At 49.9% G+C, this 60,948-nt stretch overlaps 2 protein-coding genes across 3 annotated transcripts; one reads left to right on the top strand and one right to left on the bottom strand.

The window, feature by feature from the left end:
* The first annotated feature begins 2,100 nt into the window (after positions 1 to 2,100).
* Positions 2,101 to 44,418, top strand: Traf5 (TNF receptor associated factor 5). Of its 2 annotated transcripts, none has more exons than XM_057769841.1 (11): positions 2,101 to 2,422; positions 22,011 to 22,229; positions 24,387 to 24,444; positions 27,826 to 27,927; positions 30,863 to 31,027; positions 32,001 to 32,078; positions 32,380 to 32,454; positions 33,878 to 33,970; positions 38,386 to 38,526; positions 41,880 to 42,048; positions 43,619 to 44,418. In XM_057769841.1, the coding sequence occupies exons 1-11, from the start codon at positions 2,391 to 2,393 to the stop codon at positions 44,194 to 44,196; spliced, it is 1,710 nt and encodes a 569-aa protein (XP_057625824.1). In that variant the 5' UTR covers positions 2,101 to 2,390; the 3' UTR covers positions 44,197 to 44,418. The 2 variants fall into 2 exon arrangements, with proteins under 2 accessions (XP_057625824.1, XP_057625825.1); XM_057769842.1 differs by lacking the exon at positions 2,101 to 2,422 and adding an exon at positions 13,594 to 13,639.
* Positions 44,419 to 55,692: 11,274 nt separating this feature from the next.
* Positions 55,693 to 57,730, bottom strand: Rd3 (RD3 regulator of GUCY2D). The gene is made up of 2 exons (XM_057769095.1): positions 57,435 to 57,730; positions 55,693 to 55,987 (listed from the first exon to the last, which is right to left on the bottom strand). The coding sequence occupies exons 1-2, from the start codon at positions 57,728 to 57,730 to the stop codon at positions 55,693 to 55,695; spliced, it is 591 nt and encodes a 196-aa protein (XP_057625078.1).
* Positions 57,731 to 60,948: the final 3,218 nt, after the last annotated feature.

The following is a 60,948-nucleotide window of genomic DNA, read 5'->3' as shown; positions in this document are numbered from 1 at the left end:
ACCAGATCATTAATAATAACTACTCCCACCCTTCTGGGCATAAAACAAGTCTTTTCTCCTGCATGTCTAACATTTCTATTTTCCCTGGTACTCTGGGCACAAGGACTTCTGTGCCCCCAACCGACAAGTCTTGATGTAGCCCAGGATGCCACTGAACTCAGCAATCCTGCCTCCGTCTTCCAAGAGATGAAATTATGGGCATGAGCCTACATGCCCAGCCACCATCAAATATTTTTAGGAGAGGTCACATGACCTTCCATCTGGGCTGCACCCCAGGGTCTGTGTTTGCTCTCTTAATCATCCTGCCCATGACTCTGGGATCAACAGTGGGAACTGGGAACTTAGCCTCCACGTCTGACGACTACCATGTCAGCATTATGAACACTGGCTGCTCTTCCAGAGGACCTGGGTTCAATCACAACACCCACATGGTTACAGCTATCTGTAACTCCAGTTAATTCTTCTGACCTCCGTGAGCACCAGGGACACACAAGGTTACAGACTTCCATTCAGACAGAAAAAAAAAATTAAGTGTGTTCCACGCCTCTAACCCCACCAAAAAGTCCTATGTGTCCTTATTTAGACCTGTCTGTGGAGTCTGGCGGCCACCATTTAATGAAAATGTATTCTCTCCAGCTTGGGATTTCACCATATAAAACCTTGGGTCTCATTTTGGAGCAGATTACTTCATTCAGTCAGTGAAAAGAGAACAGGGAATCATAGCCGAGCATAGTGCCAGTGACCCAGCCTAGCTGTATTTTTCATACCAGACATGGTATCTGTGGTGGTTTGAAGGAAAATGGCCCCCAAAGGGAGTAGCACTATTAAGAGATGTGGCCTTGTTGGAGTGGGTGTGGTCTTGTTGGAGGAAGTGTGTCACTTGGAGGCGGGCTTTAAGGTTTCATATGTTCAAGACATGCTCAGGGACACAGTTCACTTCCTGTCGCCTTTGGATCAAGGTGTAAGAACTCTCAGCTCCCTCTCCAGCACCATGTCTGCCTGCATGCTGCCTTGCCTTCTGCCATAAAGATAATGGACTAAACCTCTGAACTGTAAGCCAGCCCCAATTAAATGTTTTCCTTTATAAGAGTTGCCATGGTCATGGTGTCTCTTCACAACAACAGAACCCTAATGAAGACAGGATCAATATATGGGTTGTGTCGCCTTGCAGTAGTGTGAGGGGAGATGGAAGACAGAGCAATAGATGTGCTGTGTGGAGGGACCAGGAGGAGGACTTGGGTTCAGTCCCAGAATGCAGCTCTCTCAGTTCTCCCAAGAACAAGCTGATCCCAAAGCAAACCCACAGGCCATCTTCCCCCACTGAGTGTCTACTCTTGTTAACCAAAGGTTTGCATGTGGACTTCCGATTCCTGTTGGCTACTCCTCCAGACTCCATATCTACTCCTCAAACCTGCTACCCAGCTCCAATGCACACCTGTGTTCACTCCAAGGCACCTAGCACCCTCTTCTCTTGGTGATGGGCAATTGACACTCGGGATGGTTAAGTACTTCCCGCGGTTAGCTGACTTGGGACGCTATCTCATTTCATTCATATAGGCTGAAATTACTGTGACTGTGTGGCACGAATGTGTTTAGCAGTTGGGAGGCCAGGATCAAAGTTCTAGCCTTGGGTATATCATCTGAGTCACCTCTAGAGGTCAGGCACCAGGTGGCTCTGCAGACCAGGAGAGCTGTCTGGGGAGCTTTTGACTGACAACTCTAATTAGGACTCTCAGAGACTAACTGCTAACAGCAGGATGAGGGCTGGCGCTGGATTTGTACTGCTCTGCAGGAAGCTCCGGGAAGAAGTGATTTGAGTCAGACGCTTCTGCTCCAGAACAGGTTTGGGGGGAGGGGGGCAGGAAATAGGTTTATTAAAAAGCAAAATACTTACAGTTCAAAGGCACATGAGGTACCGACGGTCCTAAAAAGAGAAGGCTAGGCTTCAAGGGTGTGGGTGACTCAGCCTCCCGGCTCGCAGGAGTTCCGGGCCGCCTCCAAGCCCTCTCGCCCCGCCTCTTGGGGGTCGTGACCACGCCCCTCCATCCAGCACGCCAAGACCACGCCCCCATCCTCGGCCCCGCCCCTCCCTGAGGCCCCTTCTGGTGCTGGACGGCGCCTGCCTCTAAGGCGAAGCTGCCCTGTGCCAGCGGCTGAGTCCCGCTGGTGGCGAAGACCCGGTGAGCCGACCGTCCCAACTATCCTGAAACCGAAAGCAGCTCTGGACGGCGAGCCGAAGGCGTATGTGATAGGCGGGCGGGGGGACTGAGGCGACCCGGGACACCAGCGCTTGCCGACCCCCACCCCCACCCCGGCATTGTGCAAGCGGAACCCGTTAACGTGAACTTAATGCCAGGGACGAAGACCTGCACCGGTGCTATAGTGCGTGCATGTTTGGAGATAGCGCCCGACTTTCCAGAAGGTGAGTTCTAGATTTGAGCAGACCCAGGCGGTGGAGGTGAGCACCCAGCAGCGTGGGCGGAGACAGTTTTTTGCACACCACTGCTTGACCCCCTTGCCACCCAGCTGTAGGGTCTGACGGTTCTAAGGACTCCTTGCGGGTCTCACTAGGTTTGCTTCTTTTTTTCCTCAGCCTTTCCACTCCGTCCTGCTGACTTTCCATATTTGGCTATTTCAAATTTACTTTGAGCACTCTCTGTATCTCGCCGCTGCAGGCACTGGGCTGGTCGGAGTTCGGCTGTGGGGTGAGGCCTGTGAAATGAGGAGAAGCTCCCTTCTCCACAACCCTCCACAGCTTGTGAGAAAAGCATACAGCCACCAGCTTGTTGCAGTAAATATTGAGCATAGGTGTGGTGCGAAAATTGGAGTAGGGCCGAAAAGGATGGTTCCTTTTTCCAGGAATATATGCATTTTTAAATGTTTGAAGTGTTCGGGAAGACTTAAAATGCAAAGAAATAGGTTAAAGCATTTCTGAAAATAGAGCTTTCTGGGTGTGTGTGAGATAATTTTGGGCAGCAAAAGACCAGGTTTGTAAGAGCTCTCCAGTCCATTGGCCACTGCCTGACTTGCTTCATAGCCCATAGCCAGGAGTGTGGCCCCACTGATGGTTTGAGTGCAAACCTTCCTTGGACGACTGATTTGAACAAAAGCAAAAATTACAGCAGGAAAGATGAATAGGAGATGAAGGTCAGAAATGCCGAGCTTTTGTTCATGTGGTGAGTCCAGGTTGGGCCATCCCCAGGTCCTGGACTGGAGCGATAGCTTGTGGAAAGGGGTAATGACTTTCTCAGGGTCCCTGGCTGGGGCCTGTGGTGTAGGAGAGGCATGGCCAACATCAGCGGAGAACCCGTTGGACGTGGGTGGATGACATAGGGGCCCAGCCGCTGGGAGTAGGAGCTTTCACATCTGGGGTGTCTCAGGGGTGACTTGCAAGTCAGGGGAGCCAAGGCCTCTGAGTCAGTCCCATTCGACCAGTGAGAGACACGAGCCTTATGTAGGTAGGTATAATCTCCACTTTTCCGAGGGGACCTGGAAGGAAAAAGGAGTCACTGAATGTGAGTGGAGCTGTCCCTTTCAAACCCATTTGCCATGGCTCATGTCACTTGTCTCCCACGACACCCTGTGAGTCAGGGCAGCTTTCCACAGCCCCCAGATGGTGAGGGGAAGCATCCTGTGTCAACAACCCCTGAGCTGCCGGGCGTGGGACTCTGTGGTTTCTGCTTCAGGACCGTCACCTTGATTTCTCAGAGAGCAGCATCTGCCTCCCTCCTGTTTAGTCTGACGGGTCAGCAAGAGGGCCTAGATTCCCATTAAGTTCCTGGGATATCTGTTACCAGCAGTGTGGGCAACATTTTGCTAGAGACACCTCCTGCTGTGTGAACAAACCCACTCTGTCCACTCCAGCAACCGAGTGCCTGGGGCAGGACCTGTGTCTGGCAGTGGTTAGCCTAAAAAGACGTTGGCTGAGCCACACTCAGTTTCTCCGGGGTGTGTCACCCAGCTACTGAGGACAGGTGCTAGTGATGATTAGATCTCAGGAATCAAATGCAGGTTATTAATAACTGGTCATATCAGACTAGGGAGAGGCAGGTGCTTTTTTCTTCCACTCCTCTTAGAAGTGATGAGAAAAATCTCACAGTCGTGGGAGTTGGCAGGACCCAAGCCTAAGTCTTCTGACTCAGCCCCTACCTTCTTGCCATTATATGTTGACTAGAAGCCAAGATTCTTCAGACGGGGTGATGGGAGAACCAGCCAGATACTAGCCCCAAACTGCAGGTTTAAAGACTTAACAAACGAGAGGAAGGGGGCACAGGGACAGATACAGTCTCTAAGCTTCCTATGTCCCGGCTGTAGCTTTCCCAGGGTTCTTCTGGGCGGGAGCTATGGTCAGGCTGGGAGGGCTAGCGGGTGGAATGCCTACAGCATGTTAGGGACAGGGAGGGGTGACTCAGTCCATGGACAGAAGAGGAATCCCAAGGGCAAGGGACTCCTGCACCACTACCAGGCCTGGGCCAGCACTTCTGTGTTGTTGTTTTGCTAAGAAAACAGTGCTTGAGGAATTCCTATGTGTGGCCTCTGGCAAGCCCTGTCTCAGGAGGAAGTGGAATGGAAGACCTCGAAATAAAAGTGAAAACACCCTTAGCCGTGACAGAAACTCTAGTCCCAGGCACATTTTGCATATGAGTGCCTGCTGCAGGCAGCTGACTGTGATGCTCTAGCAAGGGCAGTGTGCACCTGTGCCGCCCAGCCCTGTGCTGTGCACTCAGATGTGCAGGTAGGGTCCTCTGACCCCTGACAGCCCAGAGGGCAGCTCTCGTTTCCGCAGCCTGTGTCTAGTCAGTTTCCCCCCTCCTTGCCAATTCAGAGCACCTTGGGAATCTCCCCGCAGCCTTTTTTTCCCTCACGGCCAAGCTGCACTCCATCCAACCCAGCCAGAAACCTCCACCTCCATGAGGAACCCGCTGTCTTCTTCCTGAGGCAGGCTCTCCTGCTATTCCCTCCCCTCCTCCCGAGCCCCTGGGTCTCAGCCTTCTCCACTCTGCTGTTGACTGGAGGCTCTGTGTTTCCCAGAGTTTCTCCTCTCCTGGGTTCTCTGGAAGTCTGCACTTCTGGCTTCAGCCTCCCCGGGTTCCCTGCACCTGCTGAGATGCTGTTCAGAGGTCTTGTGAAGGCTCCCGAGGTCTGATAATCCTCTGTCGCCAGCAGGCGCCTTGCAGCTGTCTGCTAGCCTGTCCATCAGCCTTGGAGCTGGCTGTGTCCCCACTGGGACTCCCTAATTTGGCCCTCTTCCTCCTCCCATCCTCCTCCTGCCTGGGAGGTGCCAGTGTGGCTATGTCTGGAAATCAGGTTTCTGTCCCTAGGCTCCTCTCTTGGAGTTCTTTGTCGCTCTAAGGCTTAAACCTCCACTCTTAAGGAGAGACACTTGCTTTCTGCGATACTAGTCACCTTGGTTTATGTGATGTTCCGAGAGCTCCAGCTGCATCCAGATCTCCCACCGCTGTGTTTCTCCCGTTCTCATCTGTCCCTGACCAGGCTCAGAACAACCTCTTTCCTGGATGGCCTGGAGTAGCAATTTACTCTCTTTGGGCCCCAGGTTTGTCTGTATTCTGTTTTTCTTTGCACCCTGCTGCAGCGGGTCTCTGTCAGAGTGGAAGAGTGTGGGTTGTGTAACCTGGCAGGCTGGGATTCGAATCTGGATTGCTCTTTTTTATTTTTGAGACAAAATGTCACTATATAGCTCAGGCTTCCCTTGAACTCACTGTGTAGCCCAGACTGCCCTGAAGCTTGGCAGCAATTTCCCTGCCTCCCCTCCCAAATGCTGGCATTGTGGTATTTGGTGCCTCAGCACAAGAAGCAGTCAAATCTGGGGTTTTGACTTTCTGGATGTGGTCATGTGATCAAGGCAAGTTGCCCAAGTCTCATAAGCATCTGTAGTCCTACTGACTTGAAGGGGTGGTAAAGTCTTCACCTGGAGCTCTAGACAGGTAAACTGAGCCAATATCCATACGGAGCCCTGTGCGTGAGAGCTCAGGAAGACTGTGTGTTTAACAGCAGAGTTGTGAGATCTATGGATCTGGGGAAAGCATGCCTGGCCTAAAGCCATTTGGGTTTAAATAAAAGCACAGACTAGCAGATAAACTTCCATGTGCCAGGATAGACCAGAAATTATGCCATCCTGTGGTAGTGGGTTGGGACAGGACACAGGGGATTAGCTAGAATGAGTCCCAGGCAGCTTCAGAGGTGGCAGTTGGGGGTAGGGGTGGAATGGGAGTTAGGGCCAGGACTCCAGGTCCTTGGAAAGACCCAAAGCAGACTGACATTTAGAGGAAGAACAGCACTTGGTAGGAGGTCAACACAAGGACCCAGCAGCAAGAAATAAAGCAGACCGGAGAAGTGAACCAGGGACTCCAGGTCATTAGGAGCGGGGAGCAGTGGCAGGGTCTGACTTGGAGTCCCCAGCCAGGCCTCCACCTTATTCCTTGTTCAAATGGGTGGCTTGGAGACGGAGAAGGTGGTTGGTGAATGGGACCAAACTAAACAGAGACTTCAAAGGGACTTCTTTCTTCTTCTGAGAGAGAAGCTAGGACTATAGCTTAGGTACAGCCTAGGAAAATGTGTCCTATCAAGTCAGCATCAATCAATGACAGAAGAAACAGCCGTGCTGGGGACGTGGTTCTGCAGCTAAGAGCACTGGCTGCTCTTGGAGAGGAGCTGGGTTCAGTTCCCAGCATCCACATGGCGGCTCGCAACCGTCTGTAATCTGGTTCCAATGGGTCTGAGGCTCTCTTTTGGAGCACACACATGCACGCAGGCAAAATAATTCTACACGTGAAAATAAATACTTGTGTAAAAAGAAGCAGAACAAAATGACAAAACTACAAAATCTGGTGGGGTCTGAGGCACGTGGGCAGAACGTAAGCGTGAGACACGTGGGCAGAACATAAGCATGAGCTACGTTGGGCTGTCTTCGTGGCTAGGGAAGAGAATGAACCTTCTCCTAGAAGTAACTGGAGAAAGCGACCTAGGGCAGGGATGTCTGCTCCTTTTCAGATGCATTGACTTTGTAGTGTCTGAGGTCAACAATCGTGCAGGGTCTCTCAGGGAGGATGTCTGAGTTGAGAAGAGAAGAAGGGACCTCACATCATTGTACACCAAGCCAGCTCAGTGTGGTTTCAAGGAAGCTGTTCAGTATTTTAAAGTGTGTGTGTTAAGTCTGAGCTGTCAGGGGTTAACTGTGTCACAAGCTGCCTCCAGGACAGATAAGGGGAAGACCAGCTTGACCAGTGGTATTAGTGAAGTCACAAGAGGGCCTTGAAAAGAGAAGTTTGGGGGTGGTAAGAGTGTAAGTCCTTCTTGGGAAGCTGAGGTTGTGTGGAATGAGGGGATGCGGGCTAGTAGGGAGGAGGCACGGGATTACAGGGGCAGCTGAGAGCGAGGCTGTGGCTTTCCTCAGCCCTATGAGAGACTTCACACCGAATGCTGAAAGATAGAGCTGGCCAATGTGGCCCCTGGTGGAGCAGGTGAGCATGCATGAGAAGCCACCGCAGATGCAAGCCACCGCGGATGCTGCCCGGGAGACCAGGGCAGGCATTTGCCAGCTGGGGAGTTGAACTGGATTCAGAAGTTACCTCTGCAGCCACTGCGACAGGGCCAGGGCAGATCAGGGGCCCCGTGCAGGGAGACACAGGTGTGGTGGCAGGAAGCAGAGGCTGTTCTGGTCTGATGGCTTCTGTGTTTTCTATGCAGTAGGAAGTGACATTGCTGGGGAGGCTGAAGGGAGTGGTCAAGGCTTGCAGAGAAAAGTTTGACAATATGAGGGGCTGAAAGCGAAAGGCTGCCTCTTACTGTTGTCACCGAGAAGTTTCCTGAAAGGGACCCTGGTAAGTGGGATTTTAGACCTAGCACTTTGTGTAGTGGGTTCCTCGGGTTGTGGGACCTGGGTGAGAGCCCCATGGACATTGGGTGATGTGGACCATTGCCTGTCCATGTGGTGATGTGGACCATTGCCTGCCCTTGTACGTCCTTCCCAGCCCTCTTGTCTTTACCCAGGCACCCAGTGCTCTGAGGCTGGAGCCTCCTTCATGGCTCTTCCCTGTGAGTGGGGAACATTGTTTCCATCCTCAGCCCACCCCAGGCCAGCCACCATTAACCAGCCTTTCTGTACAGTAAGATTTCAAGGCTTACAGACAGCTGGCATAAAAAGTCTTAGCCCCTGGGTGGTGTGCTCAGTGGCCCAAAGGCTCCTGCTGGCTGCAAAACATTCACCTCAGTCAGTATTTACTGAGCACCTGTGATGTGTGGTGCTCTAAGGCCTGGACATCAGTAAGCGGAGGAAACCCCCCGCCCCCATGGCGCTTTTACTCTGGTAGGGAAGTCAGAGAGCAAAGGAACGAACGTTTGGTACAAGGTAGCAAGTGCTGCGGAGAAAACTGCAGTAGGGCGGCAGGGGTGGGCTTCTGTGCTGGCTGGTGAGCTTTGTTTGAAGCTGCTGGGCAGCAAGCAGGAGGCATGTCTCTGTCATGGCACAGTGGACAAGGGGCGGGGGAGAAAATAGTAAGAACCCAGAAAGATGGTCCTAGCACAGCGGCCTTGACTGCTAGTGACACCGGCTCCTACCAGAGTGTCCCTCGACACAGCCCTGGGAGCTGAGCAGTGACAGAGCTAGCTAATCTCTGTCTTCTATTAATATTATTATTATTGACATTATAATACTTCATTTCTCACTTCCCTTTTATTCCCCAAACCCTCCCAAATATCCCTTCTTGCTCTCTTTCAGATACCTGACCTTTTCCCATTGTTTTACATGCATATATGTATATGTATATATTCCTAAATATAACCTGTTCGGTCCGTATAACGTTACTGGTGCATACGTTTTCAGGGGTGACCATTGGGTGCTGGATAAGCAATTGATGTGCTCTTCCCGGGGGACCACCATGTCCTCCACTCAGTGTTCTCTAGTTTCTGTGGTTTCCTCTGTGTAGGGCTGAGTCCTCTGAATGTTCCCCCATCCACCTTGGCATGTCTGTTGATCCACTCACATCTGGGTAGTCATGCTGGTGAAACTGTAGGGGTGTAGCTTCTGACATTAGGGAACACAGTCTCACCACAAACTCCCTGGTCTCTGGCTCTTAGAACCTTCCTGTCTCCTCTTCTGCAGTGTTCCCCGAGCCTTAGCTGCAGGAGTGTGTTGTAGATGTAGCTGTTGGGACTGGGCTCCACCAACTTCCAGTCTTTAAAAGGGTCACTCTGGCTACGGGGCTGTAAAGAAATAAAGCAGCTTCAGAGGCCATCCTTGAGACCAGTGTCACCAGTGGAGTGACGGCTGCACTGTGGGTGGGGTAGAGTGCACTGAAGGTGGCTCCGTGGGGCTGGCTGGGTACCAAAGGGCAACAGAGTTTGGTGTCGTGAGGTAGCAAGGAGCCAAGGACAATGTCCAAGTTTCAGGCCCAAGCCTCAGGGTGAGGGTGAATGTGGCAGCATTTTACAAGGGTGGGGAAAGACGAGCAGGAGCCGGGTGGAGTGGGCACTGGGTGTTGGGTGTGAGATGCTTGCCAGTGTGAAGGAATGCACTAGGTAATTGAGATGAGACTGGGGTTCGAGGGAGGGGCTCACACTGCAGACAGGATCAGAACAAGTAGAGGCAGAGGCAGGAAGAGGGCAATTTCCAGCATGCCTGGGCTCCATAGTGAGTAAGTTCAAGGCTAACCTGGGCAACTTGGTGGGACAACATCTCAAAATGAAAAAAAAAAGTGTGTGTCGGGGGTTAGGCCTCAATGATAGAGCTCTTACTCAGCATATGTGTGGGCTTAGGTTCAATCACATGCAAGTGTGTACACACATTCTCTATGTTGACTCCAGGATGTATGTATAAGGTGCATATGAAACCTAAATGAGTGTTTTAATTTAAGCTTGGATCCTATTTCCAGGTTATCCTGTTACATATATACAAATGCATCAAGACTCCAAAATTTTTAGAATAAATTAAAATTCAAAATCCAAAAGCACAATCACCCCCACGTGTTTTGGATCAGGGATGAGCAATCTGTGTTTAAATCTTTACTTCAGGGACTGGAGAGATGCTTGGTATTAAAAACAAGCAAACAACGTGCTGCTCACACAGAGGATCTGGGTTTACTTCCCAGCACCCACATGGAGAGAGATAGCTGTCTATAACTCCAGTTCCAGGGTATCCAGCACCCTCTTCTGGCCTCTGCAGGCACTGCACACACAGTGCATTCACACACATGTGTTGCATTTACACACCTGCATCCAAAACACTCATAACATACAAGCAAATCTCTTTAAAAAAATAAATAAATCTTCCCTGCACACAGCTGTCTGATTTGAGGCTAGTTGTTTTGTTACATGGTCAGAGGCCTGTGCAGGAGATTGCATATGAAAGTTCAAGTTGTAACAGATGATGAAGGATCAGGCTCAAGGGGCTGGAGAGCTGGCTCGGTAGTTAAAAGAGCCCTGGCTGCGCTTCCGGAGGACCCTGGCGTGTGTCCTACCATGCACAGGATGGCTAATAACCTGCTGTAAATCCAGTTCCAGGGACTCCCTCTCCTAGCCTCTGTGGGCCTTACATGCATGCTGAGAACAGACAGACATGCAGGCAAAATGTCATGTACATAAGATAAAAATAAACAATTTAAAAAAAATAATGAAACTATAGGTCCCATAGAATTACCTTCACAAGCACCGCTTCAGCCAGGATAGTCCTCTGGACACAATTTCTCACTCTTTTCCTTTATTGTCTTGTTATTCAATATACAGCCAGTCCAACTGGCCTTGGGCTCAGTATCCTCTCCCCGAGTCTCCCAAGGGCTAGCGTGTGCCATCACTCTTGGCCACTCCAGTGATGCGTTTGCCTGGCATTTACTTGTGAAGCCTGTGGCTAGCTCATCTCATGAGTCTTTCCAGGGCTGACTGGTTCCATTGAAGGAGGAAAAGGCCACCCCAAATCCATTCTGCCTGTTTTTCTTACATTACCTCACAAGGCTCCCTGCTGATCCAGCCATCCCACCCTGACAGTGCTGAGCCTCTAAAGGATACGGTGTTGGAGCCAACCCTGGGATGCCCACCACATGGGCTGGGCATCTGGGGTGTCTCTGGGTGGGGAGTGGACCTCATAAGCCTCTGTCCAATTAATGAGGCCATTTGTTTTCTCCATGGGTCTGGGTCAGTGCTGGCCTCCCTGCCAGAAAGGGGGTTTCCTAGCTGCCAGTCATAAAACATGGCCTTCTGTTTCAGCTCAAGTCTGTGGCCAGTTTCCAGCTTCCAAAATACCCAGCGGCTACCTCATACCCTGAATAATACTAAACCTATGCTTACTTTGTTTTTCCTATGTATATGATTGAGTTTAATCTATAAATTAATCACAATAAAAGATGAACAACTAATAATAAATAGAACAATATGCTGTAATAAACTGCCAGAATCATTACTTATTCATATGTAATAATGAATAACGAAGCTCTGAGAAACCATAGAAGTTGATCTGATAACAAGACGACTTCCAGGTGGGTAGTGTATACAGCCTGGATGCTCTGAACAAAGAGAAAGTCCACGGGGCCATGGTGGCACAGGCCTTTAATCCAAGTACTGGAGAGGCAGAGGCAGGTGGATCTCTGTGAGTTCAAGGACAGCCTCATCTACAGAATGAATTCCAGGATATCTAGGGGAAACCCCCACTCAAAGAGAGAGAGAGAGATAGAGAGAGTTCATATCACAAATAATATAGGGTAGGAAGGCATAAGATGTCAACAAGCTACCAAGAAATGGTGTGTGCAGCTTAAAACTCATGAATTATGTATTTCTGGAACTTTACCCTTAATGTTTGAGACATTGGTTGATCTCAGGTAACAGAAACCACAAGCAGCAAACTGTAGATAAGGGAGGCCACTGTGCTCGCTGCCGTGTGTGTTCTGGAGTCTGACTAGAGTGATTTTAGTTTCCTCTGGCTGTGGCTCTCACAGCTCCTCTTCCTTATTTCCTCCAAAGAGCTTACCACGTTCTGTAGTTCTACCTTCCTTTGCTCCTGTGTTCCCAACCGCCCAGCACAGCTAGGTCATATATCCTGTTCACTTGGGGTTTTGTTCTTTTGTTTTTCTTTTTTTTTTTTAAGATTTATTTATTTAATATGTATGAGTGGTTTTGCTCCAATATATGTCTGTGCCTGCAGAGGTCAGAAGAGGGCATCAGAGCCCCTGGAACTGAAGTTATAGATGGTTGTGAGCCACCACATGGGTGCTGAGACTCAAACCTAGGCCTTCTGCAAATGCAGCCAGTGTTCTTCACCACTGAGCCATCTCTCCAGTCCTTCCTATTCACTTCTGATTCCTGAACTTGGTAGCCTGGCGTGTCTGGTAGGCATCTTATCCTGAGCATGAGGAGTGATGGGGGTGGGATTGCAAATGCTTCATGATCTCCAGAGCCCTTGGAGCACATCATGTGCCCACCTTCCAGCACTGGAGGCTTTTCATGTAGAGACGGGTCAGCAGGCTTTTAGGTTAAAGAGAAGCTAGTTACTGTTTTAGGATGTGGGCTACACTCTCTGTGTTAGCCTGTTCAGCTCTGCCATTGTAACATCTGCAAAAAATTGACCTGGCTGCATTCTGCTAAAACTTGATTTACGAAAGGAGTTGGCAGGCTAGCCATCTCCTGATCTGTAGTATTAACTTACTTATCCTCAAAGGCCTGTGAGGTCACCACACTATCACCATTAGCGTATGAAACAGAGGGGCCTAGATACCAAGTACATTGCCTGAGTTCGTAACAAGGTGTAAAACTAGAATTTGAATCCACACTGGTCTACCCCAGAGTCCATGGAGATGCCTTCCACATTCGCTGCCTCCATGTGGGCCCTGAGGAAACTAAGGCATGGAGGGACCCCCTCTCCTGCTGATTCCCCAGGCACATTGGCCACTTCCTGGAGCAGGACCCCCTCCAAGCCTTAGTTTCCCCATTTGAAAACTGGGGGATGATGCTAATGCATGTGTCAAGGAGTGTGGAAATCAGAACAAGCTAGGTGTGTAAGGCGTGCGGGAATCAGAACAAGCTAGGTGTGTAAGGCATGCGGGAATCAGAACAAGCTAGGTGTGCAAGTGATCAAGCCACGCTGGACATTGCCCCTTCCCGCGCTTACTTCCAGCACCTGGATTCCATGCTTGTTTTTCTACAGGGTCCCCTCCACTGGGCCTGTCCTGGATTGTCTTCGTGGCCCCTTTGCACCATGACCTCAGGCTGGGCCCCGTGCCCTTATTTACCAAATGCCAACTGAGTGCTCCCAGCCAGGCTCCCAGCCAGGCGTTGCTGGCTCCTCGGGAGAGTAATGAGGAGTGGCTGTGCCCTGGGAAGTTTGTAGAAAGTGGGGACCCTGCAGAGTGGAGGCTGTGGAGGGGTCCAGAGCTCTGGAGCAAGCAGGCCTTTGAGGGGAAGCTTTGCTGCGGCTTTCCCTGGAGACTCAGAGATATCCTGGTTGGCACTAGCTTACTTGAGGGGGAGACAGTGTCCCACAAAGGCTTCCCTCTCACCTAGGGAACGGAAGCAGCAGTACCTCAGGACACATGTGGGTCAGTGGCTCCAGAGCCGCCCTTCAACCATGCACCCACATCTTGTCACCCAACCGTCACTGGCTGCTAAGCTGCTGGAAAGGAGGAAGTGGACTTGACAGGTTAGAGAGAAATCACGCTTCTCTGAGGAATGGCGGCTCTTAGTTCTTCCTTCCCACACCGGCTTTGTCTCTTCTCATCTCACCTGGCTGTTGCACTACCCCTGCCTCCCCTGCCTCCCTGGGCTTCCCTGTTCAGCTCTGTGCAGAACAGAATTGTGTTGTTCCAGCTGTGGGTCAGGGGTAGCACAGAGCCCTGTCTGGAAGGACTGCTCCTCCATCTCAGAGGAACTCTCCGCATCTCTGACAGGAACCTGGGAAGAACTTCGGCCTGGTTCAGTGACTTCCCTAAGTGATGGACTGGGATGTGGCGCTGTAAGCTGACATAAACCCTTTCCTCCCCAAGTTGCTTTTGGTCGTGGTGTTTATAAGAGCTTCGAAACCCTGACTAGAATGCTCCCATAAAGACGACCTGGTAGGAAGGGCGCAGGCTTCCCCGCAGTCCTGGTGGGCTTTTATTTAACCCTATCATCACTGATGGGAATCTGGAGGGTAGAAAATGGTCACAGAAGTCTGTAGGTGAGATTCCTGGGTTAAGTCTCGCTTGGCTGCGACAGAAATTGTGTTCCCCGTGGGTGCAAATGGAAAGGTTGGATCTGCTTTGGGGATTTTGCCACATGCTGTCTTGGGAGAACAGAAACTAAATCTATTACGTTAAATGTGACCATCAAACAAGAAAATTATAAGGAAAAAAATCTTAATATTTTTGTTATTGTTTTAGTTGGTAAATTCTGTGTCTTTACCGGAACTTCCTGGTGTTCTTAGATAAACATCACGTCTTATTTTGTTTTGTGAAGTGAAATTCACATGCCATGAAATGTTCCTCTCGGTCATTTGCTGAGCGATCCTTGGGCAGTTTTTAAATTGATATTACAAAGGGCACCTGACTTTGGAAGCTGAAAGCAGATAAAAATGTATAATCTGAGGAATCATGATTTATTCTGATAACTTTGTGTGTGCGTACACGTGTTCATGTGTGCAGGAGTATGTGTGTACACGTTCACACATGCATGTGGAGGGCAGTCTCGGGTCTTCTGAATTGGCACCTGACTCTCACTGACCTGGAACTAGTCTAGGCTGGCTGGCCAGTGAGCCCCAGGGTCCTCCCGTCCCATCTCCCTGGCCCTGCCTGACTTCTACACGTGGGTGCAGGGGATCAAACTCAGGTCTTGAAGCTTGCAAAGCAAGCCCTTTACCATCTCCACAGCCCTGATGACTGTCGTCAGATGATAAATTATCTGGCTTGCTCTGCTATGAGAAATGTGCTAAGTGTGCTGGTTTGACTCAGCTCACACATCCCGCCCAGATGGTCTGGAAGGCAGCCGGCCCTGGAAGATCTCCTGCCCACACCCTTGGCTTCCTTCTCCTCCTGTGCCTCTGCCCCCAGTTATTGTTTTTTTCCTGGAGCTGAGGCCTTGTCCTCATCTAGCCTCTCTCTCTCGTTCTCTTCTCAAATCTCCTTCTGACCTAGGCATGTAATCTCAGAAATGCTTCCCGGATGAGGGCTCTGCCTCAACTCAGCAGGGCTGGGCAGCTGTGGTGATGTTTGTTTGTGCTATAACAAATAAAGGGGCTGTCCTGCACTCGTGTGCTCCCCTGAAGTAGTCTCTTCCCACAGCTCCCAGCCAGCCGTCCTCCACATACAACAAGATGAAAACCAGAGACAAGGTGCGAACATCCTTGTGGCATCCACACAGGCTCCTCTGTCTCCACACTAGTATCTCAGCGACTTTCAGAGCCTTTTCTGACAGCGAGCTCAGTTATGTAGTAATAAGTACACAGGTGACAGAAAACTGGGCAGCCTGAGAAGCCAAGCAGACCCAGAATGAGGCTCCTGGGAGATGAGGCAGTCCACAGCGGAGGCCACGCCCTCTAGGGCTGAAAGTACCAGGGGCATGATTATCATCTGGGACCCTGCTGAACCAGTCTAGCGAGAACTCGCTGTGGAGAAGGGCTGTCTGGCAGTGGTAAGAACCAGCAGATGAGGTCACACCAAGGTGTTGCTCTATCATCTCACCTCATTCTCCTTCCAAGAAAAAGTCTGTGGTGCCAGCTGTCACCCCACCTCCTAATATAGACCCCAGCATAGAAGAGTATGGGCGGATCATTCCACTTCCTGGTGCAGACCCCAGAATAGCAAGAGTAGAGGACGGATCACCCCACCTCCTGGTGCAGACCTCAGCCTAGACGATCATCCCACCTCCTGGTACAGACCCCAGCCTAGACGATCACCCCACCTCCTTGTGCGACCTCAGCCTAACAAGAGTAGTGGACATATTACCCCACCTCCTGGTGCAGACCTCAGCCTAGACGATCACCCCATCTCCTGGTGCAGACCCCAGCCTAGACGATCAGAATAGAGGCTGGCTTTCAGCAAGCAGCAAACAGCTGGCCCATTGCTTTCATTTCACACTGGATATAGTTTATTATTAGCCAATCTAGAACTTGTACGATGCCCTCTGGGAAATTCCTTTATGTTTGTCATCCATAAAACGCCTCCTTCAGTCCAGCTAAGCTGCTTTCTTTGTGAGCTCAGCAGAGGCACTTTGGTAGACTTTCCTAGGCTTCATCCAGGCTCCATTAATCCTTCATCAGAGTCCCTTTTGGTGGCACTTGTCACTGAATATTGTAACTTGCCATTTTCTGTCAGAATCCTACCCTTGTTGGACCTCGAGGACAACTGGCTATCTCAGGACCTGACGTGGGGGCAGTGCCTGCTGTGTCTACGTAGGAATCAGTGGATGAGCCGTCCGCCAGGGTAGAGATGGACGGGTCTCTCTCGGAGCTTCATAGCTAGGAAGGAGTGGGGCAGACAGTGCCCAGTTACTGGTTCTGTGTTTGTTTCTCTCTGCGTTTTAGTTCTAGGTCCCGAATCTCCCCCAGGAACCAGAGCTTGGAACCCACTTGGGCTTGTTCTAGAAACACAATGTCTGAAGACATTCCCAAGTTCTCCAAACACTTATGAATCCAAACAGGATGTTAGGACACGGGAGGCGGTGTGGGCAGACAAGCAAGGACCATCCTACCTTGTTAAATATGAGACTAAGACAAGTGACATTTGCAGAAAGCTAAATGTTCACAGCTTCCACATCTGAGACTATTTGTGTCTCCTAAAAATGAGTTAGAACAAAATAACAAGGTGAACAAGACCTTAGATTGTTGGGACCTAGAGAGATGGTTTGGAGGCTAAAGAATGCTACTCCTGAGCTGTGCTCAGTCCATTTCGTACATCTAGAAGCTCACAAGCTCCTGTGACCCCAGCTCCAGGGAATCTGACATGCATGCACACACACACTCTAAAATCTTTTTTTTTTTAAAGTACTTAAAATGTGATATTCTTGGCTATCCTTAGGAATTCTTGAATTCCAAAAAGGATACATTTGTTTACAAATGAAGGGGGGTAAAAGAACTCTGAGTTTTTAGAGAGCAGATGGCAGCAGTCTCTTTCCTTTCTTGGCATGAACTGTAACTCTCCAGCGATCTGTCCGCTCCGTTGCTGGCAGAATAGCTGCTGTTGGGAGCACAAAGGCTCTCATACTCCATGGTGATTGATGGCTTCTTCCCTTCTGGTCAGAACTGGACTCCTTTTCCAGTCCTGTTACGTGACTCTTGTAACGCTGAGGGGAAGGTTTGAACATGGTGGGTACTTACGTATCCCCCATTACCACGTGGAAGCATCTAGTTAACTAGAGAGCCTGTTAGGGCCAGCAGACACCAGCCTAATCTGTTGGGCTTTTCCTGTGGGTGAGCCAAGTGGGTGGAGCCACCTCGGGACACACCCCACTCCCTTTCCTGTATAGGAACTCTGTCCTGCACTCTCAGAATCCCTGACAACTGAACAAGCACTCTGAATTTGGAACAGTAGTGAGAGAAAAGCCATGGCTGGACCCCAGTAGACTCAGGAGTGTTCAGGGCTCACGGGCACAGGCAAAGGCGTTTGGATTAGGTCTAGGAAACACACAATCACACGAGAGCTCTCTGTTCACCAGGAGCAAGAGAGTGTCCATGACGGATAGAACTGCTAGCCCTGCAAGCCACAGGCTCAGCAGCCAAACCAAATGTGTTTCCCAAAATGAGTTCCAGGGACCCCGTGGTGCCCAAGCAGCTTCTACTGGCAAAGCATTGCTGGTACTTGCCAGCTTCTGGTGAATTAGGTAGGAGAGCCCGGTGGCTTCTGGCTTTGGCCGCAGTGGGAGAACCCTGGTGTGGCTTCTCCCTGCCTTGGGCTGTCTGATTCCTGTTTAGAGGCTCTGCACCTGCAAATAAACCGTATCGTTGGCCACTTCAGCTCCCCCTTCACAAACACACAGGGGTGTTTTCCAGAAGTTTCTCCGAGGCAGGATGCTGTAGTGCCCACGTGGGGGTTTGACTGTGTCCTGTGGAGCATGATATGAAGACGGACGACAAATGTTAAACACTGTGACTCGTTGATTTTTCATTAAAAATTAATTATGGTAGCATATGATTGGCTTGTGTTAAAATGAATTAATGAAGGACTGGAGAGATGGCTCAGCAATTAAGAGCACTGGTTGCTCTTCCAAGGGACCCATGTTCAGTTCCCAGCATCCACATGGCAGCTCTGTAACTCCAGGTCCAGAGGATCTTACACCCTCACACAGACACACATGCAGGCAAAACACCAGTGCACGTAAAATAAATTAAAATTTTTTTAATTAATGAAATGTTTTTAAATTCCTCTATTTTAATCTCAAATATAGCAGAAGTCAAAAGAGAGAGACCCACACAGATAGGAAGTCTAGGGCTTCCTCCTTTTACTGAAAACAGATTTTATGTTAGACTGACGTTAGGGTCACAGGAAAACTGAGTCAGGACTGCAGTGGGAAGAAGACGCGAGACAGAAAGGCTGGCAGATGCCCACAGCAGAGACCACTCACCTCTTGCCCTGCTTGGCAGGGTCACACAGCTGCTGCTAGGCCTGGATGACCCGTCAGAGTGAGTCTGCAGGCCAAGCCTTCCTGACCCGCCCACGTAGAAGGTCCCGTGTTTAACCATCTGCTGGACTCTGAAAACCATGACCACAGCAGGGCTTGAATCACTGCTGCTCCTTACCTGAGAGCCAGGCATTCTCATAAGGCCCCGAATGTGTGCACTCACAGATGGGGTAGGCAGTTTTACTACATTTTCAAAAGTAGGAATAAGGCTTGCGTGCACACATGCACGCACACACACACATGCACACACAACACACACATGCACACGCATTTAAAATCACTGCACTGAGGCCAGCACCAACGCAATTCCCTCCTAAAAATCCGTTCAGAATCACAGTGTCAACACGGACCTAGTCCCCACAGCTACAGTCCAAGGGGTGGGATGCGGAGCCGAGCAAGAACAGATGTTGGCTGTATCCCTGAGGGACACAGACATCAGTAATGTACGTTTATTCTCAGGCTAGGGGTTGCTATGGAAAGGAACCTGGTGACCGAACTTAGTCCATATTCTGTTTAGCTTTAGGTGTTTATTTTATTTCAGTGGTAATGCACCCACTGAAAAACTGGAAAGGATTATATAGTGATAGACTTCCTCTTACCCGCCTTTCACAGTACCATCACAAGGCCACGTGCGTGCCAGATGGAGGGTTCTGTCTGCCTTCAGCTGTAAGACTAGGAGGGATCTAAAAGGCCCCCTAAAGGGAACAAGCCCAAGCGTGTGCTTCTGAAAGAGAGGAGCCTGGAAGGGATGGATGATCCCAGGCGGTCCAGTGACAGACCAGTCTAGCTTGGTGAACCAATGAATTTACCTGGGGTTACTGACAAGGGTATGGGTAACGTGCAGCCTGCAGGAGTGTAGACACCCTATGAGCCGCTACATAGCCAGAATCTCCCCCTCCACACTGGCAATCCTTCACCACTTACCTCAGGAAAGGGCAGGGCCTCGTCCACCACCTCCTGAACCTCTAATGAGCCCTTCGGATCAGCCTCCTATACCTAGTGAGCCCTCCTGTAGTCGGGGAAATGTCAGTGGCCCCAGTCTTGTGAGGGTCTCTTGTAGCTAGTGGCTGTTGCTCTGATGGGAGACAGCCATAGCCATGAGACTCTAGAGAGCCGCACTCCACGTTAGGGACCTGCCCCAGGCAGAGAGAGCAGCGGTGCACAGGTAGGGACCCGCCCCAGGCAGAGAGAGCAGCGGTGCACAGGTAGGGACCCGCCCCAGGCAGAGAGAGCAGCAGTGCACAGGCCCCATGGTAGAAGCAAGCTCGTGAATCTGAAGAACTAGAAGAATTCTGTGTGGCTGGAGTGTAGACAAAGACAAGAGAGGACCTGAGTATTTCCAAGGCTTGGCAGGGAGGTTGTCCTGTAGACAGGGTTTCTCTGTGTAACAGTCCTGGCTGTCCTGGAACTCACTTTGTAGACTAGACTGACTGGGAGGGGGCCGTTTGTTTGTCCTAGCCGCTGAGCCCCAAAATAATCACATAGAAGCTGTATTATTTAAATAACTGTTTGGCCCATTATCTCTAGCTTCTTAATGGCTAACTCTTACATATTAATTTAACCCATTTCTATTCATCTGTGTATCGCCATGTGGCTGTGGCTTACCAGCAAAAGTTCCCAGTGTCTATCTCCAGTGACTCCATAGCTTCTCTCTGACTCAGCCTTCCTCCTCCGATGCTATAGGCCAAGCCAGTTCTTTATTCATTAACCAATAAAAGCAACACATAGACAGGACCTCCCATACCAACTGGCCTCAAACTCACAAAGATTTGCTTGCTTCTACCTCCTGAGTGCTGGGATTAAAGGCATGCACCACCACTGCCCAACTTTCATTGAAGACATTTTTATCAGAGCTAGGAGAAGCCAGAACTGAACCATAGTAGCCCTGGAAATATCCTGGTGTGCAGCTTAGAGAATGGGTAGAGGAGAAAATGGTTAACGGGATCTTAGTTTGGAGGGGACGTGATTTGATTTGGTGCTGTCCTGGTGCTATGGGTGACAGGTGTAGTAACCCTGGCGACTCTTCAGCCACATGTTTCCCGTGGTCTGGGGGTGGGCGTCTAGACAGGGTGCTAGCGCTGTCCAGCACGCTCAGATCTGGTGAGGCTTCCCTTGAATTGTTGTAGGAGGAAAGGGGGAGAGGGAGCTTTCTGGATGCTCTCTAGGAGGGCGCTAGCCTCATATACGGGGACTTCATCCTCTCAAATGCCGCACCTCCAGATACCATCAGCTTGGAGATGAGTTTCTCCACAGAGGACTCCTAGGGAGACATACGCATTTGCTTGACTGCAGTGGCGGATGGAGAGAGAGGAAGAAAGTGAGAGGCTGAGATGGGTGGCAAGTGTGCGGTGCGAGACTCTCCTGGGAGGTCTTAGCTCCTTTCTGATTCTCTCAGTCTTGGGAACACAGTTTCACCGCTTGCGTATCGTGCATTTAACGCCTGGGTGGATGTGTTCTGTGCAGCTTCTGGCCCAACCGACCATACTGTTTGGTGTCCTGTAAAGGGCTGATGGACGAAGAGCTATTTGTGTAAATGTAGTTGTGACATTGCTCGTTGCTGTGGCCAAATACCCAAAGAGACAACTCAAGAGAGAAAGGCTTCATTTGGTCTGTGCTTTGAGGAGGTGGTAGTTAGTCTGAAGTATTTGGCTCCCATAATCTCATAGGGAATGGCACTATTAGGAGGTGTGGCCTTGCCAGAATGGGTGTGGCCTTGTTGGAGGAAGTTGTCACTGTGGGGGCGGGCTTTGAGGTTTCCTATGCTCAGGATACTGTCCAGCGAGTCAGTCGACTTCCTGCTGCCTGAAAATGTAGCACTCTCAGCTCCAGCACCAAGTCTGTCTGCATGCCACCATGTTCCCCTTCATGATCATAATGGACTGAACCTCTGAAACTGTAAGCGAGCTACCTCAACTAAATGTTTTCTTTATAAGAGTTGCCATGCTTATGGTGTCTCTTCACAGCAATAAAAAAGCCTAAGACAAGGGATACAGCAAATCACGACAGGCGAGGCCCAGCAGCGGGGAGGCGTGGCTACCGTGGTGGGAGCCTGACTACTCACACACATCTCTATGGATTTGAAAGCAGAGAAGGGAAATCCAAGCTCAGCTGGCTTTCTCCTTTTTATCTGGCCCAGGACCACAATCTATGTGATGGTGCTACCCACGTTCAGCGTGTCCTTCTCTCTCAGATAATCCCCGTGCAAAGGCCTTCAAGGTGATTATCAGTCCAGTCAGGAGGGGCCATCACACAGCCTAGCTAACAGCCATCTGCACCCTCACAAGTGCCCCCTTGTGGCAGGAAGTTGTTAGAATCCTGCGTAATGAATATAGTGATTGCTAGTTATGACCCACACACACGGTGGCTGCTATCATTCGGGTTGTTATTTCACACTGAAGTGCTCCGCCTCTCTGACTCCCCAGAATGTCCCAATCCGAGGAACAAGGAGCTGTCCCCTGTGCCTTCATCCGCCAGAATTCCGGCAACTCCATTTCCTTGGACTTTGAGCCCGACACAGACTACCAGTTTGTGGAGCAGCTGGAAGAACGCTACAAATGTGCCTTCTGCCGCTCGGTGCTTCACAACCCCCACCAGACAGGCTGTGGGCACCGCTTCTGCCAGCACTGTATCCTGTCTCTGAGGTGAGTGGACAGGGCCTGCAACTCTAACCGCAGCTGACCAGACAGCTGGAGTTGTTCCTGGTGTCTGAGCTTGCCGTGGCCAGCAGGGCTGTAATTGAGGTTAGGGGAGTTGTTGTGACTTGAGAGAGGCTCTCCCAGGCTCCTGGCCGAGAACCAAAGTGTAATCCTCTTTGCTTGCCATGCCTCCATGGACATTCACCCTGCACCTCTCCTGCAGACACAGTCTGTCACCAAGCTGTCTGTTTAGGGCTCACGATGCCCTGATGACTATGCGCTAGCAGACTGTCGTGTCTATAAGAGACCAGACTGCCATAGGGCAGTCCACCGCCAAGGCAGCTGGAAAGCTCGCAGTAACTCACTCTATCAAAATGTTCAAGGTAATTAGCTCAGGAAGGGTATGTTTAGGCTCACAGCTTTGAGGGGGACAGTTCGTGATTGGCAGGCACATTGCTTTGGAAATGAAGCAGGCATGTCATAGCGGGACAACATGCTGGAGTCAAACCAGCGACCTCTGTCACCCAGGAAGGAAAAGAGAGGGAGAGGAAGGCACATGGTCCCTCTATCTCCTTCACGGGCACACCCTTATGGGCCCCCACCAGGCTCCACCTCTCCAGAGCTCCAGCGTGTATTAGGTTCCCCAGGGGAACAGAACCCATGGAGGGTTATTGGAAGGGCTTTCACACTGCAGTCTGGGCCATCCCACAGTGTCTGCTTGCATGTGGAAGGGCTGAGAACCTGGCAGGGGCTTAGTACACCAGGCTGGATGCCACAGCATCCCTAGACAGACTCAGAAGGCCTGGAGAGTTCCTGGAGAGCCGCTGGTCTCCAGGACACCTTGGGAGCTGAAGAAGCTGGGAGCTGAGGCCTTTGAAGGACAGTGGCAGCAGTGAGAGCTGCACAACAGAGCAGGAAGAAGCGACAGCAGGCGCTCGCTGCTGCTTTCCCTGGGAAGCTTCACATCTGGGCGGGAAGGCACTGCCCTCGCTAAGGGAAGGGCTTCCTCTCTCAGAGAATCTTTCCTGGAAAGAATCGGCCCAGATGTGGGTCTCTTTGGTGATTCCAGAGCTAAAGCATCCCAACAGCACCACCCTAGGCAGGAAGGTGCTGCCCTCTCCAAAGGAAGGGCTTCCCCTCGCAGGGAATCTTTCCTGGAAAGAATCCACCCAGATGCCGGTTTCTTCGGTGATTCCAGAGCTAAGGTGTAGTAATAGGAGCGGCGGGGCTGTGTTCCGCCACCCGGCTGCCCACACGACTAGCTTATGCCCCGAAATAATTGCACGGAAACTGTATTCTTTTAATCACTGCCTGGCCCATTATTTCCAGCCTCTTATTGGCTAGCTCTTACATATTGATCTAACCCATTTCTAATATTCTGCGTAGTACCACGAGCTGGCTTACCAGGAAAGATCTTAACCTGCGTCTGTCTGGAGTGGGAGAATCATGGCTACTGCCTGACTCAGCTTCTTTCTCCCAGCATTCTGTTCTGTCTACTCCGCCTACCTAATTTTCTGTCCTATTAAAGGGCTAAGGCAGTTTCTTTATTTAACCAATGAAATTAACTCTTCCATCACTAAGGCATTCCAACAACACCATCCCTGGGACCACACCATTATTTAACACATGGGGCTGGGGAGACCCTCAACATCAAAACCATAGCAACCTAGGTCACGCCACTTGTTGGCAGCCAGGAGAGGCATGGAAGCAGACTTTGGGGACTCTGTAGATGTGCCCACCATACTTCTCCAGGGATACAGGGCATGTCCTCACTCCCTCCATGGGTCTGCACCCTTAGTACCTGTGTATCCGGGCTGCTTCAGGTTCTGAAGGTGCAGAACCACAGGCAGTGTGGGTCTGATGTCTGTTGTCTAGTATGTCCCCATCTAAGGAGGCAGGCTATAGTACAGCATGCTGGACAGGGATGGGCTATCAACACCATCTGGGGGGCTTGTTTTTGGTGGCATGCTGCCGGTAGGAAGGCTGTAAGACTGTGACGTTGCTGAAGTAGAGTGCAAGGCTGTCCCTGGGAAGAGTGCTCAGCTTGGGCCAATACAGAAACGGGGCACACAGGGCTAATGGGCAGCTCGGTGCCTAGATGGTCTTGGAAGAACATGTGAAGATTAAACACTTACCTTCACCTCATCTTCGCTTCCCCCTCAGAGAGCTGAACGCAGTGCCCATCTGCCCTGTGGACAAGGAGGTCATCAAGCCCCAGGAGGTGAGTAGGGCACTGATTTGGCTTGGGTGTTGGAGAAGACACCTTCATTCAGGGTGACATCCAGGTTGGAACAGGACAGTATCTGGGAACCCAGCTCATTGCCCACAGTCCTCTGCTGTGGGTCAGGTCACACTCTCCTCCTTTCTGTTTGGAGCATGAGTGGGTTTTGCTGAACACTCCACACCCAGGTCTCACCACCTTTCTACACTAGCTTCAGCCACACCAAGCTGCTGGGAAAGGTAGAACATGTTTGCTGGGGTTCACCTCCGCTCTGGCTAATTCCTAAGATATAATGTTGTGTACTGTTCTGTTTAGCAACAGCTTTATTAATATAGTTCATATATCATAGAGTTTACCTTTCAGATGTCTGGTTCGATGGGTCTTCACGTGTTCAGAGTCATGTAGCCATTGTGATGTGTAATGACCCTCGAGAAGAAATCCCACATCCATCATCCCTCACCTTCCCAACCTCTCTAGCCCGCGAAAACCACAATCTAGTTTCTGCCGTGATTTAGCTGTGTTCGTGGATGTTTCACATAAGTGGAATCCTGCCTTTTCTGTCCGAGCTCCGCCTCTCAACGGGTTTCCAGGGTTCATCCACATGGCTGGCTGTGTTAGCCTTAGCTCCCTTTACTGCTGTGCACTATCTGGTGTATGCTGTGCCACATGTGGTTTCTCTGTCAGCAGCTGGTGGACATTTGTGTGCGTCTACCTTTTGGACAGCTATGAATAATAACACTATTGTGAATATTCGTGAGCTGGGTCCTTGCACATCAATCATCAGTCAAGAACATGATGCACACACTTGCCTACAGACAGGTTCTTCAGTTGAGGCTCCCTCTTCTGGGTGACCTTAACCAGCTCAATTGCCCCTTGTCAGTTTGACACAGATACATCACTATTAAACACAACAGTTCCCTTCTTTTTTGTCCCCAAGATTATGTTAATACTGATAACAAACAAATTAACATCTTTTTAAAGCACCAAGTCTCTTAACTGTGGGCTCCTAGCCAGGCGGTGGTGGCACACACCTTTAATCCTAGCACTTGGGAGGCAGAGGCAGGCGAGTTCAAAGCCAGCCTGGCCTCAAGCGCAAGGACTACACAGAGAAACCCTGTCTTGAAAAATAAAACAAAACAAAAACAAATAAAACCTGTGGGCTCCTGCTTAAAAAAAAAAAGTTAAATATTTCTTATTCCAAGAGGGAAAACCAGGAAGCAGTTATAGTCAGATCAAAGCATAACCGAATTCCAACATTATAAAAGGTTCAGCGTCTGACATCAGGACTCACCGTTTTCTGTGCTAGGGAGGGCGTGGGCAGTGATGCTTCTCTGGCTCTGCTACCCATGACCCACAGCTTGTCCAAGAGGCCCAGAAACCTGCCATTGCCCTTGGTCCTCTCCCCAGGGTCCTGGCGTCTCCAGTGTGCTCGCGGCTCCTCTGCTACGGAGGCCGACGCCTCCTGCCCTCTCTTCAGAGATGCCAGGCCACAGCTGCTCTCAACCCCATCAATCCTGCAGCTCTTGGGCCACAAAAAAACAGGGAATGACACTGCCTCCTGGCTGCTTCCCCTGGCTTTCTCAGCCGCCTTTCTTACCCAGTCCAGGCCATCTGCACAGGGGTGGCACTGCCCACAGTGGGCTGGGCCTTCCCACATCAACTGACAGTTAAGAAAATGGCTCACAGACATGGCCACATGCCTCTCTAACCTGGGCAGTTCTCCAGTTAAGATTCCCTCTTTCCAGGTGACTCTGCTTTGTGTCAAGTTGACAAAAAAACTAACCAACACAATTGTTGTTGTCGATTGCCCTTTTGGTTTTGTTTCTTGTCCTTTTGCTGTGCCAAAGAAACCCTCATCTAACTCAGGGTCATGGAGATTTTCTCCCTGAAAATGTCTCTTCAGTCCCATTTTCTTTTCTCCCTGTGTTTCAGGAACTCAAACTCTGCCTCCTCCTGAAGTTTTCCCTGAGCAGCTGGTCTGATTCACCAGCCCCTTCCCAGTACTTGCCTTCCAGAGGGCCAAGAACTCGTGTGTGTGAGTGTCTGTGTGTGTGTGTGTGTCTGTGTGCTCCCATTAGGGCAGGGCAGGGACAGGCATACTACGACCTTGGGGCAAGTTCTGCCAGTTTTGCCTTTGAGCTAAGAGAATGGCTTTCACATTCTTAACATTCATGAAAAAAAGAGACACAAAAACTATGCTATTTTTGCAACCTCTTATGAGTCTTAAACTATTTTAAAATAACTTATTTTTTAAAAAAAACCAAGGGGGCTTGAGTGACGGTCCAGCTGTTAAGAGCACCTGCAGTTCTTGCGGATGACCGGGGTTCGGTTCCCAGCACCCACATGGCACAACAGGTCCCAAGGGTCTGTCACTCCAGTTCCAGGGGCTCGAACACCCTCTTCTGGCCTCTGGAGGTAGTTTCATGCACATGGCGCTTGCAAACTCACGCAGGCGCATACATGTATACAAATAAATAAGTCATCTCAAAATTCAAAATCAAAGAATCGTGTTCCGTGACACATGAAAATTATATGCTGCTTGACTTTTGGTTCCATAAGTGTTCTATTGGAGCACAGCTGTGACTACTTGTGTGAATCTTGTCAATATCAGAGTTGAGGCAGAGGCAGGGCAATCTGGAACGAGTTCAGGGATGGCTGCCACGTGGCCTGCCCAGCTAACAGTATTTACCCTCTGACCTTGTAGAGGAAGCATACCAATACACAGTTTGTGCGAAATAACCAACCAGCACAGCTTCAGGGGCACTGACACGCCAGAATGGGAAACAGCACTCTACCCTTGGCCTCAGCCCCTCTTGACTTTTGACTGTGTAGGGTCAAGCTCAGCCTGTGCTTCCCCTGGCTGCAGTCTGTGGTGTTGAGCACTGAGTTATATGACTCCCTAGAAGTGTGTGTCTGAGGCAGCCTTGACTTTCAATATGGTCTTGTGACATTTCCGTTTCAGCCACTGCCTGGAACTTTCCGTCTGCTTCTGAGGCAGACTTGAAGACCAATGTCACCATGGCTTTCTTTGCGCCTCTGTGGCATACTGGATGGTACAAGACTGACTGTGTCTGCATTTCAGGTGTAGTGGACGGTGTGAGACTGACTGTGTCTGTATTTCAGGTGTACTGGACGGTGTGAGGGAGACTGACTGTGTCTGTATTTCAGGTGTACTGGACGGTGTGAGAGAGACCGTGTCTGTATTTCAGGTGCACTGGACGGTGTGAGAAAGATCGTGTCTGCATTTCAGGTGTACTGGATGGTGTGAGGGAGACTGACCATGTCTGTATTTCAGGTGCACTGGACGGTGTGAGAGAGACCATGTCTGTATTTCAGGTGTACTGGACGGTGTGAGGGAGACTAACCGCATCTGTGTTTCAGGTGTTCAGAGACAACTGCTGCAAGAGGGAGGTCCTCAATTTACAGGTCTACTGCAGAAATGCCCCGGGGTGTGACGCCAGGATCATTCTGGGAAGGTTCCAGGTCGGTATCACTTGTGACCAGTGTTGTCTATGCCTCCTTCTAGTGACTTGGCCTTTGTGTGATGGGACCTGGTTGAACCCTGTAAAGGGCTCCCTGAGTTTCTCTCATACTGTTCCCAGTCTAGCGGTACCGTGAGCACCAAGACTGAAGGTGTAACCAGAGCATGAAGGGAGCCCAAATTACGGGATCGTTGAGTCAAGAAGAAGGTGCGGGACTCAACAGGCTAAAAGAACACTCCCAGCACTTGGGAGGCAGAAGCACTGTGAGCTCAAGACTAGCCTGGTCTACAGAGCAAGTTCTAGGACAGCCAGGGCTACACAGAGAAAGCCTGGAGAGAGAGAGAGAGAGAGAGAGAGAGAGAGAGAGAGAGAGAGAGAGAGAGAGAGAAATAAAAGAAACAAAGACCATCCCGCAGGGCTGCATAATTGTGGGGCCCTAGGGTAGGGACAGACATGACCCTTCTTCCCTCCAAGCGTTGACTTTGTCACTTGGTGCTGTGGACTGTGAGTTCTGTTCTGTTGCGTGTGACCCATGGCATAGCCCTGGGTCAGGTCACACAGGATGTGCTCTGCAGTCAGGCACAGGTGGAGATGTGAACAGGCAGCAGGGAGGTGCAGATACAGGACGTGGAGTCCGGGAAGACAGTTTCGTCCCGCTGGGGAAGGCACAGCCCTATCAGGCTTAATCAACCCAGTGTCAGGTGACTCAGCTGCCTCCCGCTTCCAGGGAATTGCTTGGCAGCTGCTGAGATTTTCCCCTCACACCCACACAGTCTGTAGCATGCATGTCAAGTGACTCAGCCCTTTATCAATCCTCCAGAAACTCACTCACACACACCTTTCTCACATACGCGCGTGTGCACACGCCCTGGGCACTGAGATGATAAATGTGGAGATGATTTTCTCTGTCACCCTGGGGGAGCTCACAGAACTGTATTGTTTTCTCTGCAACCATTGGTTGCCGCTCACTCTGAGTGACAAATCCTGGATGAGGCCTCTTGTCCAGCTGTGTTGTCGCCAAGCCAGAAGAACAAATGGGGCTTGCACACGCGACAGACAGCTGGAGAGAGCACAGCTCAGGCTGTGAGGATCAGGATCAGCATTCTTCCCCTGTTTGCCGAGCTCTCTCACTCCCGTCTCCAGCTGCTTGCATGGTGAGGTGGAGGGTCTCCCCGGTCTGAGTGAATGTTAACGGTTCAGGTGAGGCAGGGGACTATCCACAAGTTAGTCTGGGTTTTCAGTTTGCTTACTACAAAGGGCAAAAGAAAACAACTTTAATCTCATGCTGAGAAAGAAAAAACTACCCCATTGCTTTCCCTTGGGAACAGGAGGTCAACTGTTCCTGTGAAGACCTAATAGTAGCGCCGGGGAGGTGGCTCGGCGGTTAAGAGCATCAGCTCTTCCAGAGGACCCTCGTTCAACACCCAGCACCCACATGGTGGCTCCCAGCCATCTGTAACTCCAGTCCCAGGGGATCTCATGCCCTCTTCTGATCTCCTTGGTCATCAGGCACCCATCTGGAACACAGACAAAATACCCAAACATTAAGTAAATAAGTAAATAAATAAAATTTGAAAAGAGTCAGTAGTAAAATGACTCAGACTTCGCAGGCTTGGCATCCCCCCCAGTTCCTCAACCCCTCTACTGAGAGCCTGACCAGAGGGTAGGCGGAATGGTTCGTCAGGAAAAGCTGCCGGCTTCAACCTAATGACCCGAGTTCAGCTCCTGGACCTACATAAAGGAGACGAACTCCTCCCCGTTTTCTCTGATCTCCATACACACCACTATGCCACCTGCACCCCACCCTTCACAAATAAGTAAATGTAATGAAGTTTTTCATTTTCTATATCTATATCTATCTATATCTGGTCTCACTGTGTACCTCTGACTGACCTGGAACTCCCTATGGAAACCAGGCTCCTTGGCCTCAGAAACCCACCTACCTTTGCTCACTTTGCCCCACCATACCTGACACCTCAACAAAAGAGCTGGAGAGTGAATGCAGGCTCCACATGGCTCCCACTTCCTCCTCCCTCACCCTTCAGACCAAACCAGCCATAGCGGTATTGGATGCAACAGCGCAGAAAAAGAGGTGGTTACAGAGGTCGACAGGCAGTGGGGCCACATCTGGCCTGTGGGCTCCAGTGGGCAGCCGTGTGAAGGTGTCACGTGAGAGATGGGTTCTCATTCCTCAGCAGCGTCATAGTAACCGGCAGTGGTGAGGTGGTTCTTGGGGTCTTGCGTGACAAGCCCTGGATGAACGCCCTCAATTCACTAGTACCCGGATTAAGAACGTTCCAGGTTAGATGACTAAACAAAGCCTGACCATCCTTCTCCTGCCCAGGAACCTGTCTTCTCTCTCCTTGTGTCTCCCCCATTGTTAGTCTGTATCCCCTTCTATAGTCGGCATGCCCACTTCTTTCCTACCTGTCTCCCCAACTGTTCTAGTCCATCCCCCCACTTCTGTGGAATCAGCATGGTCCCTCCCTCCCTCCCCCCTCCCTCTCTCCCTTCCGATTGCCCTACCTTTGCTGTGCAGGGACTAATAGAAAGTGCTGGGAATGGGGCTGGGAAAAAACACAGCAGAAACGGAAATGCCACAAAGATCTGCCACACTCACTGGAAAGGCTGGAAGAACACACACGACCTGACACCTTCATACAGGAGCAGGGCACTGGACTCTCTAAACGGGCTTCATGTTATTGCCCCGCAAGCCCTCCCAGACCCCACCCCACTCAATCTTTATCCCTCTCCCAGTTCCCAACAAGCCAGACTAGTTTTCAGTGCCAGCCTAAGCAGCCTCCCTGCCCCTGTCCTAGGAAGAGGCAGTGGGTCTCCATGACAGCTAGGGAGAAGCCAGCCCGACTGGCACTTGGCTGTCTGCCCAGCTGTGCCCTATACTGGCCCTGCCTCTGAGGCTGCTGTTGCTGTTGCAGGACCATCTTCAGCACTGCTCCTTCCAAGCCGTGCCCTGCCCTAACGAGAGGTGCCGGGAAGCCATGCTCCGGAAAGATCTGAAGGAGCACCTGAGTGCGTACTGCCGGTTCCGAGAGGAGAAGTGTATTTACTGTAAAAGGGGTGTGGTGGTCACCAGCCTGCAGGTGAGAGTCACATGGGCTTCAGAAGTCCATTCTTTACCTGTCTGGACTGAGGAGAGGCTTTACCTGGCTGGGGATGTGGCTCCGCTGATACGGTGTTTGCTAACATTCAGAACGTCCTGGATTTGATCTTGAGCGTGGTGTAAACCAGGCCTGGTGGCTCAAACCTCTCATCCCTGCCCTTGGAGCCAGGAGGATGAGCAGTTCATCCCTGGCTTCTTAGCATTAAGGCCAGTCTGAGCAGGTTAAACAAGACCCTATCTCTAAAAAGGAGTGGTCTTGTATCCGGGACTGGAGCTGGAGCTTAGGCGGTAGCATGCTTGCCTAACATTCATAAGGTCATTGGTTTGACCCCCACCCCCAAACCAGGTGGTACATGCCTGTACTCTCAGAGCTCTGGCGTGGGAAGTCCTGGAAAGTGGAGGCAGAAGACCTGAAGTTCAAGGATGCTCATCCTTGGCTGTGCAGAGAGGGGGTTTTCAAACGGGGGAGGGAGAAGGGAGTGGCTGGAGATTCCGCAGAGAAGGCTACACCTTTTACTTGGTGGGACTCTACACATTTATCATGGGTGAAAACAGCATTGGGTCCCCTGCTGCAAATACGGGAGGTGAGATGCAAGGCCTGGGTCACAGGGAAGTGATGGTAATGTCTGCTCTCTGGATTCTGCTATTTGGCCGGAGCACAGGATAGCAACATAGAGACCACAGGTGCTTTTAGGCGTGCAGAGGAGCCTCGCTGGTGGATCCCCAGGCTGCCTTTTTTGAGCCACAAACCTTCTGATTTTTCAGACGCTCAAAAATTTTCATTTTTTAGTTGAATTAATTTATATCAAGAAAGCAGACATCTCTGAACTTTTTTGGAAACTGAACTATAATTTCCTATGGAGAGCAAGCCACATGATGCGTCTCTCCAGAGGCACGCGTGTGAATACCTTGAGGTAAGAGATCTTGGCTTTGTTTCCCACACACTGTTTCAGGATCACGAGGAAAACGTGTGTCCTGCGTACCCAGTGTCTTGTCCCAACAAGTGTCTGAGGACTATTCCGAGAACTGAGGTGAGTCAACAGCCCTCCCTGGAGAGTGCAGGGGAAATGGTTAGCAACCCTTGTGGTATGGGTTTGGTGAGAACCATAGCCAAAGGCATGAGGGCTGCGTGATTCTAGCGATGACTCCACCTCTGTCTTCTGGGGCCGTCCCTGGCACACCCTTCTGTTTGCATCCTAGTTCTGCACACACACACCCCAGAGTTCCTCCTTCTGTCCCTCACTTCCTCCTCAGTACCCCCTGGTTCCCTGCTGATACCCAGCAGTTGAAGCATCCATGTGTTTCCATAGCATAGGCTGTCCCATTTTGCAGGTGAACGAACACCTCACTGTGTGTCCTGAGGCTGAGCAAGACTGTCCCTTCAAGTACTATGGCTGCACTGTCAAGGTAAGGTGTGGGTCACCTTCATCTCTACGGCTAAAATCATGGGGAGCTCAGTTGATCCTTTAACTCTATCCAAGATACGGAAGAGCAGAAGGACTACAGTAGAGTTGGCGCTCTCCAGAGAAACAGAACTACACGCATACATATGTGCGTATGTATATGTCATGCCCATGTGTCTGACCATGTAGGTGTGTAGGGAGACTCGTTCTGCTGCTGTGGGATTCATGTGCCTCACACCCGCAGGTCCCCTACACACATACATATTTGCATATATAGGTTTTGTTCCTGTATGGGGGGAATTGCTGAAATAAAGTGATTATCAATCATGTTTTAAAATAATTTTCAATATTTTTAAACACCTTCAAAATAATTATTCAATAATTTGCATAAAAAAATTAAAGAGAACACAGTTTGACCTCTGCTTCGGACCTTTTGGCAGGTTCCATTCAGTCAGAATAGAAATTGAAATATCATGCTGAGTATAACCCATATATTCTGTAAGTCTAATTACCACAAATTTATTTTTAACATAAGTACATTGTTTTAGTTTTAAAAATACTTGCGTGGGTGGAGTGTGGCTCAGTGGTAGAGCACATGGGGAGTGTGCTACTTGGTCCCTACACCACCCGCAGCTTGTATATCAGTAGGAGCCTCTAAATAGATCGCGAGAACTGGTGTTGTGCTCGCTGCGGAAGGGGCAGGGTTTACCTTCCAGGGTGCTATGGCAGCATTGCTTCTAGTGCTGAAAAGACTTCACAGTCAGGCTCCGCCTCCCACTGGGCTGTGTTCTAGTGCCAACCTCAGTGTCAAGATAGGGAAGTTGTTCTCTGGAACCTTCCTTGGAGCATCCAGCTACCAAGGGGCCAGCCGGCCACTGAAGGGAAGCTGAGGGTGGATGTTCACCTAGAAACATGGGAATATGGACCTTTGCTTGTATTGGCCGTAGACCCTGTCAGCCAATAAACAATGTAACGGTCAGGGGAAATGTAACCATTTCTTCTCTCAAATGTGTGACTCCGAGTGCAACACATTTGCGCAAGCTGGAAGCTGGAATTAAGAACCGGCTGCAAGCTCACTGCTTGCAGGGCAGTTTGGAAATGCGCTCTGGAGAAGGGGACCTGGCCCAGGCTATGCATGGGGAGAGCTGAGTGGCGACCATACCTGCGTCAAGGCAGGAAGAAAGTCAGCAGGAGAGTTTTGATAGCAGCATGATTCTTTGTCTTGTAAACTTGTTTGGTTCTGGATGCTGAAGGATTCTAAAGTTGAGAAATGACCCAGTGGAGTCATTTTTCCTGCAACTTTGTAGGGAAAAAAAAGTGCATGGGAAACTAAGTCAGCAAAGTTTCTGAGGTTCTGTGTTAACCTGTCGCCTGCCTCATTTGGGGAGCTTCTTAATAACTAGACTCACTTTTGCTTCGTATTTAAGGGCAAGAGGGGGACCTTGCAGGAGCACGAGCAGGCAGCCCTGCGGGACCACATGCTTCTGGTTTTAGAGAAGAACTTCCAACTAGAGCAGCAGGTGAGTCTTGGGACCGCATGGGAAGGGGCAGGGAAATGCTGACACTTAGCTGCCCTGTTTTTCATGTAAGCCAATTAAAGGTGCATGCTTTTCTGCTACTGGCCAAATATGCCCTTGATGTAACAGAATGATGGAGGAAGGTCATTGGTTAAAAAATAAAGAAACTGCTTGGCCCTCATAGGTTAGAACATAGATGGGTGGAGTAAACAGAACAGAATGCTGGGAGGAAGAGGAAGTGAGCTCAGACACCATGCTCCCCTCTCTCGGGAAGATGCAGGGCAGCTCCTCTGAGAGTCAGATGCCATGCAGCTCATTGCCAGGGCAGGTGCGATGAAGTCCGACCCAGGATGGACGTAGGCTAGAATCTTCCCGGTAAGCGCACCTTGGGGTGCTACACACATGAATAGAAATGGGCCAAGCAGTGTATAAAAGAATATAGTTTGTGTGTTGTTATTTCGGGGCATAAGCTAGCTAGGCGACCAGGAGGAGCTGGGGCGGCAGGAACACAGCCCGCAGCTCCCCCCAACAACAGAACCTTTGAACTGGAAGGTGTCTTTGAGTTTTTTGGGTTCATTGCCTCCTGCAGATGAACTAAGAGCAAAGAAGCCTGAAGTTAGTCACCTGTAAGTGGCTGGATCTCAAGCCAGCACTCTCAGTGGCTTCCCGTACACTCCACAGCCTGTCCACTCCACCATCAGTCCGCACACCCTTCATCCCTAGCGAGCCCCGACTAGCTGTTTTCTGTTTTTACACTATATCCATCTGAGCATTTCAGTAGTCGGTGGTCTAAGTCCTGTGGGCTTTGGGGTTCTGGTGTCCAGCTGAGCTGCCTTAGAGAAGCTTTGTAACCTGATAAACATCGACTGACTTCACACATACTCTCTGACCATGGCTGCCAAGCCTGTCAAGGTTCCCGGAGCATCCATAGTGTCTACAAAGCTAGCGCCAAGGAGCAGTTGCTATAGACGTTAATTATGTTACAGGACCATTCTGGAAGACTTTTCAGGCCCACTGTCAAAAAAGGAGTTTACCACTGCAGATTATTCTGTGATGTCCAATTCCACACCACAGTGGGTATGGGCTTTTCAGGTCACAGCCAGGAGAAAATTAGGAATCCAGACTCAGCAGGAACTGGTCACAGGCCTGCTCCCAGGGGACTCTGGGTTCCTTATGCTCTTCCTATGCATCTGTCCATTGATTGAATAGACAGTAGATGAAAGGTATAGGGTTCACTGATAGGGACACTGAGGCACGGAAGACATAGTCTCCCCATGAAGAACCATGGAGATATGAACTGATAAGTGCTGGGGCCTTCTGGAACACAATAATATTGTGTTGGATACAGAGGCTGCAGCAAGGCACTCTGGGATAACTGTGGACGGCTTCACGGGGTAGGACACCCAAGCTGTACCTTCATTTGTCTTATTTTGAATTGTGTGAATGGCGAGTGTGGGCATGAGTGCAGGTGTGTGAGGAGGTTAGAAGAGGGGGTCAGGTCTCCTGGAGTAGACACAGCTGTGAGCTGCCCAGCATGGGTTCTAGAAGCTGACCTTGGATCCTCCACAAAAGCAGTCAGTACATGTTCTTAAGGACCGAGCCATCTCTGCAGCTCCCCAGGCTGACACTGAAGGGAAACAGTGTGCAACGGGAGGGCGTGTGCCCAGACAGGCTGGTATAAAGGGTGCTGTAGTTTAAGGAAACAGAGTGGCAGGGTGCCTGAATTCCCAAATGTGAGTCGGGAATGTCCGGGGACTGATGGACTGAATCAAGACAGCAGTGACCTTCTCTGTAAAGCTGGACTGTAGCACGACTAAATACAGAGACAGATACAGGGTTCAAGCTGAAAGATCAGAGAAGCAAAGCAGCCAGCCTCTAGAGAGCTCTTACCTCTATGAAATCTTCAGACTGAAAAAGAGTGAGCTCCTCTCTCATCCTGCCTTATATTCCTCTCTAGTGCTGGGATTAATGCTGTGCACCACCATCAACTGGCCTCTGTGGCCAACTAGTGTGGCTGCTGGGATAAAGCTGTGTGCCACCACTGCCTATATGGCTTGACTAGTGTGTTTAGCTTTGCACTCTGATCTTCAGGCAAGCTTTATTTATTAAAACACAAAGTATCACTATACTGGACACTGTGTCCAGTTACTATTTTACGCATGCATATTCTGCCTTGTTCCAGAAGGGGTTTAAGAACCAAGAGTTAGAACTAATGTGTTTAGGTGTTTGGCTTTTTAAAAATGCAATAGCAGGACATTACCGTTCAAATAGGTATTATTACCATTACCTTCGTGACAGTGCTGATAGTGAGGGTGCCCACCTAGTTCACTTCCCTGCCCCATTTCCTCACTTGTAAGCGGGTGTGGTAGATGGGAGTGAGAGGATGTGTTTGCACTCTCGGCCTAGCGCCTGGCACACAAGCATTTCAGTGCTGAGAGGAATCGAGATACCGGAAGAGGCGATGGCGGAGGCCGTCCCTGTGCCCGTGGACTGCCGATAACGTGGAGACATCCTGAGGTTGAAGGGGCATGCTTTAAGCTTGGGAGGCAAAGAACCTGGGAATGTTCTCAGCTAGGATGGGAGCAGGTTAGAGGCAAGGGTGGGGAGAGGGGCTGCCAGCTGGGTCTTATGGCCATTAGCACATCTTCATCAAACACTAGCCAGCATCTTCCACATAAGGTATCGTGCAGGCTCGGAGAATAAAGAATTGAGACGTAGGCCCAGTAACACTCTAGTGGAGGAAAAGGACAGAAACACCAGTGGAAGCAAGCTGTAAGAGGAATGAGATGAGTTACGGTGGGTACCAGTGGGACTGGGAAGACCTGGGTAGGTGACATAGGTCAGGACATACTCCTAGAGGCTGTGCCTTTGAGTGACCGCACTGAGAAGGTGGTTTCTGGATGAGGGAAGTTCACTCGTGGAAGCCAGGTACTTGTCTTGCTGGATGCACATGTGTTAGCTAGAGGCTGTGCAGCCTTGCTGGGCAGGATGCACACGGGTTAGCTAGATGCTATATAACCTTGTTGGGCAGGATGCACACGGGTTAGCTAGATGCTGTACAACCTTGTTGGGCAGGATGCACACAGGTTAGCTAGATGCTGTACAACCTTGTTGGGCAGGATGCACACGGGTTAGCTAGATGCTGTGCAGCCTTGTTGGGCAGGATGCACACGGGTTAGCTAGATGCTGTGCAGCCTTGCTGGTCAGGATGCACACGGGTTAGAAATGAGTGTGAAGCCACAACGGTATCAGATGATATAGAACCCCCATTTCCACTGGAGACGTTGAATCAGGAGAAACAGAAGATCAGATTTGTTAGTTGTGATGTGGAGAGTGAACTGCAGAACATTTGCCACTAAGCAGATATTTTTCCAGCACCAACTGGTACCAGGCTCCATCCAGTTGCTGTGAGATCCCAGATGATCACAGCTTCCGTGGAGGGAACACTCCTGTGTGAGAGTAGGAGGTCTCAGGGTAGGATCAGCTAGGAAGCATCACAGCCAACGTAGGAACCGATGAAGACTGTGGTTGCTAAAACAGATAGACTTTTGTGAGTTTGTGTGTGTGTATCTGTGTGTGGGAATATCTGTCTGTGAGTGTATGTGTATTGTGTGGTACACACACCCTCAGCTATACAGCTAGTTCCAGGTCAGCCTGGGCCACAGACTCTCAAAAACCAGAAGCCAAACAAACACACAGATGAGACAAAGTGAGAAGAGGATTTAAGAGCTTTTCTGTGTTTAATGGAAGCTGACCAGCGTTCAGACTGAATAGGAGCACTCTTGTTCCCCTCAAATAGATTGAAAATTCTGGGCTGGCAGGGTGTGTGGGTAAGAGCACTTGCCACACAGCGTGAGGACCCGCGTGAAGAGCCAGCAGCCTGAGTCCAGGCTCAGGGAGAGACTGTCTCAAGGGAAGAGGTGCAAAACAGCAGAGGAAGCAGCAGACGTGCGTGTGTGCACACAGAAGGATTACGATGTCTAAGTTTAGCGGTGCCCACCTAGTTTGGCTACACTGCTGCTTGCGTGCTGATGGTTACCCCAGGGGGCTCTTTGGGGACTCGAAGGGCAGAGACAGAGCTGGTAGAAATTCAGCGAGGTGCTAACAGGTATCATGGCTGTCTAACAGCATGCAGAGAAGGAGTGCAGGAGGCAGTTTATCAAGTTCAGCCACGTGACCCCCCTGGCTAGCTGGTGTCACCGAGGGTCAAGGATAGAGCAGTCCGTGGGTCTGGTTTTGAGGAGTACCTGCAGATACTTCCCTGAATTACAGGGGACTTCGCCCTCAACCCTGCCCTGGAAAGGCACACCACACCGATCCTTCACCTCTAGAAAGCCCCCTCTCCTTCCCCTCCCCCTCCCCGTTAGCCTGCGTGCGCTTAATGACGCATCTCTCCTGGCTCACCTGCCTGTTATTAGATCTCTGACTTATATCAGAGCCTCGAACAGAAAGAAAGCAAGATCCAGCAGCTGGCGGACACCGTGAAGAAGTTTGAAAAGGAGTTTAAGCAGTTCACCCAGATGTTTGGCAGAAATGGGAGTTTCCTCTCAAACGTCCAGGTGAGGCTTGGTGAGTGGCTGGATCGGAAGTGCTGACTCAGCGGCTCTCAGCCACTACAGCCCCAGTTCCAGAGGCTCCGAACTTCCTTCTGGCCTCCGCATACGTATACCCAGGCGCACACACATAGGCATTAAATAAATATTTTTTAAAAAAATAAGGAAGCGCTGGAGAAATGGCTCAGCAGGTAAGAGCACTTGCTGTTCTTGTAGTGGACCAGGGCTCAGTCCAAGCACACACATGATGGTAATGCCCACAAACATCCATGACTCCAGTTCCAGGCGATTCAGTACCAATCCTGACCTCTGCAGGCACCAAGCACATACAAGGTTCACAGACATACATGTTGTAATAAGAGCAGCAGGCTAAGTACCTGGCTCCCGGCCGCCCATGTAATGAAATGTCTCTCTGTATTTAGCTCCTTTACAGTCAAAAACTTTAAAGAAAAAACAATAATACAAAGAATCCAGACTCTTTGTGAATTTTTTATTTTTACGTGGCTTATTTTTACTCTATCACTTTATTTTGTCTCTTTAAAGACTTTACCCTTTCTTTTTAAACCATTAACTTTATTTTCTATATTTTTTTCTCTCTCTCAAGCCTACATACATTCATCCAACTGTGTGATCCGTTTAGTGGTCTTCTATGTCTGAAATCTGTTCTATTGTGAATCTCTAATTTTTTACTATCCAGGAGCACTTCTTAAAATGTTAAGCAGTTCTTAAAAACTTAAGTTGCACCATGTAGGGGTAATACGGTACTGCCTGTTTACTGCCCAGTCTAAACCTTAACTGCGCTGTTATTATGGTAGTTACAGTAGTTCCTGCCTGAGACCAGCACAGTACAGTGTGGCGGAGCTGAGCCGCCCCTGCCTCACAGTCATTTGGTGCACCTGAGCCACACACAGTTCCAGACACACAGCAGTCCACATTGCCATCAAGCAAGCCATAGCACTTTACTCCAAAAGCTCCATTCAAAAGCTCTGTCTCCCACAAGAGCCAGACAGAGATCGCGATGGCGGCACAGCCCAGAAAGCCGGCATTTTAAAACAGTTTTTTTCTGCTGCTGAGTCAGGACAATTTCTTTGCGGCAAGCCACCCACAAACAGCCAAAAGCTGTGTTAAACTCTCCTTTTTTTAAAAAGAAAAGTCCTCTCAGGTTTTTAAGTGGATTTAGTCCATCACGTGGGCGCCACTCTGTTGTAATGGGAGCGGCGGGGCTGCGTCCCCGGCCGCCCACACAGCTAGCTTTTATGCCCCGAAATAATTACACGGAAACTATATTCTTTTAAACACTGCCTGGCCCATTAGTTTCAGCCTCTTATTGGCTATCTCTTACATATTGATCTAACCCATTTTTAATATTTTATGTAACACTACAAGCTGGCTTACCAAAAAAGATCTTAACCTGCGTCTGTCTGAAGTGAGAATCATGGGGACTGACTGACTTGGCTTTTTTCTCCCAGCATTCTGTTCTGTTTACTCCACCCACCTAAGGGTTGGCCTATCAAATGGGCCTAGGCAGTTTCTTTATTAATTAACAAATAAAAACAACATGTGGCGGCGCAAATGAATGTAGACAGATTATATAGATACATACAGCTTTAATAAGGAAATAAACTTACAGGACCACAGGTTCCTGTGGTGTACCGGAAAAGCGGAGCAAAAGAAAAAAGGGCTGCTGGGCTCACGCCGGCAGATTTATCCGTAAACATTAGCCCGAGGCGAACACGCCCCCAATGGGTGGGGCTATGTCCCTACAACAACAGATTAAAAAAATCACTCCCACATCACATACATGCAAGCAAAACACACATGAAATACAATAAACCTAATATAAACCTTTCAAAGCAAGGAAAAACATCTAGGAGAGACATGACTTTTCCCATCAAAGCTGTGACCTGCTTTTAGTCAGCACCGCTGGCTGGACCCCCTCCCTAGGGGTTTCCTCTTGACTCTTTAAATGGAAACCGTTTTGAATGCATAGAAAAGCTGCCAGAGTTAGGCAATGCCCACAGCACAGGCACAGCCCTATCTCCAGCTGCACCTTGTCCCAGCCGCCCGTCCTGGCTCTCTCCCCTCCTCTGTTGCGTGGCCCTGCACCCATCAGAAAGAAGGCTGCATCTGTTGTGGCCCTCGCCTCTGACGGTGACACCATTGCTTTCATGACCCAGTATACTTACCAATGTTAGCATGTAACATTTATACCATACTTCTGTATGTATGAAAATTAGGGTTTTAATTAATGTTGGGTTAATATTTCCCCATTTGAGACACATCAAGAACATAGTTCTGCATTCTGAAGATAACAAAGCAAAATCATTAGTTACTCTGGGAAGAACATGCATTAAACATCACTAAAATAGTGCATACAACATCACTTGGTGGATCATAAATGTTAATCATGAACAGGTCCCTAATAGATAAAAGTTCTCCAGTGGAAGATTTTAAGACATATGATGTGGACAGTATATTTGAAATTTATATTGTTCCAGAAAATCTAGGACACATAATCTCTAGTTATTCAGTACATCATACACACATATGTGCATACATACATGAACATGTTCTAAGTGTGATGTGCATGTATGTGCAAATATGTGTGCATGTATGAACATGTTCAGAAAAAAAGAAACCTACCATACTATTAATCCTGATTTGTTTCCAATTGGAGACCACCAGGACGGAATTAAGACTGTATGAGCCAGGGCTGGAGAGATGGCTCAGAGGTTAAGAGCATTGCCTGCTCTTCCAAAGGTCCTGAGTTCAATTCCCAGCAACCACATGGTGGCTCACAACCATCTGTAATGGGGTCTGGTGCCCTCTTCTGGCCTGCAGGCATAACACAGACAGAATATTGTATACATAATGAATAAATAAATATTTAAAAAAAAAAAAAAAAAGACTGTATGAGCCAGGCAGACAGATTACTGCCCTCCATCCGAGAGCCACAGAGCATGTAGGCCTCTCCCAGACCTTGTCCTGCTCTGCCTGGGCCAGAACAGGGGGCCTGGTCAGTCTCAGCTTCCTTACAGAGGGGACCTGGGAGAATGAAGTCTCAGGACAGGAAGTGCTAAGGCAAGAGGAGTGAAGCTAAAGAACATGTATGTGAGTGGAGAGGGGACTTTAGGCACATTAAGAAAAGCTCAAAGGTTCACCAGAGGAGTTTAGACGGGAGAGGAGGAGGGGAAAGGTGGGGGCTGGTGATCACCGTGCTCACTGAATTTTCCCTCTGGCCTGGGTCGCTTTCTTTTCATTATGGATTATATGTGAAATATGTGTGTTGAGACCCAATCTTAACAAGTTACGACTCCATGATCTCATTTCCATGTGTGATGCTGTTTTTGCACTGCCAGGCTCTGACCAGCCACGTCGACAAGTCAGCCTGGCTGGAAGCGCAGGTGCGGCAGCTGCTGCAGACAGTTAACCAGCAGCAGAACAGACTGGACCTGCGGTCCCTGGTGGAAGCGATTGACACTGTGAAACAGAAGATCACCCTGCTAGAAGCCAGTGACCAGAGATTAGGTGTGTGCCCACTTCTCCCTCCTGACTTCCCCTGCATGCCACTGGGAGAGGAGCCAACGCCTCCAGCATGTCACAGCCCAGCTCTCCAGGACAGATTGGCGGGAGCCTGTTCGTGAAGCAACGTGAGAGTCTAGCTACCTAGGCCAGAATGAGGGTTGCCCTGGTGTGGGGGAGTCAGGCAGGGCACTGAGACAGCCAAGGCAGTTCCGAGAGCAGGGAGCAGTAACTGTTAAGGACCATGGAAGGTAATGATAGGCTAAAGGAGACAGCTAACGGATGACTGGCTTGGCTGTCTTAGGTGTAGAAAACAAGGAGAGGGTTTGGCTATGAAAGGCACACGAGGGCCAGTGGGAGGGCTTAGCGGTGACTTGCCGTGCAGTCAAGATGACCAGGGTACCAGCTGCTTTTCTGTTGTTATGGTGAAACACCACGGGAGAGACGGCTTACAGAAGGGTTTGTTTGGGTTCAGGGTTCCAGGGGTTCGAGTCCATCACCAACACATAGGGAGCACAGCTGCGGCAGCAGGCAGCAGGCAGCAGGCAGGCATGCGCTGGAGCAGCCGCTGAGAGCTCACATCTCTGTCCACAAACAGCAAGCAGAGAGTGCTAACCTCCAGCCCTCTGACACCTTCTCCCCAAACCACCACCAACTGGAGACCAAGAATTCCAATGCCCAAGACTTACAGGGCACAGCTCATTCAAAATACAACATCCAGAGTTTGATTTCTGGAGCCCACAGGTGGAGGGAAAGGACCAACTGAAAGTTGTCCTGTGACCTCCATGTGTGTGCCATGGCGCAATAATAATGATGAGGATAGTAAAGCTTTTTAATGTAGAATACATTGTGGGGGTTGGGGAGATGGCTCAGTGGAGAAAACATTGGCTGTGTAAACATGGCCGGAGGTTGGATCCCTAGAGCCGTGTGAGTTCTGAGTAAGCTTGAGGGCTCCCTGTAACCTGCACTCTGCAGGTTGAGACAGGATCCCGGGGACAAGCTAGCTAAAACTCTGGGGATTGGTTCAGTGAGAGACCCAGCTGGAAAGACTCAAGAGCAAGGGAGGAAGACACCCAACATCAACTCTGGCCTCCCTATGCGCACACATGCACACAGAATGCACAGATACATCACACCCATGCACACACTAGTTAAAGGCTCCACGTGAGAATTCACTTGAGTGAAAGCCCAGTGTGTCTTACACTCGGGCAAGCATCAGGAGAAGAGGACATAACCTTATTTGGTTGGTGTCAGCTTACCAGGTGTGGCGTCTGCTGAGTTAATGTTAGTGATGTGCGTGGTGCATGTGTGTATGCGGTGCGCCCGTGTATGCGGTGCACGCGTGTATGTGGCGCGCGTGTGCATGCTGCACGCGTGTGTATGTGGCGCACATATGTATGCGGTGCGCGCGTGTATGCAGTGCGCCTGTGTATGTGGCGCGCGTGTGTTTGTGGTGCTCATGTGTATGCGGCGCGCGTGTGCATGCGGCGTGCGTGGGGAAACCATGCCAGTGCTCCGCTGGTGGTGGTTAGACAGCAGGCCCGTGCTGCAGCTCCTGTTCTGTGTTTCCTTTCAGTCGTCTTGGAGGGGGAGACCAGCAAGCACGACGCACACATTAATATCCACAAGGCCCAGCTGAACAAGAACGAGGAGCGGTTCAAACTGCTGGAGGGCGCCTGCTACAGCGGCAAGCTCATTTGGAAGGTGACCGACTACAAGGTGAAGAAGAGGGAGGCCATGGAGGGGCACGTGGTGTCCGTCTTCAGCCAGCCTTTCTACACCAGCCGCTGTGGCTACCGGCTCTGCGCTCGAGCGTACCTCAACGGGGACGGGTCTGGGAAGGGGACGCACCTGTCCCTGTACTTTGTGGTAATGAGGGGTGAGTTTGACTCGCTCTTACAGTGGCCCTTCAGGCAGAGGGTGACCCTGATGCTTCTGGACCAGAGTGGCAAGAAGAACCACATTGCGGAGACGTTCAAAGCTGACCCCAACAGCAGCAGCTTCAGAAGGCCCGAGGGCGAGATGAACATTGCCTCTGGCTGCCCCCGCTTTGTGTCGCATTCTACCCTGGAGCACCCCAAGAACACCTACATTAAAGACGACACCCTGTTCTTGAAAGTGGCCGTGGATTTGACTGACTTAGAGGATCTGTAAATGTCAGCTGATAGGAAACCTTGGTCCAGAAATGCTGCTGCAGATGACCGTGTTCTAAGCCCGGACCTCTAGACCAGACATGCTCTTGGTTTTCGCCCTTCACCTTTAATGTCTGAGTGTTATCCCTTTCTCTTGGATCCTGCCCCAGTTTGAAACTTAAACTCTTGGAATATTGCTGTTATTTATATTTTTATATGTTCTGAAAAATTATAATGATCTTGACAATAAGGCCTGGGACTCCTCTCTCACTGATGGTGAAGAAGTGCCTCTGGTGGTCCTGTCAGCAGCAGTGCAGGCACACAGAAGGCAGAGGCAGGAGGATCTCTGAGTTCAAGGCCAGCCTGGTCTGCAGACCAAGTTCCAGGACAGACAGGGCTACACAGAGAAACCCTGTCTCAAACAAACAAAACAAAACAAAATCCCAGTTGAATGCTTTGGCATTTCTCATTGACTTGTTGTTTCCACACCTGCCCCAGGCCTGCAGCAGCTGTCCTTCCAGAGGCAGGCAGGCCATCCCAGTCAGCATGGGTGCTCTAGCTAGAGCCAGCCTGCTGTACTTGGCGCACAGTTCTTGAGCTAGGTATCAAACCCTTGGAAATTGCGTCACCTCTCATTTTATGAGTCACTAACAGTCTGTAAGCACAGTTTTCAAAGTTCTGTAACAGCTGATAAATGGGTTCCATTTCCACCCTCTCCACCGACACGAAACAGAAGGTGCAGACAGTCCGTGTCTAGTGAGCCCAAGTGCAGACAGTCCGTATCTAGTGAGCCCAAGTGCAGGAAGTATGGACAGTCCATGTCTAGTGAGCCCAAGTGCGGAAGGTGTGGACAGCCCGTGTCTAGTGAGCCCAAGTGCAGATTCCATTAGGTGTGACCACATGGAAACCATCTTCTTTGGTCAACTATAGCGGCTTCACAAAACTCAGCCAAATGATATTTGTATAATAGTGTGAAGATGAGCAAATTTATTATGGTAGAGAAGATGTGAGAGATTTGCTGTGCATCACAGCTGTCCAAACATCAGTAAAACAGTAACTCTTGTTCTTTTGGGAGAACTTTTAAATTCATATATTGACATTTTCTAATGGGTGTTTGTAGAAACTTGTGGAGTTTCCTGCCAGAGTCCTGAGTACTCTGTGACTATAAATGACCCAGGTTTATGTCTGTCTACTATGGCGGTTCTCAACCTGTGAGCCACTACGTCAGCCAACCCTTTCACAAAATAATCCAGAAACCCAATCTCCAGCCCAAAAGGCCAGACTGGGGACATGCTGTGGGTTTGTCCCTTGATGTAGAAGTCCTCTTTGTGTGCTGTGATTACCATTAATGAATAAAGAAACTGATTTAGACCTATAGCAGGGCAGAACTTAGGTGGGGGAGATGGACCTGAATGCTGGGAGAAAGAAGGGCAGAGTCAGAGAGACACCATGGCGCCACCAGAGACAGCCGCTGTAAACTTCACCCAGTAAGTCTTCTCACATCTATCCTCTCTGCCTGTCAGCCCCACCTGTTCCTCTCTCCTGCCCAGCTATTGACTGTCGAGCCGTTTATTAGGCCCACCAGGTGTTTCAGACAGGCAAAGTAACACAGCTTCACAGAGTTAAACAAATGCAGCGTAAACAAAAGTCACACACCTGAAAATAACATTCTCCAACATACTGAAAGTATTTTTTAATGAAAGAGAAATAGTATTTAAGATAGTTTATCAATAAAAGCCAAAAGCTGGCTCAGTAAATATGATTTTTAAAAAAATAGAAAATAAAAAAGTGGATGAGAGTAATATTTTAAAAGATATTAAGAACAATGGACAATAGTGTAACGTTTGTAGCAGATTTTTGTCTCCCTTACACAGCTTAACAATGAGTAACATAAAATCTAACAGCCTACATGGTAACCTAAAGTTCATATTTATAAGTAATCAACTTTAATGAAAGATTCTCAACAGTTGAGGGTTTTTGCTTGCAAATTTTACAGGTGTACACGGTGTGGTAGGGCAGAGTAAGGGGAAAGCAAGCAGAGAAGTCCCAGGACACTGTGGGTGTGAAAATCATCCCAGCAGGGAGCTGGAGAGGTGACTCACCAGTCACAGACTGCTGATGTACAGACACTCAATCGATTCCCAGCGGAATTGTTTCTTACCCTCCTTTTTCCTTTGTTAAATGGAAAAATAATGAAAAAATTTCAAGAAACAGAAATCACCAACATATAACAATATACCAATTTGGCAGTTGCCGTGTCTATTTTGAAAAAGTGTGTTTTCTCTCTACATGTACAAATTATCTTTGTTCTGGCCGCTTTGTAAGTCAACTAGACACAAGTAGTGTCACCTGGGAGGAAGGAATCTTACTCGAGAAAATGCCCCCATAACATAGACCTGTAGGCAAGTCTGTAGGGCATTTTCTTTATTAATGACTGATGTGGGAGGGCCTGGCTCACTGTGGGTGATGCCATGCCTGGGCAGGTGGTCCTGGGTTCTAGAAGAAAGGCTGAGCAGCATCCTCCGTGGCTTCTGCTTCAGTTCCTGCTTCCATGTCCTTGGCCTGAGTTCCCAGCCTGACTTTCCTCAGGGATGCACTGTGACCTGGGAGTCGTAAGTGAAAATCTCCCAACCTGTTTCTGCTCATGGTATTTATCACAGCAATAGAAACCCTACTAAGATGATCTTAATACTTGGATTTTATGATCAGATTTATGAAATAAAAATTTTCTGGAGTATGAAAGTCTCAGGGGGAGAAAAGAGGAATGGGTTATTGTTCAAAAGGACGAACCTTTGCACACAGAGGGGGAAATGGCTGTACACATAATTTCAGTTTTTTAATCTTATTTATAATGTATAGCATTCTGTCTGCATGTATGCCTGCATGCTAGAAGAGGGCACCAGACCTCATTATAGATGGTTGTGAGCCACAATGTGGATGCTGGGAATTGAACTCAGGACTTCTGGAAGAGCGCTCTTAACCGCTGAGCCATCTCTCCAGCCCCACATAATTTAATTTTAAGCAACATTAATCTCTTGTTCTCTGGCTTTAGGTTTTGTTGTTGTTTGGCTGGTTGGTTGGTTTGTTTGTTTTCCTTTGAGACAGGGTTTCTCTGTGAAGCCCTGGCTGTCCTGGAACTCACTCTGTAGACCAGGCTGGCCTCAAACTCAGATATCCACTTGTCTCTGCCTCCCGAGTGCTGGGATTAAAGGGGTACCATAGCCCAGCTTGACTTGAGATTTTTTTAAGTCTTCGGAAAATGATGAAAATAGAGAAAAGTGTCAACTATTTGCACCAGTAAATAGTAGTTGTTGATATTACATAGTTTCATTAATTTGAAATTAATTAAAAGAAAAACACAAAACCTATTGGCAGTGCAGGGCAGGAACGCATGCTTGGCTTCATACGGGGTTTCCCAGTGCACTCTTGGATCAAACACTGGGAGGAAAAAGGTTAAGGATAAACAACCACAAAAACCCACACTCTTGAAGTCCGTTCTCTCAAGTACAGCCTACTACGACTGCATAGTTCTTACAAATGTCCTATGGAAAGTTGTCTTTTAGGCTAAGAAATGTTCAAAAGTTGTTTACAAAACCTTTTGCTTTTTGAGACAGGGTCTGAGTAGCTCTGGCTGTCCTGAAACTCACCCTATAGGCCAGGCTGGCCTCCAGCTCACAGAGATCCACCAGTCTCTACTTCCTGAGTGCTGGGATTAAAGGCTTGTGTGCACCACCACTGCCCAGTTTTACAAAGTCTTACAAGAAAAAAAAATTGTTTTGCTCCCAAAATATCGTAAGGCATCTGAAGTGTACGTCTGGCACACTGTGGGAGGTTTGAGTGCTTCCGCCTTGTTGGTTCAGGTCCACAGACTCGCGCTGTAGAGGTCAGCCGTGTTTGTACTGCTATAAGGAGTAGGGACTGGAAGGATAGGCTGTGGAAAACACACCCGACAGGAGAATTAGGGGTATGCTCCCCCTGTAGGTGTTGGGGGTGGGCCTGACTTGGGAGCACGCGCTGTTGGGGGCTCATAGGGTGAGGAGGGCCCATCTGTTATTAAAGTCGCTGGTGATAGAGGCCGCAAGCCCCCGCCTCTAGTCCACGGCAAAGCGTCCCATAGATCCCACACGGCCATGCAGCATCTTGCCATTTCTGGGAACTTTAACGGCACGGCGCTGTGATTCATATTCATTTACTGCACGTGGGGAATCACCACTGGAAAACCTACTATTTTAAACAATGGAGAAAATATATAATGATCACCTCCGAGACTGGTACTGAAAATATTTGGGAGACCGTAGTCATTTTTAATTAGAAAATAATAATAATAAAAATGACTCACAGACAAGGAAATGAATATTGTAATTTAAAAAAAAAAACTGTCTACCAGAAATCTGGAGAAACATAAGATGCCACCTTGAAACAGGGCCCTTGGAGGTTCTATTCAGAGAGGTACTAGGCTCCTGGGAAAAGTCAAAATTGTTATCTGTCAAACTACCAAAACACAAAGGTCGAGCAAAAAAAACAGGAAGATCAGCCACCAAACACCATCACTGTGATAAAGTATGACAACAAAAACCGCCCGAGCCAAACCTGAAACAAATACTTCAAAACGAGAAGAAAAATCACTTCCCGGAACACTAAAGACGCTAGACGGAAGCGGTCCTCAAACCCGGGCAGATTAACCTGCAAAAACATGTAGTCTCAAACCCTGGTCACGATCGACTAACAAAATTACAAAGCCTGACGCCGTCCACCACGCGTGAAGCCTCCGCGGGAGGAAGCAGCTGCAAGCGAACCCACGCCCGAGAGGGTCCTAACCGGAAGTCGCCCAGAGGGCTCAGCCCCGCCCACCGCGAGAGCCGGAAGAGCCCTTTGCCCCGCCCCCGCGCTGTGTGGTTTCAGCGGGGCGGATGCAAGCGCTCCAGGAAGTCCCGCCCAGCCTTGCTCTGTAGGCCGTGGGACTCTGGTCCGTGGGGTTCCCGGGTTCTCCGGCTCCGCCGTCAGAGGGAAGTTTCCAGCAAGTGGCTATCACAGGCGGGGCTGCGACCGACAGACGTCTCTGCCGCCGACCCAGCACGGGAGCAGTGAGCGACAGCTTTAAGCTCAGAGTCCCGTCGCTTTGAACACTCAGTAAAAGCTGTACCTTGCTCTGGAAATAAAATGCGCATTCACATGCTGTATTCAATCTTGGGAGGTTTGAGGGTTTCTACTCCCAGAATTATGTGTTCAAAAAACTCCCTGACTTAGGAAAAAAATTGTAACTAAAAAGAACTAAACCAGAAGTTTTGGCTTTTATCCTGTAGATGGCAGAAGTATTAAAGATAGGAAAAGAGTTGAAGGCCTGTGGAGACCAGCCATTCTGAAAACGCGGGTTGTTTTGAGAACGGAACGGCATTCTGAGACGTTCTCAGGCGTTCACCTACCAGACATTTGGGGATTTTTTTTTTCAAAAGATTTATTTTTAGTTTCTGTGTATGGGTGTTTTGTCTGCATAAAAATGTATATGCACCATATACATTCGTAGTGCCCACAGAGGCCACAGGGCATTGGATCTCCTGGAACTGGAGCCGCGGTGGAAGTTTGGGAACTTCAACTCAAATCCTCTGAAAGAGCAGCCAGGGCTCTTAACCACTGAGCCATCTTTCCAGCTCCCAAAATATTTCTTTGTATCCTCTTTAATAAGCTTTTTTACATTTAAGTTTTTTAAACTTTTGCTGAAAACTAAGACATAAACATACACATTGGCCCAGCTCCATCCTGCAGAGACTGTCACCTGCCGGTCTGAGTCAGAATTGTAATCACTAGGGCTGCCTCCAAGTCCTGTCCCACTGAAAGGGTCACAGCACACAGGACTACTAAGATAACCAGGCTCTCCTCCGGAGTTCTTGCTGAGGGCTTGCCTGCAGTTGTTACTTTTTCATAATAAGAGTGTTTTCTGAACTCACAGCAGAAGCACAGCACAGAACACACAACGGTCCGTCGCTCACTGTTGTCAACAGCACTGCCCCCATACCACTTCGCACGCGAGTGATACGTTGTGCTCAGATACAGCGAGGAATGTTTCCACTGCTGTGTACACAGTCCAGCGTTGACTGATCACTACACCATGCAGAACTATAGTACGGGTGCCTCTGTCTCTCTCCAAAGGGTCCCATGCCAAGTAGATGCATCTACCTCAAGCGCAACAGTGGGTAAGGAAAGGCACTGTCAAAATGAGTATAGCAACCCAGACTCACTGACACACACACACACACCTGTCATTTTGTTCTCGGGAAATCCCACCTCCTCCCAGAGCTGTCTGAGCGACTCAGATAATCAAACACTTAGCTTTATCTCATCCAGGAGAACCCTTCAGGTAGTCCCACTTCGACCCAGCTCCCAGATGGATACTGTATACAGAACTGTTCAATAAATGTTGGAAAGTGTCTTAGTTCGGGTGACTATCATATTGCTATGATGGACACCATGACCAAAGCAACTTGGGGAGGAAGGTGTTAAGTCAACTTACACTTCCTTCATCTCAAAGGGGTCAGGACAGGAACTCAAACAGGGCAGGAACCTGGAGGCAGGAGCTGCTGCAGAGCCCATGAAGGGGTGCTGCTTACTGGCTTGCTCCCCGTGGCTTATTCAGCCTGCTTTTCTATAGAACTCAGGACCACCAGCCCAGGGATGACCCCACCCACAAAGGACTGGGCCCTCCCACATCAACCACTAAGAAATTGTGCTACAGTCAGATCTCATGGAGGCATCTTCTCAACTGAGGTTCCCTCCTTTCAGATGACTCTAGCTTGTGTCAAGTTGACGTAAAACTACCCAGCACAATAAGTGAAATAAAAAGTGTGTTCACTTTCTACCACATGCCAGCCATAGCTTGGGAGATGTAAACTGAAATCAGACATGGACCATTGTCTCTGAGAACTAACAATCTGATGAACAGTAGAAACACATCAAAAATGCCTCATGCGCCTCCCTCTGCCTCTGAAAACTCTGTTGAGATCCATATGCTCATCCTGTTATGTGTAAAGTGCTTACTCTGGGTTCAGAAGAAACACAGGCATAAAAGACTCCGGCACCTGAGACTCACACACACGGGAGGCAGTAGAGTGTTGATGGAAGGAGAGCTGGGGAATAAGGGCATACACATTTCTGCATGATCAGCGCAGTGACAGGGATGCTTGGGCTATTCTTCTGAGGGACTGCGCTGCAGACAGCGGTGCAGCAGGTGGAGGAGCCTGGTCCCAGTGCTGATCCCCAGTCCCAGTCCAGCACACAGCACCTGTCAGTTCCTGAGATGACACTGAGGTGCTGTGTGAACCGTAAGGACCACTCAGAAATTCTTAAGGGAACTTCTCTACGACAGACAGCCCTCTGTCCGTGGCAGAGTCACCGCTGGCTTCCTTGGAGAAAAGATGTAGTTCCCCAACTCCTTTGGCAGCTTTGTTGGTCAGGTCTGCTTACCTGCTGCTTGTGACTGCTTTTGTCCTGGTCTGAAACCACTTGGTGAGAGTCCAGCAGATGTGTCTGGCCCCAGTAGGGACCAGAATAGCCTCTTGCCAGCAGCATAGGTCCTTCCTGTCCACTGTGTCCAGACCTCTCACCTCCCCAGCCAAATTCTAGCCAGGACAAGGAAATCAGCCTTAGGGAGTAAGGACTGTGTTTCAGCAAAGGAACCACGACTGGACTTGAGCTGGACAACATGATGGAACATGCTAGAAAATGCAGCCTCTCTGGGCTTGTGAACACTTTTTCTCAAGAATAGACAAACTCAGGAATATTTGGAAAACTCTAAAACGTATTTATTAGTTTTCTTTTAGCTATGGTGAAGAAAAGTTTTAGCAAGCATTTCTATTTTTTGGTTAGCACCTTTAGATCTCACGATGTTGATTTAATATAATACACAGGACAACGAGAAAGCAGCAGGAGCTAATTTCCAGACACATGTACATGTGCGCTTGCACTAGAAACATGTGCAGATGATTGTCTAAAAACTGGTTTGTCGGATAAACTTTGAAGTAGCATGCTTTGTTGGTTACTGGATGAATGCTTTCTAACGTGGTGAAATTTAGAACGAGGGCATCTGACGTGGACATCGGCCCCAGTGAAGATGCTGTGGAATGCTTGCCAACCATGGTTGAGCCTTGGATTTTCTCCCTAACCCCGCAATAAAATAAAACAAAATACTTTTTTTCATTACTTGCCTTAACAGTTATGGTTATGGCTATTCCCCCTCAATTATTTTAATGGATTTTAGTTCTGTCTCTAATGAGAAGAAAAAGGAAATGGTTTTTCCTTGCTATTTGCAAGCTCAGAGACAGACAGCAAATGGGTGTGGCAAGGAGCGGCTTCGAACACAAAGCAGATTAAGTGTGGTGCTTGCTCTCCCATCCAAGGACATTTTACCCCAGAAACACTGGAGGAGGAAGGACTCGGCTCGGCTCGCTCACAGCTTCAGAAGTTTCAGGCTCGCTGTGCCTCACTGACTTGGGCCTGTGGTGAGGCGGAGCATTAGGCGGAAGGGCATCCTGGATCCGGGGAAAGTGGAGGGAGGGGCAGGTGAAAAGGCCAGGGACAGAGCCCAGTGACCCCCTTCCTCCAGCGAGGCCTCGTTACCCCACATCATGCCATTAGTGATGGTTCCATCCACAGACTACCCTGAGGAAGGGAGGTGCCCTAGAACGTCTTTCCTGGTCACACCCCCAGCTGCTGACCACGCCTTAAGTCAGACCCTCACGAGAGCACCCACATCCAAACCGCTGTATTTTCGGTACTGTTGCGGACATTATTTCAGAGAATTAGAATCTTGGCTGTGTTGAGGAATTTTTCCCAAACGGCCGCGATGATGATCTAAGCAGAGAGCATCTTTAGCGACTCTCAGGGTCACTGTCCTTTATTAGCTCTTCATCACCAGGATGCTCCACAAACAACACTCCATTGTAGGGGTCCAGAACAGTAGGACTGAGTGCAAATCAATCATAACTTTCTGTCGATGTGAGGGATTTTATGGACCCTAGTTCTTAGAAACAAACCGCAAGAGTCGTATGTTAGAGGAAGTCTATCTAGGTAATTTCAGTGTGGGCTCGTTATTAAATAATGCGAAAGAGTTAGTGTTAATGTTATTAGCAGTTAGAACAGCAATGCTTTACACACACACATATAATACATAATATTTTTTCAAGGGTGTTTTTCTATGTATCCCTGGCTGTCCTGGAACTCGCCTTGTAGACTAGGCTGCCCTGGAACTCAGAGATCCACCTGCGTCTGCCTCCCGAGTGCTCAGACAAAAGTATGTGTCACATTTCCAGTCATTCTTTTCTTACCCCACCTTCTGGGATGTTCTCTTTTGCAGAGCACACTGACGTATTCCGGAGTGCAGAAATACAACTGAGATTTGTATTAAAGTGTCTGCCCAGATAACTGATTGAAATATTAGTTATTAATATTAATAACTATTCAAGCTCCCTTTACTTCCTAGTACTTGGAAGTTCCCATAACAAATAAAAAGCCCCACAAATCAAATGCAGTTATCAAGTAGTGCAGTTCCAGCCCCAACTTAGCAGGCAGAGGCTGCAGAGGGAATCCATCTTTGTTCTAGGCATCCAGCCCTCCCACCCCCACTACCAGTTGCTTGTCACTTTTGTTTGTTGTTCCTGAGTTTAGGTAGAAATGGCAGCGAGTGCCATTAGTCCCTTCAACAGCCTGGGTGCAGAGAGCTGGCTCCGAAACCCTTGCAGGCTTGCATGTCACAGCTGAAACATGACAAAGCAGAGCAGCACTGAGGAGACCGACAGGGCCGCGGGCTGCCCTGCCTGTCATTCCAAAGCAAGTTCACCTCAGACTTTCCTTTGGTGAGACCTGGAAGAAGAAATCAGTCGTCCTCCCGAGGGCGCCTCTGAACCTCCCTCTCTCCCTCACAGTGAGGGCCTCAGCCAGGGTGCCTGGTGAGCTCCTTCTCCCTCAGCATCTCCTCCCAACTGTAGACTTGTTTCAAAGACTTTTCAGTTCTGGGTGTCACAGCTGAAGCATCCACAAACCCACAGAATCAAAGTGAGCCCCCATCACACAACACAGGTCCCTTTGGGTCTCCATCCCAAGCTTGGCAGCGGAGTGAACTTTTCAGTATCTTCTAGTGAGCGTACGTTCAAGGTGTTTTTATTTAGAAGTGATTACACTAATGAGCCAGTCGGCTCCTTCATCCTGACAACGGTGGATGAGAGGAGTCACCCTGTCACTCTCAATCCCGATTCCAGGGAAGTCACCCAAAACCAGATCCCTAAAGGGAGTGTCCGTTCTGTGGCCTCAACACTTAACAGGCTGAAGCAGAAGAACCGCTTGACCAGCCAGTCAGAATAGTCGGATCCTGTCTTGAAGGAAGAGAAGGAAGAGGAGGGAGGAGTGGAGAGGAAGGGAGGAAGAGGAGAAGAGAAGAGAAAGAAGGGGAGACACACACACACATGCACACACACACACATGCACACACACACGGAGACATCCCACTGAGCCTGGGAGTACACATATTCCTTGGTGCTTTTTCCCTACCCTGGCATTTTATTTGCACTATTATAAGGTTCACTTGTGTTTTATGGGCATGCACTGGGAATTGGAGACAGACACTTGGCTCACCCACTCTCCTGAACCCTACTTCTAGCCCAGAGTATGTGTGGGCACCTCGCCTTCCAGATTTTTCACAGGCCGCCCACACGTGCACCATCAGAGCATGAAGCTCTAGGACACTACGTGGGACTGATCGCTCAGACACTGGAGGTGACCTCACTTCCTAGGAAAACTGGAGGGCAGGTGTGAGCAGAGGCCTCAGCTCCAGCAGCAGGGTCTGGAGGCTTCCAAGCCCTAACTGAATTGGCCACACTCCACATGATGACACCATAGGGGTCATGATCATCCTAACTATTCCCTAACTACTTTTCCTGGAGAGCAGCCTTGACCCCAGCCTGACCCGTGTGGTGGTAAGGAATGGGTAAGACTACATACAGTGGCTGGAGATGTAGCCATTGGTCCTCAGAGGCAGGATCAGTTCCACACTAGAGGGACCAGGGTTAAGGCAAAAGCAGTGAGACCCTTGGGAGTCCCCATTTTTACCGCTAGCTCAAGAGTGAGTTGAACAGTCTCTGTGGTCCCCACCAGCTGTCCTGGACTACGAGACTGTGGCTTCCCTGCAGTGAGTGTCATCTGGTCGTCAGAAAACATGCCTGAACGGATGGGGGTAAATAGGGCATCCTGGAATTGGGATGAGGATGTGAGGATGCAAGTCCTGAGGAGAAGGGAGACGCTTGTCCCCTGTTTTAGACAGTGGTAGGAGATGAGAAGGAGACGATGCCAGGCCTTGTGTCTGCATCAGCCTGGGACCTGGAGACCTTATCGGGGAGGAATAGGGCTCAAGTCCTGACTCCTCCGTGGGGTAGGTGGCTGGGTGGTCAGCAGTGCTGCTTGGTGGGGAGGTTCCAGCACCGGCAACCTGGTCACGGGCCTGTCATTCCCTCCAGCAGGTGCCCGCCCACGGAGGTCAGTTGGCCTGGGGCGCCCTGAACTCCGGCATGCTCCAGGTACGTGGCGGGGGTGGCGCATCGCGCTCCACGTCCTCCGAGATAGTCCTGATGTCACTGGCGAAGGGGGCGATGCGTGCACGGCTTTTAAAGGAGGAGGACAGGCTGCCGCGAGGCCTCAAACTCCACTGACGCGTCAGTTTATGGGCTTCCTCCTCCTGCTTCGACTTCTCCAGGGCCTCCTGCAGCACGGAGCGGAAGAGCCGCGCCACCTCCTGTACCTCGGGCTCCCTCTCAGCCAGCAGCTGTCGGAACCTGCAGGGACGACGTGATGGGCTGAGCATCCCACCTGCCGGGAACTCCCTGCCTTACTCTTGTCCCAATTAATACTGAGCTCAAATCCTAGCCCTGTTCACCTCTGAGCCTCAATTTCCTGCCTTTTTGCAAAGTTCACGCTCATGGGCAAGTAACCTGACACCAGCCTAAGGCTGGGGGAGGGGCACAGTCCTCAAAGGTACACACTGAGACTGCAGCCTGGCTGTGAAAGACTTTCTGTGCCCCACCTGTCCTGGTGATTGCTCTGAGATGCATGTCTGGTTATGTCATTGTGTGTAATCACAGAGTGCCATCTCCCCCAGCTCCATGTCTCTTCAGGATGATAGACACACTGTGCTATCACACTGGCTCTTCTCCTTCCTCAGCAGGAAGGACAATTGTGCCTCCTTGGTCCTTGAGTGTCTCCAGAGCTGCTTCCTCTGCCTAGAAGATTTTTCCCTGGAGCTCAAGAATCATCCATTTGATCCTTGCTTTACTCCACCTTCTAGAGAGCCAGCACTCAACAGGGGCAGACAGGAAAGCCAGAAGGCAGCACGCTTGTCCCCTCACTATGCCTTTCCACCTCAACCCCACACTCTCTTCTGAATACTTTCAGGGACTCCTATCACGTAGAACCAGGAAAATGGGAGACAGCGGTCTGAAAGGAAGGCAGCCAGCGAGAAGACCACAAAAACCAAAGGGGTAAAATAAAGGCAAAGCCCTCTTCGGGGGAGCGTTTCAAAGAGAGAGCACAGAATGGACAGGTGGCGGCAGCCATTGCAGGAGTTGGGGTTAACACTATTGGCTCTGGATTTGTCCTCCACAAAGAGAAACGCCGACGAGGAACTTCTCCTCCTTTGGTTTTGGACTGCCTTTGCCAATTCAGTGCGGACAGAGCTACATGGGTCACAGCGTCAGGGAGGTGGTTTAAGCTCTGGATCTGGCCGTACCCAAGCTTTACACGTTTGGTGCCCTGTACTCTCACACATTCTCTGAGCCGTGTTCCCTCTCCCCTATACACACACTCACACCTCAGGCTGAAACAGAATAATTAAGACACTAGTTTTGGAGAGATTGAGGGGAAAGGTCCTAAGGAAGGAATCCTGATGCGGAAGCAGCAGGGACATAGAAGGTATAGATGACAAAGGAGATGTTCTTGATGTGCAGGTTCCTGACCACCCAGGCAGGGAGGAAAGAGTTTATGGGCTTTGAGCCTCACCCATCATAACCTGAGGGCCTCCAGGATCTGCTTCCAGCCCCAGAAGAAGCCCTCCTCCCAGGTCTGATATGCCCTTTGGGTTCCTTTTCCTGCCCTATCCCAGCTAACATGTATCTGGGCCACTCATGCCCTCTGGCTTGGCTCCTAGTGCCTCAGGCAGCTGCAACAGCAGTTACCCTCTCTGGAGCCCTCTGTCACAGTTGGTCCCCAGGGCAATGCTAGGGTTACCTGAGGATGGCAGGCCCACAGTAGGATGGGTGGATCTTGGCACATACATCCTCCAGCTGCAGCCGTTCACCAGGGCTGAGGTCATAGGTGGGCCTGGGCGCACTGGCCAGCCAGCTGTAGTCAACTCCGGTGCAGATCTTCCTGACTGCATTGCGACGCTCCCTCTGCTGCCTCTCCACCTCGCGCATCTGCCCAGACAGCTCCATCATAAGTGTCTCCAGCACCATCTCAGCTGGGCCCCGGGCTGACAGCCGGGGCGGGGTGTCATTCCACCGGAACCACGGGATGAGGGACATGGTCCCCCAGGCCCTGCTGTGACAGAGAAGTGGGTGGGTCTTCCCTGTGTCCCTTGTCAGCTAGGGGAACACCCAAGAGACTAAGAAGGAGAGAGGAGATTTGGGCTCCAGCTGAAAATATCCGCTCCCACCCCCACCCCTTACAGCTGTGCAGCCTCATGTAGGTCACAATCTCTTTAAGCAGAATTCTTAATTATGGAAAACAAGATAGGGCCATTTGAGAAGCAGTTGTGAATAAGCTCAGGTCACTGTAAACATTACAGAGAAATAACATATGCAGCCATGGTGATAAGAATCCTGAAGGAATTTTGGTGACTGAATCCAGAGAAATTGTTCCCTAAATCTCACTAAGCCTACCTGAAACAGGAAACAGTCCATGTGCAGCTGAGCACAATCGTATCCCCATGATCTATGGGGGAATACACACAACATACACACACAACACACACACACAACACACACAACACACATACAACATACACACACAACACACACACACAACACACACACACACAGATACTTACACCCTAGGCCCAATCCCATAAGAAAACGCTGTTTCGGATCCCTCCAGACTAAGGCCGGTACACTTAGAAGTGTGTAGGTTGACATCGCCCCGATAAAACTCAGCTTACCCACTATCTGTTCATAATTCATTCATCCAGTAAGCATCAGCCACTCAGTGGAGGGCCACAAACAGGGAAGTATGTGGGGACGCTGCTCTCCACGGGACACGAGACTTGCATCTCATGACTGGGCAGAGCGCACTCAGTATCTATGGGGAACACTAGATGATAAAGGGGTTCAGAGAAGCAGTTGTGGATGAGAGGGTAAGAGTGAAGGCAGACGTCAGACACGAGGGCTGAGAGAGATGGCGACCAGAGTGGAAGAGCCGTCCCCGGTCCCAGGTGTGCACAGGGCTGCCTGCGCAGAACACAGTGCAAAACAGTTCCAGAGTGATCAGACCTCCATAACCGTGAGAGAAACCGTAGGGACACTTCAGACACAAGCATAGGAAGGCCCAGGAAATAAGGCCGACAATGGACCAACAGAGCCAGGTGACATAAAAGGAGAGTTTTAACTGCGTGGAGGAGCCTACAGAATAGGAGAGAACCTTCGACCTGATGGATGCACACATGGCATAGAATTAATATCTAAAATATACAAAGAGTTAAAACAATAAGCAAGAAGCCCAAGGACAGAGTCAGTAAGTGGGCCGATAAAACGAACAGACAGTTCACAAAAGATGAAAATGTAAGCCAGGTGGTGGTGGCACACATCTTTAATCCCAGCACTCAAGAGACAGAAGCAGATGGATCTATAATGAGTTCGAGGCCAGCCTGGTCTACAGAGTGAGTTCCAGAACAGCCAGGGCTGTTACACGGAGAAACACTGTCTCAAAAAGGATTAAAAAACAAACGAACAAAAAGATGAAGTCCAAATGGCCAGTACACCCGGGGAAGTGTTCAACCCCTCACCAGAGCTGGTCTCAAGAGGGGCCACCTGGGCCCCTCTCTCCTGGAAACCTAGGTTGGCCTGTACAGGCAGATGTTTTTCAGCGGCTAAGGCTGGGTGGGCCTCCTGAGACCTGAGCTCTGTGAACCCTAAACTTCTGGGCCCCAGCTTGGAGTCTCACTGGAAAAGGGAGGGCATTCTCAGCTTTCTTCCCCCTCTCCCCCCACCGCCACCCAGTGCTTCTCCATACTGGCCCAAACCAACAGCAACAAGATTTCTGCTGCAGTTATTTCTGTCCCGGGTGCCAGCTGCTCCCCCAGGAAGCTCTAGGGGCAAGCCTGATTAAGTTCTTAAGGCCACAGGATAGGGAGGGAGGTGGGGGAGGGAAGGACGGTCTTTAGACAGCTGTCAGACAGACAGACTCCAGGACCAGCCAGACTGTGTGTGACCTACCCTGCGGGATTGTAGTTTTGCTCCTCAGCTCTCCTCACTGCCCCCTCTGGAGGCCCTGCTCCCCTCAGGAATGGAACTCCTGGGCAAGCTTCCAAAGCCCCTCACATTCTAGTTCACCACTGCAGCCTGTGACAGGGCCTTGGGGGTCTCAGAGTCTGTCATGGAGGCCTGTTCCCCACTCAGCCCCACTGACAGTCTCAGATACCAGCCTGGATGCTAGGAGTGACTGCCAGGTTTTCTTAGGTGTGAAGCAGTCCTGGACTCTAGGAGAGTGACTGCCAGGTTTCCTTAGGTGTGAAGCAGCCCTGGGGTCTAGGAGACTGACTGCCAGGTTTCCTTAGGTGTGAAGCAGCCCTGGGGTCTAGGGGACTGAGTGCTGGTTTCCTTAGGTGTGAAGCAGCCCTGGGGTCTAGGGAACTGAGTGCTGGTTTCCTTAGGTGTGAAGCAGCCCTGGGGTCTAGGAGAGTGACTGCCAGGTTTCCTTAGGTGTGAAGCAGCCCTGGGGTCTAGGAGACTGACTGCTAGGTTTCCTTAGGTGTGAAGCAGCCCTGGGGTCTAGGGGAGTGAGTGCTGGTTTCCTTAGGTGTGAAGCAGTCCTGGGGTCTAGGAGAGTGACTGCCAGGTTTCCTTAGGTGTGAAGCAGTCCTGGACTCTAGGAGAGTGACTGCCAGGTTTCCTTAGGTATGAAGCAGCCCTGGGGTCTAGGGAACTGAGTGCTGGTTTCCTTAGGTGTGAAGCAGCCCTGGGGTCTAGGGAGTGACTGCCAGGTTTCTTAGGTGTGAAGCAGCTCTGGGGTCTAGAGGAGTGAGTGCTGGTTTCCTTAAGTATGAAGCGGCTCTGGGGTCTAGGAGAGTGACTGCCAGGTTTCCCTAGGTGTGAAGCAGCCCTTGAGTCTAGGGGAGTGAATGCTGGTTTCCTTAGGTGTGAAGCAGCCCTGGGGTCTAGGGAACTGAGTGCTGTTTTCCTTAGGTGTGAAGCAGCCCTGGGGTATAGGGGAGTGAGTGCTGGTTTCCTTAGGTGTGAAGCAGCCCTGGGGTCTAAGAGCACGTTAGAAGACTGTGCTGGAGTGTTTGTGGGTGTGGGCAGGCTTACATTCTAACCATTCAGACAAGCAACACGCATGGGCATTTACACACACAAACGTGTGACTCCAGCATATAGCAGAAACAGCTGTTTTATCTGAGGGTATATGTGTTTGCCTTTTGGTGTTGTCTTTTTCTTCCAACCTCCCTGCACGTCCACACACGTGGCTGTGGGATTCTCCACCACAGCCACAGGCAGAGCCGGGCTGGCCTGAGGTTGGCAGACAGTGG

Source organism: Chionomys nivalis, chromosome 5, assembly GCF_950005125.1.
Source record: "Chionomys nivalis chromosome 5, mChiNiv1.1, whole genome shotgun sequence".
Lineage (NCBI taxonomy): Eukaryota > Metazoa > Chordata > Mammalia > Rodentia > Cricetidae > Chionomys > Chionomys nivalis.
The sequence above is the reverse complement of the archived record's forward strand: the minus strand, read 5'-3'. Positions and strand labels throughout refer to the sequence as shown.

What these genes read in the sequence shown, in the direction of transcription:
- Rd3 (XM_057769095.1), bottom strand. Translation starts at nt 57,730, where the DNA reads ATGTCCCTCATCCCGTGGTTCCGGTGGAATGACACCCCGCCCCGGCTG. An exon ending in TGTGGGCCTGCCATCCTCAG is followed by an intron (nt 55,988 to 57,434) that starts GTAACCCTAGCA and finishes TCGTCCCTGCAG; the next exon opens with GTTCCGACAGCTGCTGGCTG.
- Traf5 (XM_057769841.1), top strand. Translation starts at nt 2,391, where the DNA reads ATGTTTGGAGATAGCGCCCGACTTTCCAGAAG. An exon ending in CACTGTATCCTGTCTCTGAG is followed by an intron (nt 22,230 to 24,386) that starts GTGAGTGGACAG and finishes CTTCCCCCTCAG; the next exon opens with AGAGCTGAACGCAGTGCCCA. An exon ending in ACTATGGCTGCACTGTCAAG is followed by an intron (nt 32,455 to 33,877) that starts GTAAGGTGTGGG and finishes TTCGTATTTAAG; the next exon opens with GGCAAGAGGGGGACCTTGCA.